Here is a 72,089-nt window from a genome sequence, read left to right as displayed (position 1 = left end):
AAACCAAATCCTACCCAAACCTAACATTACTCTTAGAAGTTAATGTCTGAATTATTTTCCCCAAAATTTGTTAACACTGCTTCCATTTAACATTATGGCAAGTGCAATGAATGAAGCAAGAATAATAAAGTCATGAAGACTGGAAGTAAAGTAATAAAACTTTCTCTATTTATAGATAAAATGATTGTTACATAGAAAAATCCCAAGAATTTACAGGAAAGCTCCTCAAACTTATAGGTGAATTTAGAATATTCAGTATATTTCCAATATATTAGAAAGTCAACATTCGACAGCCAATTTTTCTATCACATCATTTATGATGTCTCCAAAATATTGAAATAATAAGGTATAAATATAACAAAACACATATAAGATCTGCATAGTAATAACACAAATTCAGGCAAAAAGAATAAATATACTATGAAAAAATGTCAATCTCATAAATTGGAAGTCCTAGCACCATTCAAATGACAGTTCCTTCAAATTTAGGTATCGGCTAAATGCAATTAAAATAATCTGAAAATACAGCAAAACTTTAGGGCAAGAATTCAAGGCAAATGATTGAATCATAAATTTTTAAGGGCTAGCTCATTGTTATGGTACATAATCATTTCCAAAAATAAAAATATGAAAACAACTTATTTATTTTCTTGAACTGCATTATGTTACAGGATCCTTGAGGTGTTGCTTTACCAGCCAGAAATCTCTGTGGCCAGTGGTGCCTTTGCCAGTGGTGTGAACCTGTCAAGGATGAGCCAAACAAGGAGTGGTGAGGGGTGAGGGAGAGAGTAAGCGTGGGGTCCAGCCACTGCACACAGCCAGGCACACCAGCTGTAGTGGGGCAGGCAGCTCCAGATGCCAGTACAGGTGCTGCCTCCCTGCAGCTGGACCAGGTGTACTGCAAGCAGCTTCCATGGCTAGCACCAGAGAACATGGTGGTGCCCGGAAGCTTGGAGATGCGAGGAACTGCACATCCCTAGATAGGCTTTCACAGCCCTGGCTCAGGGAGCTCCTAGGTCTGGGTTCCTTGAAGAGCCACAGCTCTTCTCTCCGTCTTCTCTCCTTCTTTTTGCCTGCAATATGGCGAGCAAAGGGCGTGTTTTAGCCCTGTTTGTGTTATAGCTCTTTTAGCCCCCTCATTCAGCAGGTCCCAAGTTCTTGTCCTGTGTCCAGGAAGAATGAGGTACAAGGGCAAGTGGAGGGTGAGTAAGGCAAAGAGGAGCTTTACTGAGTGACAGAACAGCTCAGAGGAGACCTGCAGTGGATAGCTCCTTTCACAGGCAGGGCCTCCTGACAAGTGTTCAGCTCTCAGCAGAGAGGAGGCCCACAGTGGATAGCTCCTCTCTGCAGGCAGGCTGTCCCAACAAGTGTTCAGCTCTCAGCAGAGTGGAGACCCTGGAGTGGGAAGTTCCTCTCCACAGCTGGTCATCCTGGCATCTGCTCAGCTCTCAGCAGAGAGGTGACCCTGGGGTTAGTAGCTCCTCTCTTCAGCTGATTGTCCTGTTGTCTCCTAGAGTCTGGCTGAGTCCAGGGTTTTCATAGGCCTCAGAAGGGAGGAAGTGTGCTCCAACTGGACCATGGGCATCCATGGGCAGGCCCAGAAAAAGCACCACAAGTTCCCACTGCACTCTGTAGGACTGGCAGCCCGCAGGACTGGCAACTGGCAGCCCTGCCCCCAGGCTTCAGGCCCTCCCTGGCTCGAAGGTGGGGTTTCACTGGGGACCAACCCCCTTCCATCCAGGACCCTGTCTGCCATTCATGGCGCCCAGGCTGCCATTCATGGTGCCCAGGCCGTTCATGCCAAGTGGCATATGCAGGCCAGCGCTGAGCTGCCCTCAGCACCCCCTCAGGCTCCCTCCCATGCTCATCGGTGCCCAAAGTCCAGAGGGGGCTAAGGCGGCAGGGGGTTGGCATGTCAGTGCTGCCTCAAGCGCCCCACACCCGGCCAGACTAAGACAGTACCTGGGCTCGGCCCCAACCTTGCTCTGAGATCAGAGCAGGCTCCAGGAGTGGAGAGAGGCAAGGCAGCAGGAGCAGGCATTTCCAAGCTTGCAAGGGCAGAGGGGCCTTCCTAGGCCCCCGAGAGTGCCTGGATCGGCGGACGCTGCTTGGGCAGCTGCAGCTATGCGTGGGAGGGCAGGGCTCCTGCCTGCTCCTGGTCCCCAAGAGCACAGGGAGGCCTGGGTCTGCAGTGGCGGCTGCAGCTGTGCCCAGAGAGCACAAAGCTCCCACCCTGATGATTCAGAAGGGGGCAGGGCTTCCACCTGTTCCTGGCTCCCGCTGGCTTTGTGGAGCATGCAGCCCCAGCTGCGCCTCCCCCACTGCAGCTGGCATCATGGTAGTGGCTGTTCTAGATGGGCAGCCACTGCCATCATTACTACACTATCAAGTAAATAAATGGATAATTTTGTTAGATATGAAGAAGATGCTCCAAAATTTATACTAAACATCAAATAATAGTCAAAAGTATTTTGAAAATGAAAAACAAAGGGGAGGGCTCATGCTATATGATTTTAAGATTACTAGGTAGATACAATAATGAAGATCTTGTAGTATTAGAGTAAGGATAGACCACAGATAAGTCAGGTAGATTTAAAAGTCTAGAAACAGACCCACACAAATATTATCAATTGAATTTTGACAGGGTTGCAAAGGAAATTCAATGGAGAAAGAATAGTCTCTTGAGCAAATTATGTTGAAGCATGAATCATGAAAATGAACTATGACCTTCTTTAACATCTTTACAAAAATTAACTCCAATTGAATTATATGTCTTAAGGTGTAATATAAAATTATCATGCAGCTTTTAAAATAGGAGCAAACCTCAATGAAGTTAGATTATGCAAAAATTATACCTGACAACAAAAGCAAAACCTACAAAAGTTGGACTTCCACAAAATGATAAGCAAGCAAAAACACAATTTAAAAAAATGGAGAAAAATTTGAAGTAACTTCACCAGAAAGATGTACGAATGACAAATATCCTCATGAGAGATGCTCAGCATAAATTTCCAATACGTAAATTTAAATCAGAGACAAAATAAATAATAGTATTATGCCATACCTATTAAAACGAATATGATTAACTAAATCAACAATATCAAGTGCTGACAACAATATGAAGCAACTGAAACTCTGAGAGCTGCTAATTGGAATGCAAACGTGGTACAGCCTCTTTGGAACAGAGTTGGACCATTTCTTGGAAAGTTAAACTTGCTTTTAACACCCAACAATCTCACTTCTAGGTATAGTTCCTAGAGAAAAACCAACTTATATTCACGTGAAAACCTGTACAAAAAATTTTTATAGCGGCTTTATTATTAATTGTCCTAAACTGAACCAGCTTAAATGTGATGAGAGAGTGGAAAAACAAATTATAGTATACCCATACAAAGGAATGCTACTGAGAAATAAAGAGGAATAAATGATTTGTAACTGAATGACATGGATAAACCTCAAAAACACTATGTTGAATAAAATAAATCAGTCTCCAAACATTACATACTGTATAATTTTATTTATATAAAATTAGGTAAAAGAAGCTACTCCAGGGACTGAGAACACATCAGTGATTTCCAGAGATTAGGGTAAACAGTTTGGCTATGAAGGGGGAGCATGAGATCATTTTTTAGATAATGGGATTATTGTGCATCTTTACTGTGTTGGTGTTTATGTGAGTTAAAACCCATAGGCTATAAACAAAAATACTGTTATCTTACTGTACATAAAAAAAAAATCCTGAGCTACCATACCATAGCTATCAAACTGGAAAAAATATATAGACATGTATTTTTTAAATGTGGGAAAGGTGAAATTTTATACGCTGCTAATGAAAGCATCATTTTATATGAAGGGCAATTTGTTATATCTAAGTCCTGACAATTACATTGCTAGGTAATTCCCAGAAAAAGCCTCTAGGTACACATGGTAACAGGCACAAAAGTGTTCATACTAGTGTAATGGGTATAGCAACGATTGGAAATCACATATATGTTCAGTAAATAGTTGTGATATATTCACTTAAGGAGATGTTACACAGAATTGGTAATACATTCACTAGTACTAATTATTCATTGACTATGATGCTTACAGACATAATGTTAAAGAAATAAAAGAATTATAAGATCAATGTATATCACTTATTAGAAAAATTTTAAACATGAAAAATATTGCTTATGTATTATATAGGAATGCATTATAATTTAATAAAAGTAAAAAGATATTCATAAAACTGGACATTAGAACATTGAGCACAGACGTCATCTGCAGAGTGGGGTGGAAAAAAGGTATCATTATATGATTAGGTATGAATGTATTTAAAGATTTATCTGTATTATTATAATAATATAATTCTTAATGTATGCAGTGGATACCTAATGTTTTGTCCTATATTTATATATCTAAGATATTCTATAGGATATTTCTTAAAGAAAATATAAGGAAATACTAACACACATGAAGTGGTTAGAGACTGAATGATCTGTCTTTTCAAAGAATGACTAAATTTTAAATGGCTATACAAATAATGGAACATTTATCTTAATGGACATTATCATTAATGGCAGAATTTCCAAATATGGCAAAAACCTCAGATGGAGGGAGTTACATGGAGAAAAGATGTCTTCACAGAGACCCATTATATATCATGTATGAATCTGTAAACTGTCTTTGCAAAAAAAAGTTGGACTTGAGTAGCAGAGTTGCAGGTTACGGTGCAGCAGCACGTTTTCGTATTACTCAGGTAGAACCCTAGAAGGAATGTGATTTTAAATTTGTCATTTTTAACTCATTGTCATCATATATTATACTTTTGTACAGGAGAAATTAAAAGAGAAGTGGTAATGATATTTTCTTTTTTTATCTGGCAATAAGCATGTCTTTATACATTTCTCCAAAGAAATTTGTCCTGAATTATAGACCTCATAGGAACGGCAGATATAACACAATTTAAGTTAAATGCCTTCTCTTCATATACATACTCATCATTTACACAAAGTCTGATGCAATCATGATGTAGTAATTTTGCTTTCCCAAGTTGATGTGTTTTTCAAGACTAAATGGAAATGCCCTCTCTTCCAGAAAGTTTTATTACATTTCCCATAATAAATATGATACATTTTTCTCTATGGGATTTCTTTTTGCATCACTAGTTTAGCTTTGGGGCATCTTTTGATCTAAAACTTACATACTGGCACCTTGCATGTATGTCATGCTTAGCCAGAGTTAACTAAACTTAATATTTCATATAAAAATCTGGATTCCTAATTTGTCATATTCCCTGCACATGAGATTAGTTACATAAATGGTCTTTGAATTGAATGCACAAGTTTGCTTTGTTTTTTTTCTTTTCTTGTTCCATTCTTTTAAAAATACATGAAGGAGGATAGGAAATGGGAAGCACTTAAAAAGGCAGAGAAAACAAAACTATTCACAATTTTTGAAGGTGTATATAAAAACCAATAAATAAAATATTCTTGCCCTGTGGAAGCTTATAAAATGCTAATAGAAAATATGTACCATGTGCTTTTAAAACTGTGTATTATTCAACTGACTGAAGACAATGAATAATAATTCCATGGATATCCAAGTTGGTATTTTTTTTTTTTACTGTCCTCTTGCAAAAATAAAGGCAGCCAACCAAATTTCTGGCATAGGGACTATGCTTACAATCTGCCAGAGGGATTTGCTTGGAAATTAGAAATTAGCATTTTTACAGCCTGGTGTTGGGAAATTGACAACAAATTCAAATTTAGATATACAAAAGTTTACAATAGATACTGTAATATAGGAATAATATATTCTTGGGTTTTAATACATGAAAGATTCAATAGCATCATTACAATTTGACTAAATCACTGTGCCATAACAGGATGAGACCATATTTTTAGAAATTATTTTACTATCTAATATTTTTGCATCTCTCATTGCCCTCACATTAAGTTGGAGTTATTGAATAGAGTCCTCATTGCCCTCACATTAAGTTGGAATTATTGTCGTACATGCCTTTTGATGTTAGGAACTTCCAAGTCGGTCTCCTGGTATTTATTTCTATTCTTCTCCTATCCATTATATCCTTGTGGTCAGATGATCTTCATAAAACACAAATCCAATTGTTTCATAATTTTCATTAAGCCATTCAGTAGTGTTCAACAAATCCTTAATGTGATTTATGCAGTCTTTTTAAATATAGTTCATTTACTTAGCTTTATATTCTGCATTTTTCCAGTTCTATTTTTCATTTCTATTTTTCAACAGTGTAGAAGCACCATTGTCTTCATCTTCTAGCTCTACGTCAACTCCAGGCTTTCCTTTGTGTTCTTCTGATAAATGTAGCACATTGTTCATTCCTTATATTTCAGTTTAATTTTCCTGCTGAGTTCAGCTTTCCTCCTAAGAGAAAAATTAAAGGAGGAGACTGGACTATCTTGTCTGAAGTCTGTCTTCTCACTTTGAGGCCATATCACTTATTTATTTTCTTATGAAGAACTTTAATAATCTGTATTTTCTTAATTATTTTATTTTTCTTAAATACTACCTTTCTACCTCACTAGTTTTGGAAGAGCAAGAAGCATTTTTTTTTTCTCACCATTGAATGTTCAGTGCCTGGAATTGTGTCTGGCACACTCTCAGTGCTCAAGAAGTACTACAAAGTGAATAGATTAATAAAGGAACAAAATGTCTCTCCCATATCCACTGTCTTTCCTACATTTAAAGAAAATTTAGGGGTCTTACAGCCCCCAAATTCTCTGAAAAACAGTTTCAAGAAAATTTAAAATTTGACACACAGACAATTGTGTTTCATGCTTATCTTAGTTGAATTGTTTTAATGTGAATTTCACAAGTTATTTTGCTCAAAGAGTTTCCTTTATGTAACACAGGAAAAATGTATCTGAATCCATCCCTATAATTTCCCTGGAGCTGTTGTTGTTTTTCGGGATATTATTCAATGAGCATAGCCATGGCGATTGGTCTTGTTGAATACGTGGGAAGCCTCATTATACACTCTTGAGTTTCCATTGTGGTGGGGAATCCACTAACTCAACTAGTCTGTAGTTAACTAGGTAATTTTCTATTCATGCCTAAAGCCTAGTAATTTGTTTATTTCTGTCCGATATCTTAACAACGTAACTAAAACAATGCAATGTTTAAAAGCATTTATATATAACACAAGATTACTTAAGTGGTTTTAATAGGTATCCACACAATTTAATTTGTTCAGTTGCTATAATTGCTGTAATTTATTATATATTGTTATGTTACTAAAACCTTAATCTTGATAGCAATGAAGTCTGAAAAATAAAAATTTAAAAGTAAATGGTAGGTTAAAATTTGAAAAGGCAAAATGATTCTCCTTGTTTCCTTTCAATTTCAACAATTTCTTCTGTGAGCCATGAAAAAGAAGAATCTTTTAATCATGTAATGAAATAATTTAAGTCAGACTGGCAGATAAGCTAAATACCAAAAACATTTTTTTGGTAGTTAGCAATTATCTTTATGATTCTTTATAATTTTGTAGCTCCTCCTACATTTAAGAACTGCACAGGGACTTACGAACAATATTTCTTGTCTTTAGTTAACTATGCTGATTGATTAATAACGTTTATCAAGTATTAGTAATCAGGTGTTCCATGGATAGCTGGGGTAACTATACAGAGAAAACTAAAAATATCTGTATAAATCCAGTTTTTGAAGTTTATGAAAGTCATTTAATAAACTTATTTGAGAACCTAAACCACAAATCAAAAATAAAAGAGGAACAACAACACAAGAACTATGCAATGACTGACCTTTGACAAACACATTGTTTCCTTCCGAAATAACATGTAAAGGTGATTAGCAACTGAATGCAACAAGATACATTTTTTTCAGACATAAGTTATACTGAGATTAGCATGCCCACGGAGTACTTTTCATGTTCTGATGTCAAAGAGAACTGGGGTAATTTACACCTGGAAAATAAATCCAGTTCAAAGGGATAGATAAACCCCAAAGTGTAACAAATTAAGGTTAATGAATCATTACAGTCTCTGTAACAGCTGAACTCAATTGCAGGCTGGACTATGCTGTATGAACACAGAATATTTTGGCAATCTTTCTGGACAGATGAACATTTAAGCCTCCATCTTACTGTGAAATTTGAAGTTAACTTTCCTAGATGATATGGCTGGCAACAAAATACAAATTTAAAAAACCGTATGTTTATTTGCATAGAGGTGTTTATAGTATTCTCTGATGGTAGTTTGTATTTCTGTGGGATCAGTGATGATATCCCCTTTATCATTTTTTATTGTGTCTATTTGATTCTTCTCTCTCTTCTTCTTTATTAGTCGGGCTAGCAGTCTATCTATTTTGTTCATGTTTAAAAAAAAAAACGAGTTCCTGGATTCACTGAGTTTTTTTTTTGAAGAGTTTTTTGTGTCTCAATCTCCTTCAGTTCTGCTCTGATCTTAGTTATTTCTTGTCTTCTGCTAGCTTTTGAATTTGTTTGCTCTTGCTTCTCTTGATTTGGGGTGGAGAGTTCTGTAGATGTCTATTAGGTCCACGTGGTCCAGAGTGGAGTTCAAGTTCACATTAAAAAGCTTATCCACCATAATCAAGTTGGCTTCATCCCTGGGATGCAAGGCTGGTTCAACATACAAAAATCAATAAACATAATCCATAACATAAACAGAACCAATGACAAAAACCACATGATTATCTCAATAGAAGCAGAAAAGGCCTTTGATAAAATTCAACACCTCTTCATGCTGAAAATTCTCTCATGGATGGAGATGTCCAAGGTGAACTTGAAAGTCATGGATTGTAGGTATCAAACTCTCAGTCAGCTTGAGTCCTTCCATGATGGCATAGAGGATAAGACATCCCCCAACCCGTAAAATAAACAGAAAATATGTTTGTTTTGACACATAGCACAATGGCCTATTTATTGGAGTAGCCTAGGATACCATAATGAATGCAGTATATATAATGACTTGAAAAAAATACAAGCTAGAAATTACATATTTAAAAGTCATCTTATCAGGGAGACTCATGAGGAAAAAACACCCATTAACTGGCTGTAGGAATGGTATAAAAGAGTATTACGGTGATGGTTTTGAGTTTTAACTCTACTATTCATGTAACCTCAACTAGGATTGTTGACTTTTCTGAGCTTTTAAATGGTTTTAACTGATTCTCTTAATCAGCATCAGGTCATGACAAGCATCTAAATTTTAGGCATAGAAATCTCAGCTAGAAACAAATACATGTGTGTGTTCTTTATAAATTGCTCCCATTTCAACAATCATAAACTTTGAACTATAAAATGGAACAAATAATAAAAGTAACACATGAAATTCAATTTACCTGTTCAGATATAATTTGTGTTTTACTTCTTCGCTCTGGGAGTCAAAAATATAACAACACTGGCTAACTTACTAAGACCAAATAAATTTTGAGGATAACTACTTTACAATAACTATTTCTTTTCATTTTCTTTGTGATCTAATAAATATTTTTGCTTGTTAGTCTTTTATTTAACAAACATATTTTTATCCTAAGAAGTAATCTTGGCAACAAATTCAACAATAATGCTAGAAATACTATGTAGAGAAATCATTATTTTAAAAGTAACTATAATATATGTATTTTTTAGACTCCCTAGCTTATAGATTCTAGATGAGGGTCTCTTCTTAAATCATGGCAATTAATATATCTCCACAACTCAACAGTAAGTCCTCATTTCTTCTGCTATCATTTCTCTGAGAGCTGTCAAAGGGAAGGGGTTCAGCAGGGACCTGTGTATATAAGTAACTGATGTATACAAATTGGCAGTGAGCTGTTACAGTACCTTGTAGAGTATTTACAGTCCCTTTCAGTATCAATTCACCATTCCCTGCTCACTTTTATTGATGTTTTACTGTTTCACCACATTGCTGATGCTGCTAAAGCCACTAGTAGTTTTTGCAAACTTTAAAGTGCCTATATCCCCTGGGATGGGTACTTTTTGTTCTGCAGTCACCATGACACTGCATTTTATTATTATTATTTTTCAATTCTTGATGTAATAGATTATTTTCAAATCCCAAAAAGTTTCAGAAATTAATAAACATATTGTGGCTAACCCTGAAAAGATAATGGTGATGATGATGATGATTCAGAAATAATAATAATAAAAAAAACAAAAAATGGAGTTACTATGTTATAAAGAAAGGTCATATCTGGATTTGTCTAGCTTAAGGGAAAAAAATAAAAGACTATGAAGTGACTTCATTATTGGGTATAAGCAAAATAAAAGACTTTATCAGTATAGAGCCACATCCATGAAATTTAACTCTAGAGCCAGAGTCATTTTAGTGAAATATTAAGAAAAAACATCTTAGATGATAAGAATAGTAAAATCTTGGAAGTTCTACTGAGAGAGCTTGAAGGAATTTATCAATGGAGTTCATTAAGCAGAGAATGACAACATTTTAACTTAGATTATACGTACAGATTATATATTTTAAAGACCAGATCTCTCTAAGTTACTCAGGCTGGCCTCAAATTCCTGTGCTCAAGGGATCCTTCTGCTTCAGCCTCCTGAGTAGCTAAGACTATAGGAACATGTCATCACTCCAGTTGATTTAGATAATTTAATCATTCATCTACTTCAAGGAAAAGGGTGGGGTTTGATGAGTTTTCATTCTGTCACCACCAAGGCTAAAACAGAGAATCCCAGTAAATTTCTCACATTCTAAGAAAACTTCTAAGTAAGCTCACAAATCTAAGCAAATTTGTCTCTCTAGGTGAACGTCATTTTTCTTCTATTAGGATTGGTGCTGGATTGATTTTTTTAAAAGTATGGACATGAAGATATTATGATTCCAAATGACAGGAAAAAAACTTGAAGATAGTATTCCGCATTGCAATTTCTTAACATTTCTGCAGCATTTCCATAAAATGGTATCTTTCATATGGAAGCACATATTTAAATTAGAATTTATTTAATACAATAAACAAGAACAATATCACTTCAATTCAATTCACAAATGGCCTTTATTGCAACAGCCATGGATCAAGTACATATTTTCACTCTTTAAGCAGAAGGTTGAATATGTGCATTATGATAATCTGACTACGTCACTATTGGAAGCGGATTATCATAGTTGTTCAAACACTATTTTTCCTGTTCTTTCAAATGAATAAAACTACATTTTTTTTCTTGTAGTACAGTATAACTATCATGTATACATGAAAAAGTCAATGCAATTTAATTTTTAATTATATTTTTGCTGTTTTAATGTTTAGGCAACCACGGATATGCCAATTCAAATTTTTTAGTTAGGTATAGATATAATTGGAAAATAACTTAGAGTTTTTTTATATCATTTTATCTGTAATCAGATAATAGAATTGAAAGGAAATAGCTCTCACAAATAACAAGTACATTTTCATATGTATATGCATAGACATACACAGTATAAAAGCAAGTAAATAAACAGAGTGTAGAGGTTTCAGAGGTATACATGGTAAAAAAAAAAAAATTTGCTGCATAATGTACTACCCTTCCTGCCATTAAACAACAATTAGTGATGTTATTTAAGGGGAATTTAAATTATCTAAAAAAAAATTTACTTTTCTAGGTTTTGGCACATAGAAACAAAAAATTTTCTCTTGACCCCAAAGTTACTTGTTTCATTTTTATAAAGGGTCATTCTAGAAATAAAATTCACCAACATATTATGCATAGAGGAAAACATCCTTTTCCTAAATAGAAATGTTTCTTTGAGGTCAAAAAACTCAGAAAAACATAAGCATATTCTGTTAAGAACATTTGATCATCGGAAAGTATGTCTAAGACAGTGAAAATGCAAACCTCCAAGTAAGACATTTGCTGTCCATATATCTAGTGAAATTCTTGTATCTAGAGTACATAAAATGTTGCTTCAAATTGAAAAGAAGAAAGAAAATAGATAACCGAATGGGAGAATGCAATAATGCAGGCACTTCAAGAAAGAAGATATCCAAATGACCAAGAAACATGTAGATATGGGCTCAACCTTGTTAGTTCTCAGCAGAATAAAAATTACAACAGTGAGAAATTATTAAACAACCAAAATTGCAAAAATTAAAGATAGTGACAATTACATATACTGGTGAAGATGTGGAGCAACCAGACTTTTCACAGACTGCTGCTATGAGTATAAATTTGACAAGCACTCTGGAAGTATTTACTGATGATGAACATGTGGTTAGCTTACAATCAGGCAATCCCACTGTTTTTGTATACCTAATGGAAATATTAAACATATTCACTAACATTCATAACCAGGAACATTTATAGCAGAGCTTTTATATAGCCTCATACTGGAAACACCCAAAATGTCAATTATCAGTGAAATGAATTAGTAAATTCTGAAATATTTATGCAATGGAATTCAGTACAACAACAAATAGAAACAAATTACTACTATATACAACGCCAGGAATTAATCTTACTGGTATATTATTAAGCAAGATAAATCAATTAGAAAAAACTAGTTCTATATGATTCAGAAGCATCCAAAACTCATTTGTTGGGATAGTCTAAAAATTAAATAGTGGTTATATTGGGCAGGAATAATGAATAGGTAGGGGCACATAGGGGACTTTTTGAGGTCCTAATAATACTCTGTTTTCAATTTGGGTGCTAATTCCAAAGGGTCACCTACTTTATGAAAATGAAGAGTTTACATACATTTATATATATATATACACACACGTATATATGTGTCTGTATATATATATACATGCCTCTATACTGTATGTAGCTATCTTTACTGTATGTATCTATATTTACTTGCAACATTATAAACTTATTTTCATCTCATTATTTTCAAAATGTGTTATTGGTAGTAATGTTAGATGATAAATGCCTTCATTTGTTTTACCTACAAGATTCCAAAGGTAAGATTATTCCCGGTTTTTATAAATTGATTCTAAGTATTAAATCCAATAAAGAGGACTTACAAACACAGGCAATTCACAACATAAGAAAGATTATTTCATTTTAAATCTTCTTAGGTTCCTTTGTATAATTCCCTGGCATCAAGACCCTGAACTTTGTTTGGGTCAACTGGTCTTGTTCATCTTCTTATGGGTCTCTCATTGTTAATATATCATGTGGCCTATACTGCACAATATCTCCATGTTTACATAGCTCAGAACCCTTCTTGCTAAAGTTAGACCCTATGTATGTGGTTTATCCATAGTAAGGTAGAGATTTAATTATTAATTGATTGTGCTTCCTTCTCATATGTTCTTTATAATTCTGACATGAACTATACTTGAAATTTCTGTGCTTTAAATTCTCTAACATTTGCCTACCACTTATCTGTGGAATCAGGGAATGGGCATTCTTTTAATAAGCAGCGGACTTTTCACCTAGTTGGGATTGGGATGTGTGGTTGAGGGTAGCAATTAAATTCCCATTGATGAGAGAAAACTTTTGCTGTTTGGAGGTGAAGATAAAAAACAGATTTCTCTTTTACCCATCATCTATAGCCAATAGAAATAATGACTTCTTATAATTTAATCACTTAGTTTCCAAAATTAAGTCAGTTACTTTGACACTTTGATTCCAGATATTCCTTTCTTAGCACTACTATAGACTTATTGCCTAGGCATGGTGAATCCAGGATTTGTGGGTCTGAAACTTATACAGTTGGAAGGATTCTTTAAGCTGGAAGCCTTTATCCTCAGCAAACTAACACAGGAACAGAAAATCAAATACCACGTCCTCACCTATAAGTGGGAGCTGAACAATGAGAACACATGGACACAGGGAGGGGAACAACACAAAATAGGGCCTGTCAGAAGGGAGGTGGGGGGAGGGAGAGTATCAGTTTAAATATATAATGCATGTAGGGCTTAATACGTAGGTGATGGGTTGAAAGGTGCAGCAAACCACCATGGCACACGTTTACATATGTAACAAACCTGCACATCCTGCACTTGTATCTTGGAACTTAAAATAAAAATAAAAAAATATATTACAAAAATTTTTAAACACCATATTAGATATGCAGGTGGATATTTATTCTAAATGTTAATATTTTACCAGGTTGATTCCTGGTAAGGGTTCATTACATAAAGGGTGTAAGAGCTTATGTGTCAATTTCCTCATGTTAAAGGTACCCCTGCCACAAGGTTTTTATGCTGGTTTTAATTTGAATTTTTTTTTAACCTGAATTTTCTGATACTTATTCCTGTGATCTGGTGATAAATCCTGTTTTAGTCATTCTAAAATTCTAACTGCAGATTTTCTTATTTAGAAAACAGTCATAATTCTATTTTCTATCCACTGAGATCTACTAATTTGGTGTTCCTACTAAAATGTCCTTCTGTTACATGGGTGCCCATTTTTCTTATGTCTATAGGACTTTGCATCTTTATCTAAAATACCTCTCCTCCTTGTTGAACAAAGGCAATCTTTTACGTTCTTCAAAGTTTATTTTTTTATTTTATTATTATTATTATTATTATTATTTTGAGACAGAGTCTTGCTCTGTCGCCCAGGCTGGAGTGTAGTGGCGTGATCTCTGCTCGCTGCAAGCTCCACCTCCCAGGTTCACACCATTCTCCTGCCTCAGCCTCCCGAGTAGCTGGGACTACAGGTGCCCGCCACCACGTCCAGCTAATTTTTTGAATTTTTAGTAGAGACAGGGTTTCACCATGTTAGCCAGTATGGTCTCAATCTCCTGACCTCGTGATCTGCCCGCCTTGGCCTCCCAAAGTGCTGGGATTACAGGCGTGAGCCACCACGCCCGGCCTCAAAGTTTATTTTAAATACAACTCACTGAGTGAAGATAGATCCCTTTGTAGTGCCAGTTACACTCTCCTGTATGCCTCCCCTCATTGTGTTATTACTGTGTTCACTTATATTCTTTACACAGTGGGTAGTATTTTCTTCAGGAGAAAGGATTGTGCCTTTTTATTTTATATCCTTACCCAATCACCTCACACAGAGGAACCATAATAGGTCCACACTATATAATCATGCATGTGTGTTGACTGCCTTAATCTCAAATAATAAATCGGATTTTTGGTGAAAAACCATCAAGGTATTATAAAACACAGTGTTTGAACATGAAGATTTTGTTCCATTGCCCCAGAAACAATGCAAATGTGTATATGTGTTTAGAAATATAGATTGTATTATATTATTGTAAACTTGTGGGAGATAGTATTTGAAAAATGGAGTGTCTATTTTCTAAAAACATGTTTAAATAATAAGTGATATTCTTGAATAAAGGACTATTTGGAAATAACCTGCCCCAATCTGTCTTCTCACTCCAAAATGATGTCCTTCAACATTTAATCAAAGAAAAGAAAAAGGAATTGGTTGCCTAAGCAGCTGCAGATCACCTTGAACAGAAACACAGAAACATATTCCAACTGTTTTGGAAAAAAAATACAGCACCAATTATGCTTAAGAAACAAAAGGGAAGCCATCCTGAATTAATACATAATGAAGGAAGTGGTAATTATTTGATCCAAAGGTTTCCTGAATCTCACAGTTCTAATGTCTTTTGGAACTGCTTCATGCTGAGTACAGTATATACAGACAGGAATGTGAAATGAAGTCATGTTGAGGGCTCTGGGGTGTGACAAAAAGTTGCCGTGCCTTTTAAGAATGATTGAATGAAATGCTTTGTTCTCCAGTTTCAGCAGCCAGCTCAGGCTCAATTGCTTCGGAGCATGCCATATTTATTAGAGACAATACAGAGAGAAGCAAATGTATCAGCCACAACTCTATGCACCTCCTAAAGAGGGGCTGGGAATCAACAACTGAGTAATTCTTAGCCAAGTGTTGCCAAAGTAAACAAAGTTTCAATCCTATTAGCAAATATGATCCTTCTTTAAAGACTTATATTAGCTTCTTTCACAGAAGCTAAACAGCCAGTTTAGTCATTTCTCTCGGTTTTGATTTTTAAATGTGCTGCAATATAAGTCAATCAGGCAGATTTCCCTACTCAACAGAGAGAGATGACACAGTAGATGTCCTTGGGCATGTTCTATGGGCTCTTGAAATCCTTTTCTACCTTAGTGACATAAAATCATTTTGATTTCAATGTAAGCACCAAAAAATGATACCTGACTGAGTAGTTCATTAGATAAAACTGGTCAAGAAGCTAATTTTTATTATTGTTGCTCGGAGGACATAAAGAATGCTATGGGTCAAAATCCTTTAAAGTATGTTTAGTTGTAGAAGAAAATATACTTTAACTATTTATTGTTTAAATAAGTTTTCAAATGAAAGTGCTAAGTAATTTTCAAGTTTTTTTTTTAAAAGATAGATATAAATTGGATGCCTTCACTCTTACCTTTTCTCGAAATATTTCCTGATGCATCAGTCCCCGTTAAACAATTATTTTTGTATACTACCATATTAATTATTGCTTTTACACTTTCTTTTTTTTGTGGCAGAGTCTCACTTTATCTCTCAGGTTGGAGTGCAGTGGTGCAATCTTGGCTCACTGCAACCTCCACCTCCCGGGTTCAAACCATTCTCCTGCCTCAGGCTCCTGAGCAGCTGGGATTGCAAGCGTGTGCCACCACACCTGGCTAATTTTTGTATTTTTAGTAGAGATGGGGTTTCATCATGTTGGCCAGGCTGGTCACGAACTCCTGATCTTAAATGATCCACCCACCAAGGCATCGCAAAGTGCTGAGATTGCAGGTGTGAGCCACCGTACCAAACCTGGCTTTTACACTTTTAATTCAATGCAGTCTAAATGATAGTTCAACCAGTTTTTTCATTATGACTGAAGAGCTTTTTTAAAAAAACAGAATTTTACATTGCATTTTCTGTAGCAGACCTGCTGCTCCTGAACATTTGACAAAAAGTAGGGAATAGATCTGCGTTTAACAACTCTAGCTGAATCTCTGCTCTCTTTCTAATTAAAAAAAAAAAAGTTTAATTCAAGCTATCAGCCAAATTTTCCACTGCATAGATATTACTAGGTTAATGGAGAAATTTCAGTTCTTCAGCTTCTAAAGTGCTTTTTAGAAAAGCTGATGTTTCATTCTCACTATCACTTCAGAATTTTCAGCAATATGAGTTACCACATCACCTTGAACAAAATTTTTCAGCTTATACTTTGAAATATTCAATATCATTTTATTATCTATTACAAATAAATGCGAAGGATTTCTGTGTCAGAAACATAATCATAATTCTCTTGTCTTTTAAAAAATATTCACTATCCTCAGTTAAGAAATCACAGTTCAGATTATTTGGAGATTAATGTCTTAGTGATATAAATTATTATCAACATATGATACTACTCTTGTTTAGAGATAAGGTTCTTGGGTAGGGTTGAGCTTAAGATTTAATAGCCATGCTTCAGTAAAATGCTGAGTTCAGTAAAAATGAACTTAGCAGTTATAGCCATGACTTCTGAAATTGGGGAAGGCTGACATTGATGCAAAGTATGGCTTCTTATTCAACACTTACTAGGGACAAATCACTATCCAAGGTAATGAGGGGAATCCTACATGGGCAATATGCCTGGCAATTCTTAACCAGCATGTTGAGACTTATATGTGATAAAATTTACAAAGTAAAGCACAATAACCTAATAATTTTCAGCCTGTTTCTAATTACAGGGATCAAGCAGTTTGCACTGTAATAGCTGTAAGTGTTCTCTGTGAAGTGTCCACCAAGTATCCATAAATACAGTCCTAATTCAGATCTGGTTTATAGTCCCAGTTTTAGTCATAAGTGGCTATATGCTCTTGGACAAGTTTCTTAAACTGTCTGGACTTCAGTTTAATAAATAATAATATTAGGCAATTTTCTAGTATTCACTTAACCCTAATATTATTCAGTTCTAATCTTGAGAGAGAACTCAGTATTAAATTGTACTCCAGAGTACATGTGGCTACAATAAGAATCAATTTTGACATTAACAAACTATCTCCTATGAAACATTAATGTTCCAATATGCTGAACCAAGCTTCTGGATATTCATTAGGTTTTGTTAATGTTAGATGGTATTATTGCTTTTCATTTAGGAAAATTGAATGAATAAAGCAACTGAAGTCAGGCAAGTATTCTAATAACACAGAAGTTGTACCTCTAAAGTGATTAGTAAGGGAGTGAAGTATATTTGCATATTTAGGAAATACACATAATATAATGTGCTTTTTCTTATTTCTATGAATATATCCTTTAAAAATTACCTAAAGATAATTGACAGTATTTCCAGCCTGTATTAGTCCATTTTCATACTGCTATAAAGAACTTCCCAAGACTGGGTAATTTAGAAAGGAAAGAGGTTTAATTGACTCACACTTCCACAAGGTTGGGCAGGCCTCAGGAAACTTACAATCATGGCGGAAGGCAAAGAGGAAGCAGGGCATTTTTTCACAGGGTGGCAAGAGGGAGACATGCCAAGTGATGGGGGAAGAGCCCTTCATAAAATTATCAGATCTCGTGAGAACTCACTCACTGTCATGAGAACAGCATAGGGGCAACAGCTCCCATGATTCAATTATGTCCACCTGGTCTTTCCCTTGACACATGGGGATTATGGGGATAATGGGGATTATAATTTAAGATGAGATGTGTGTGGGGACACAAAGCCTAACTATATCACAGCTCAACCTTCGAACAAGTTGTTAATGTAACTTTTGCCAAAATAAAAGATTCATTTTGTTTACAAATGAATTTACCTACATTTACAAATGAATTTACCTAATTAATTTACCTAAAATAAATGAATAGTTAACTGGAAACATTCCTTTCTCATGTAAGCTGCAGCAGAGATTTCAAGTAGGCTCAAGGCAAATTTGACAATTCTTTCTTTGCTTAAGAAACATATTTGAAGATATATGTTATATTTTTATAAAAATGTTTTAACTATTACATATATTCTTTCAGGGAAGGCACCGTAAAGAGAAAAATCATTACTGTTAAAAATACTGTAATTAATTTAAAAAGTATTATACATCTTGGCTATTGTTTCACTTTCTCTCCCTAGATCTCACAAGTGTATTTTCTTGAGTAGAAAAATATATTTCAATAAATTTTTCAATTTATGGTTATTTATTTTTTAAAAGAACATCTACAAAACTTTATAAAAAAGTTTATCATTACCTTATTTTTATAAAATATCAATAGTAAGGAAAATGACAAATTAAATATTTTATGCACATGCTAAGGAATATGTTAATTTTTAAGACAGTATAAACCTTAGGAGGTCTTTATTTTCGATTAATATTTTACATATCATGCTTTTTTCTCTATTGATTGTTATTATCTTTCATCTTTCTTTTTAAATAGTCATACATAATATTGTTTTGCTTAAATAAAAGTCTATTTAATATATTCACACCAATTTGAAAGGAAATTTTGATTTTCATCTTTAGCAGGATACAGAAAGAAGAGTATTTTTGTATCAATGGTGAATTCACATTTTGATTGCTAACAGTAAAAAATATAGACTATTTATTCTTACTATTTACAAATAATTTGTGAAGCTATAACCAACAATAAAAGGTTTACATTAGAAAGACATTTTAATCTTTCAAAAAGAATCACTATAAATAAAAACATACTAACACTATGTATCTTTTCTAATAATAGAATGTTACAACTTTTTACATATATTAGTTTTAAAGAGTATATGACATGCAAATTTCAAATATGTCTTTCAAATCCAGTTGAAGCAGAAACATTTAATAAGTTAGCATGACCTTGCACTCAGTGGGAATTCTCATATATTTTTTTTTATTCTTTCACCATAATTAAAAAAATACTGGAGGGCAAAAAGAATAGAAATATATAACACTACTAATTTATCAATTAGATTCAGTCATAAAATAGTTCATTGAAATGTTTTGCTTACACTATGTGTACTGGTTAGCTAAGATTGCTGAAGCAAAGAATGATTAACAGAGTGGGTGTTGTAAACAATGGAAATTTATTGTTTCACAGCTCTAGAGGCCAAAAGTGCAAAATGAAAGTGTGAGAAGGGTTAAGTCTTTCTGAAGTTTGAAAGGAAACTCAATAGATGGCTGTCTTCTCCCTGCTTCCTCACCTCATCATCTATGTGTATCTGTGTGTCCAAATTTCTCCCTTCAGTAAGGACACTAGTCACATTGGATTAGGACTTACACTAATGACCTCAATTAAGGTGACTACCTCTGTAAAAAAAAAACCATCTCCAAATAAGGTCACATCCTGAAGTACTGGGGTTAGGACTTCAGCATATTTTGGGGTGCACAATTCAGCCCATAACACTATGTAAATATTTGAGTAGGTTAATAATTTGACTTATTTTCTATTACAATTTTCAAGAGCTTATGAATAGGAACAACCTGAATTTCCATGAGAAATACATGTATTTCCTGTGGGAGATATCAATATTACTGACAATATTGCCATTAAATAAGATGGTGGACATTATTTTTTATTACTTATTGTAATGCTTAATTTTATGTGTCAACTTGGCTAGGATAAAGTGCCCAGTTGTGTGGTAAAACACATCTAGATGCTTCTTTGATGGTATTTGTGAATGTGAATACCATTTACAATCATTTGACTTTAAGTAAAGCAAATTATCCATCATAACAAAAGTGGGCCTCTTTCAATTAGTTGAAGACCTTGAGAAAAGAGAAGTTTGCTGGGGAAGAAGCAATTCTACTTCAAGACCACAATGTAGAACTCTGCCTGAGTTTTATCTGGCCTGTCCTACAGATTTTAAACTCAAGACTATGACATCAACTCTTACTTGAATTTCCAGCCTGCTTGAATGCCCTACAAATTTCAAATTTTCCAGCTTCCACAATCACATAAGCCAGTTCTTTTATATAAATCTTACATATATATATATATGTGTGTGTGTGTGTATGTGTATTTCTGTTTATATACAGAAAGAGAAAACTCATTAAAATATTTATAAGCCTATTATCAATACTGTTTTGTATGCATTCGATATTCATTATATTAGGAAATATGGGATAGACTATGCCATAGTGACAAATAATTTCAAATCTCAGGAGCTCAAGAAAACAAAAGCCTAGATCTTAACGTATGCAACTTAACCATTTTGTATTGGTAGGGACATCTGCTCCTCACAGACATATAAATATCTTCTGTATTGTTACTCTTATCTGCTTTTCAATGCTTCCACCCACAAAAGACATGCACCGTTTTTAGTTATAGCTCATTAGCTGCCATTAGTCACATGGCCCTACCTTTGTGTAATGCAGCTGGGGAGGGTTATCATCTATGAGTTGAGGAGAAAAATCTTAAATAATTGTGAATGCTAGTAATGCCTACCACAAAATGTGATTAAAAACACTTAAAGAAAGTACTATCACGGCTGGGTGCGGTGGCTCACGCCTGTAATCCCAGCACTTTGGGAGGCGAAGCGGGTGGATCACGAGGTCAGGAGATTGAGACCATCCTGGCTAACACAGTGAAACCCCGTCTCTACTAAAAATAGAAAAAAATTAGCCGGGCTTGGTGGCGGGCGCCTGTAGTCCCCGCTACTCGGGAGGCTGAGGCAGGAGAATGGCAAGAACCTGGGAGGCGGAGCTTGCAGTGAGCTGCGATAGCGCCACTGCACTCCAGCCTGGGCAACAGAGTGAGAATCCGTCTCAAAAAAAAAAAGAAAGTAATATCACTACTTCAGAAAAGTCTCTATTAACACTGTCTTGTTTTTGTCTTTTCTGTATTAACTTATCCAACTTAATTATTTCTCTCTTTAAGCATTACTCTTCTGTTGTTCTTATTAGTTCTTTCTATATTAATACTTAATTTCTTCTTAGCAGAAGTAACAGTGTGGCATAATGATTAAGAGAAGCTGACTTGAAGCAAAATAGTCCTGGAGTAGAATTCTAGCTGTGCCCCTTACTAGCTGTCCCTTGGATTCCTACAATTTATCAACATTGATTAGCCTTAGACTCAATATCAAGCTTAACCTCAGAATATGTAAGAAATAAAAGGCATACTGTATATAAAGGACATAGTATAATTATGCCTTAGAAATAATTAATGATCAATAAGTTGTAATTTCAATTTTTAATCATTGAATTATTTTGATTCTTTAAACAAATTTTAACATAGTGGTCTCTCTCAGTAGTTTACTCAGGCCTTGCTCAATGAAGTGAAATAGTGCCTTGTAACATAATATGCTATATCTCACTCTCCATTACTTCCTATGTTTTCTAAATCTCAGCATCAACATTTCTGCTATAAGACTATATACTAAGGTCATTGTTATGAAGAATTCATTCATTTTATAGTATATTTCTTTAATAATTATACTCATCTGACAATTTTATATTTTTAAATACATTACATATTTATAAATGCACCAAAGGGATATATTTGGGTGAACTTTTCAAAGGAGAAGAGCTAACCTTCTGATAACATGGAATATTTGTAGCAAATTAGTTATTGATTCAATAACGTTTAATCCTCTATTCTATTACTTTTATCCTAACAATTCTGTCATTTTTTTAAAGGCAGTCACTTTCAAAACATATTTACCATTTATACAAATGTGTAGTTGTACAACCATGAAGTTTAATTCAAGAGTTGGAATACTGTTTACAAACCTTAGGATTTCAAACAATATTCTCAATCTTTCTGATATACTCTTTCATAAAATAACGATAATTATTTACACCTTTAAGGGTTTGAAACTTTAAGAAATATCAGTATATGCAAAGCAACTAAGACTCAAAGGCAGAATGTAAGTCTGAGGTATTCATACTGTGAATGTGAACGTGAATGTGTGTGTGGTGGGAGGGGATGGGGATCTGAAAATCGAAAAGGAAAAAGAGTATGCCTCAAAATATTCTCATACCAGTGGGTAAAATAGGAGTAGCCGTATCATTGCTGACAGTGGCCAGGAAAAGAATGCCCGTGATTAAAAGGGCAGGATTTATTTTGTAAGGTAATTTTAATTAGTGTTCTGACAAAGATACAACTTTTGTAAACCAGGTACGATTTTTAATTTTTTTAATCAAAGAAATCCACTTTCTTTAGTTTTCTTGAAATCTATAGCCTTTTAATTTAACTTACTTTTTACTTTTCTACTTATAATACACAAGAATGTAAGAAATATTTTAACTTTTTTCTTAACCTGATATTCAGAAAAGAAAAACAGTATACATGTCATGATAAGTGAAACAGGGCAATTTGGCTTCTAAATACAAAAGATCATAGTGAGCTGTAGATTTTGTACCCTTTAAGATGGAATTCAGTTGAATTCATACTATTATTTGACAGTCACATTTTTCAAGAGAAGAGGGAAATTTGGAATTACATGTAAAAACCTTTTCATTTTTAAATGTGAGTAACATCTTCTACCTATAAACATTGACCATATTAACACTTTTTTGAGACTAAAGTAAAATATATTTTAGAGGTGAACAGGGCCTGTGTGTTGCCAATCTGTGGACATAATTAGGGAGAGAATATACAATTGTCTACAGGAATTATTTTGAAACATTTAGCAAGATCTGCCTGCTCCAAATATGTTCTCTAACATCACACTGTAGTCTTGGTACTGCCTTTTCTAGATCACTGGCCTGAGCTTTTGAGTAGAATCCCTCTAGAAAGAGTAGAGTTAACTTCATGCACGTTACTCTGGGTTAGAGGGAATCTTGCTTATTTCTCTTTCATTAATACATTAGAAAAAAATGTAGTTATTATGTTTTTTGAGGGGAAGGGATTTTATGAAGGAATGAGGAGACAGAGAAAAAGAAGAAACTAGCAACAAACAAGAAAGGACTGTATCTATGACAGTCCTGGGAGAACAGATATCCTAGAATGAGTAAGAATACTGACAGACTGCCTTGCTTCAATCACATTTGCCCTTGGAAAAACATCACAGGAAAAAAAGAGAGCTTAAGTACAAGCACAACTGAACAAAACTTCTGTTTGATTTTACTTAATTCTGGCCAATCAGAAAGAAGACTACTTAAAATGGTATTTTTATAAGCCGACTCTTACTCATTTCCAAAGCCCAGGGCCTCTGATCATTGTTGATTGTTGCATTTCTTTGTGAAGCTATACCTTAATAAAATATTAACATTGAATTTAAACTCACCAAGAAAATCTCTTTAAATATTTTAATGCTCAATCAACAGAGAAAACAGAATTCACAGAAATGTAAAGGGAGAGATGATAAAGAATGCTTCTACCACACTGAATCAATTTATGGCAAACCAATGTAATAGAAATTAAAATTTAAAAATACAGAGGCACATTCTTTCATACTTGTTATTTTAGAGAAGTACACACTGATTATGGTAGAAATTGGGTTGTTTAATTATCACACTGCCTAAAAACTATAGTGAGATGTAATTTAATTGGCCTCTGCTCAAGCAGGAGAAAGCTTCACAGGTTCACTCCATGCCACAGCCTTCACCACCTTCTGATAAAATTCCCTCTGTTTGCGCTTCTGGGGTCCCAGGGGTAGGACAAGCTTTCTATTGTTCCTCATTTCCAACAGCTTTCTCATATCTTGTCGGTTTCTCTGACCCTGACCACACCTTCATAAGTTGTCTCTTTAATAATTCTTTTCAATTTATTTCTTGAGATTGTCAAGTCTTTTTTCCTCTCAGGAGCCTTATAAATACCCTGTTTACCTCTTAAGAAACGAACTAGGCCAAAATATAATTCTGATTTGTAGAGAAGAAATATACATCACATTATAGAAGAAAGATAATTAATCAGAAGTCATTCAGTTTTAAGTGTCATAAAACAAACTTAAACTTACTTTTAAAACTACAATACACATAAAGCAAACTAAAAATAAAATGTATTTGCTCTCTTCACTATAAGACGGTGTCATAGTGTTTCTTACTCACTTTTTCACCTCTGCTTTCAGTTATGTTGGCTTCATTCCTTGAAAAAACTCTGCCCATGGCTGGAAAGAATTCTTCAGGCTTGGGCTTACATGATCCTTATAGCTCTTCCTCTCGTAAGAGAAGAGAAATTCCAGTCTCGTACTTCTCATGTCAATCTCCTCAAAATATACCAAATTCTGTTTTCTTGAGCCATGTGCATACTCCTGCACCCAAACTTTGGTCCTATATAAATTACCTTTATATTATAATGAATTACATAGTATGGTACAGAGTACATAGTATATGTCATATACAGTACTGTAGCATACTCTTCTCTCTATACATATTATATATATATTATCATTGTAGGGTTTTGAATTGAATAACAAATCATAGTATGAATTTACTTGAACATTTGATTATTGAGAATATATACATAGAAAACTTGTTGAATTGAAGCCATATTTTTCTATATGAATAAAGGGAGAGGGGTTGTTTTTTAAATATGTTTACAAGTATTAGTAACTATTTTGGATATTTTCTAGATCCCTGGCCTGAGCTTTTGACTAGAATTTTTCTAGAAAGGATAGAGTTAACTTCATGCATGTTACTCTGGGTTAGAGGGAATCTTGCTTATTTCTCTTTCATTAATATGTTACAAAAATATTTTATTGTTATGTTTTTGGAGGGGAAGGGATTTTATGAAAGGACAGGAGAGACAGAGAAAAAGAAGAAACTAGCAACAAACAAGAAAGGACCATATCTATGACATTCCTGGGAGAACAGATATCCTAGAATGAGTAAGAGTAAGTATGAGTAAGTACTCTGCAAAGTGGGCCTCCTTGTGGTCACCACATATCATACATCAGGGTAATTCCAAAACACATGGTATGCACCAAAGAATGCATTTTATTGAGGGAAATGTACAAGGTAAGTGTTCAATAAGGAGAGAAAATACAGTTCCTTCTGGCCCTCTTGTTAATCCTATGGAGAAGCATGCATGACGATGACACTTTCTAGATATGCAGTGGAGTATTTCATTTTGAACAGTAGAAGGAGGACTCTATAATCCTCACATTTTTAGAAAACAACTTTTTCAGTAGAGGGATGACAATATGACTGGGTCACCAATCATTCTGAATTGCAATTCTAGCTGTTTAGAATTGTTGCCTAAGAAATACAGTTCCCATTACCTGGAATACATAGGGATCTGTAGGAAGTTGACTTCAGGGACAGTACCTCCTGCCAGGAGAAGGAAAGCACTCAACCCGAGAAAAGCAGAGTTTGAGGGCACTTTCCTATTGACTAGTGAGCCTCAGGTCACTGTTGACTCATTGTTCAGGTAATAGAGTATGCTCCTGGGTTCATTCTGAAAGAGTCCTGCTTGTCAAACTACACTTCAAATGTAAAGTTTTGTTCTACCATGTTCTCACAGTAAATATCAGAGACAAATCGTCTGCTTCAAGCAGGAATAGGGGGCAAGTAACATTTTGAAATATGCCAGAACATTCTGTTCTTCTTAATAAGCCCTTCTCTCAACATAAACCATTTACCAGAACCTAACCTATTAGGGTTTTATGAGCACCTAACCTACCTGAGATAAGGGAAATATTCAATTTCAGCCCATGCTAGCCATCATATCTCACCTAAGGAAAGGGAATAACCTGAGAGGTGCTTGTGAGATTCATAGTCTAGGGGCACAGGCTCACCAAAAGATTGAGACCTGATTATAAAACTATAGAACACTTTTTCTCCTCCCACATCTTACCAATATGTTAATAAAAGCCTATTTACTGAAATTCCTTTCACCTAGTATGTCATCTTCAGCTTTCGGCAAAAAAAATTATGAGGCGTACTGAAAAGTAAAAAACACAGTTTTAAGCATTGGAACCAGACTCAAATATGGCCAGAATATCAGAATTATCAGACTGGGAATTTAAAGCAACTATGTTTAATATGTGAAGGGCTCTAATGGAACAAAGTAGACAACATGCAAGAACTAATGGGTAATGTGGGCAGAGAGAATATGACCAACTCAATTAAAAAATGGGCCAAAGACCTTAACAGATACTTCACCAAGAAAGATATGGAGATGGCAAGTAAACATATCAAAAGATACTCCATAGCATGTAATAAAGAAAATGTAAATTAAAACAACAAGATACACACCTATTAGAATGGCCAAATCTCAGAATACTGACAATACCAAATGCAGGTGAAGATGTAGAAAAACAGGAGGTCTCATTCATTACTTGTGGGAATAAACAATGGTACAGCCACTTTGGAAGGCCATTTGATAGTTTATTACTAAACTAAACCTACTCTTACCATATGATCCAGCAGCTGAGCTCCCTAGTATTTGCCATAATGGATTTTTTCTATCACGTTATGAGAAGGCATGAAACATTCTTAAACACATATTACTAAATGAAAGAAGTTAATCTGAAAAGGCTGAAAGGCAAAACTATGAGGACAGTAAAAAGATCAGTAGTTCCCAGAAGTTAGGGGAAGGAAGGGATGAACAGGCAGAGCACAGAGGATTTTTTCAGTAGAGAAACTATTTTGTATGATACCATAATGGTGAATATATGTCCTTATACGTTAGTCAAAACCAATAGAAGGCACAAGAGGGAAACCTAAGGTCAACTGTGGACTTTGGGTGATAATGTTGTGTCAATGTAATTGCTAAATTATCCATAGATAATTTCAAAAACTTTTCATGAGATATAAATAATCTGGGTATTGTTTGTAACCATGAATTGAGTAAACACTGTAATTCTCTCAGGAGTTCAATGATCCCAGAAAAATGTTTGTGGATAATTTTTATGACAGTTTTGCAATGTGCCTCTACTGTGAGATAAAGAAGTTTGCAAGAAGGCATTGAAAGAACTCTTTTTTACTTTTGAAGAAAAGTGCATTTAACTTTTAAGAATTACAAAAGTTAGACAACACCTAAAATTGTTAAAATGACTACAACTTCCACATAAAATGCAAGTGAGAACATCAAAAGATACTCCATAGCATGTCACAAAGGAAATGAAAATTAAAACAACAGGACACCACTACACACCTATTAGATTGGCCAAAATTCAGAATACTGACAATATCAAATGCAGGTGAAGAAAATGCAAAGCATTTATTTGCAATCAAGCACAATAATAAGTAAGATTTTTGTTAGAGAATTAGTATATGTAAGTGTAAGACAGACTAATTGTCATAAATAATAAAGGTAAGTAGGAAGGATTAGAGTTATACCTCTGGATGAGGGTTGGCTCTGTGTCCCTACCCAAATCTCATGTTGAATTGTAATCCCCAGTGTTGGAAGTTGGGCCTGGTCAGAGGTGATTGAATCACGGGGTTAGTTTCTAATAGTTTAGCCCATCCCCCTATCTGTCTTGTGATAGAGTTCTCATGAGATCTGCTTGTTTGAAAGTGTATAGCACCTCCCTGTTCACTCTCTCTTCCTTGCTGGCCATTTGAAAATGTGCTTGCTTCCCCGTTGCCTTCAACCATGATTGTAAGTTTCCTGAGGCCTCCCCAGAAGCAGAAGCCTGTACAGCCTGCAGAACTGTGAGCCAAGTAAACCTCTTTTTTCAAAAATTATCCAGTTTCAAGTATGTCTTTATAGCAGTGTGACAATGAACTAATACCTCTCTTTACCTTAAATATCATTATAAGTTTTCATTTTTCCTGGAAAGCTTGGGCCCAAAAACATAGAATTGGATGCCTCCATGTGGTATGGTGGGAAATTCCAAGACTCCAAAAGGAACATCACAAACCTGAGTAGACCATGGCATCATTCAAAGATAGAAAATATAGGGCAAGGTAAAAATTGAGGGTGAAGGAAGAGAAAGGCAGATAATATGAATATGGCTCAAATGGAGGGGAGGCTTTATTAATGAGATGCCTTGAATATCCAAGTAGAGATATTCAAAAGACAATTAGCTACATGGGCTTAGATACAATGGAAAGGAAAGGAACATACTTTTTGTTAGAGAATCTATAGGGAAGGGACAAAGGAAAATAAACATTGTTTTTATAACTGATAAATTTTTGAGTGCCCCAGAGCATACACAAGGAAGAATCATGTTAGCCTGGTGGATCAAGGTAGACTTCCCTGAGGGAGAAACATTTAAGCTATAAATTTAATCAGTTACTGAGTATTAGCCAGGCGGAATGAAGAGTGTTCTGATCAAATGGAATAAATTGTACAAAAGCCTGAAATAGGGAGAAGTACAGCACAGCAGAGGAACAAAAATCAAGCCTTACGTCTGCTCAATGGTCATCATTACTGGTAGCTGAGTCCTTTGGTAAGAATGGGTTCTTCCAGAGACACAACCGAGCAAGAAGTGAAGAGGTTCAAACAAGAGACCCTGGGGGAACAGTAACAGTTTCCATTCAAAGGAAAGACCCTCTGTTGAAAATTTTATAGAATTACCATGAATCAATATCCATATCTTTTAAAAAAATTGCTTATGTGTTTTCAGTATTGTGTGAATTAACATTGATAATTATTTATTTTTTAAAAAGCAATTTCTGTTAAGACTCCTATGATATAATGAGAGTCTTAGTTAATATTCTAATCTTTGGACTAATTAAATTGTTTGAGGTAAAAATCTCTAACAGCATTGCTGCTGTAGATGTGCTCCCTGAATGTATGTCTCTATATTATACTCTTCACGGGCCTCACTTATTCCCTTAGTACTCAGCTTACTTAAGCCAGAACCTTTCTGTGCAATACTGTGGGAGAGTCAGCTCCTTTTTCTTTTGGAAAGTGCACAAAATATATGAAAAGATTTCTTCCAGTGGAAAGAGAAGAATGCCCTCACTGACAGCCTTGTTGTGGTCTGTCCTCTCTTACTCTGGACTGTAGCACATGCTTCTCTGAGGCACCACTGGCCTTCTCATGGCTACCTCCCGTATAGTTGGTAAAAGGCATATACACAAATATATAGATCCCCACCTTATTCCCCAAACACAAGTAATACAATGTTGTCATATTTAACAGAACCTAGTATGGTTTTTAGATGGTATATGGACATTATGAAACAAAATACTGCTGAATAATAACTGCGGGGCACATTTTACATTAATAAGTGTGATTCCTATAAGAGTTATCTCTAATATTTTATGTGACTACAGATAACTATATTCTTTAAAGTCTTACTTCTTTAGGATAAAAAAATTAACATTTAATAGAAGACTAAGAGAGCCTACAGAGGCTACCGTTCCAGTGACTCAGTAGGCTCCAGTGCTACTTAGCTAGTAGAGATCTTAAAATACACTTCATTAACTGGTGTATAGATGTCAGTGTGCACACATGCAAAATTCAACGTGATTTAAAAATTTAAAAAATTGTAAAAAAACGAAAGCAATGACAACAAAAAACAATGTCAGTGAGTTAATTAACTCAATGTATTAATATAATTTTTTTGTGAGTATAAGAAGAGTAGTTTTATGGTTTAATGGCTACTAACTGCATTTACTTTAAATACTGCATCTCTAATTCTTAAAAAAAAATCCCTGGAAGTATTATCATACAAACAAGAAAGCTAAGTCTGAGACAGAGCATCTTACTTGTTCAAAATCAGCTAACACCAAGAACATGATCTAAACTTAGTCCTTCATTACTCTAAACACATCCTTCTATTATGCCACTCCAAATTGCAATGGTCTACAGAAAAAGTTAAACGCCTTGTTTTTATGATAACATTTTAATCCATATCTACAAGCTTTGAGAAGCCAATGAAATCAACTCTAAGACTAATTACATATTTTTTATATATTCTTTATATCATGTATTTCTCTGCCATTCTTAAAGAAAGGTGCACTTATCTCTTTTATGGTTATATTTCAGATAAACTTGGGTCTCTGACCATTGACAGTCATGTAGCTGGGATGGTGTCCTAGTAAATTTCAGATAATCTCACTTTGGGACCAACAATCTCACTGGCATCTCAGTGTATTCACGAAGGCGGTCTGGCACCCCAAGCTAAGTATAAGCTTAGTAGTCGCAAGGATGAGTGTGAACTTTAAATGCAAAGGTAACTGATTTCTGCGTGTGACACATTTGTGTGTGAGGTTCTGGTTTTAAATTGTCAGGTTTAGGGTAAAGAGAGTACCATTAAACTTGCTGTCTTTGATTTTGTTAAAGTATCTAGGGCTTAAAGAAGACATCGGAGCTGCCAAATCTTTTATCTTGTATGGTATTCAGCAGGTTTTAAAGGTCATTTCCCATTATAGGGTTTTAAGAAAGCTGTTGTTCATAAATGAAATATGATCTGACCATACCCAAAGAAAAAAACTAGGACATTACCTTCAGAAGGTGCAGATTTTATTTATTGAAACCTAAGAAAGAGAGACTTGCTTGCATTGTTGTAATGAAAGAGAAATATTTTAGTTATCATATCTAAAAGTTAACTCTGCATGATATTTCTTCTTTGTCCCTCCAGAATCCTTTGCTATTTTTCTTCACCCTGCTCTTGCCCCAGGAGGCTAATCTGTATAGATAACATCAAAGAAGTACCTAGTTTTCTGGCTTTCAGTGTATTTTTATTAATAAAAACAGTGATGAATGTCAGAGAGAAGAAACTTGAGGGCAGGATATTTTCCCCAACTTCCTCTTTGCAGAGTTGCCTCAGGACCGCTGAGCCCTTCTAGCAATAGTCATCCTAGCAGTTCTCTCTAAAAATCTCTCCTCTCTAGTTCTTGGAACCTCTACTTCCCCCTGCAAATTTATAATTAGAAATGGCAACACCGATAAATAAATACATAACAAATAAGCAACTCCACTGAAAATGAAAATAAGATAAAAAACGTGCAGGTGAAAGAGCAGTTATTTCTTACAGTAGAGTGTAAATAAATAAGCATGACAAAAGACTGATGAAATTAGAAAATCACCATTAGACAAATGCTACATAATATAAATGTTGTAGGCAATAATCATCAATGGATGTTAAAATTAACAACTAAAACTATAATGTGAGGTTATTTGGAAGTTCTGGCCAGGACAGTGAGGCAAGAGAAAGAAATAAAGAGTATTCAAATAGGAAGAGAGGAAGTCAATTTGTCTCTGTTTGCAGATGACATGACTGTATATTTAGAAAACCCCATTGTCTCAGCCCAATAACTCCTTAAGCTAAGCAACTTCAGCAAAGTCTCAAGATACAAAATCAATGTGCAAAAATCACAAGCATTCCTATACGCCAACAACAGACAAGCAGAGAGCCAAATCATGAGTGAACTTCCATTCAAAACTGCTATAAAGAGAATAAAATACCTAGGAATCCAACTTACAAGGGACGTGAAGGACCTCTTCAAGGAGAACTGTGTACCACTGCTTAAGAAAATCAGACTGGACACAAACATATGGAAAAAAGTTCCATGTTCATGGATAGGAAGAATCAATATTGTGAAAATGGCCATACTTCCCAAAGTAATTGATAGATTCAATGCTATTCCGTAAAGCTACCATTGACTTTCTATGCCAAATTAGAAAAACCTACTTTAAATTTCATATGGAACCGAAAAAGAGCCCGTATAGCCAAGACAATCCTAAGCAAAAAGAACAGAGCTGGAGGCATCACACTACCTGATTTCAAACTACACTATAAGCCTACAGTAACCAAAAAAAGCATAGTAATGGTACCGAAATAGATATATAGACCAATGGAACAGAACGAAGACCTCAGAAATAAGACCACACAACTACAACCATCTGATCTTTGACAAACCTGACAAAAACAAGCAATGGAGAAAGGACCCCCTATTTAATAAGTGGTGCTGGGAAAACTGGCTAGCCATATGCAGAAAACAGAAACCAGATCCCTTCTTTACACCTTATACAAAAATTAACTCAAGATGGATTAAAGACTTAAATGTAAAACCCCAAACCAAATAAACTCTAGAAGAAAACCTAGGCAATATCATTAAGGACATAGGCATGGGCAAAGACTTCATGACAAAAAATGCCAAAAGCAATTGCAACAAAATCCAAACTTGACAAATGGAATCTAATTAAACTAAAGAGCTTCTGCACAACAAAAAAAAATACCATCAGAGTGAACAGGCAACCTACAGAATGGGAGAAAATTTTTGCAATCTACCTATCTGACAAAGGGCTAATATCCAGAATCTACAAGGAACTTAAATTTACAAGAAAACAAACAACTCCATCAAAAAATGGGCAAAGGTTATGAACAGAGAGTTCTCAAAAGAAGACATTTACATGGCCAACAAATATATGAAAAAAAGCTCATCATCACTGGTAATTAGAGAAATGCAAATCAAAACCACAATGAGATACCATCTCATGCCAGTCCAAATGGTGATTATTAAAAAGTCAGGAAACAACAGATGCTGGCAAGGCTGTGGAGAAATAAGAATGCTTTCACACTGTTGGTGGGAGTGTCAATTAATTCAACCATTGTGGAAGATAGTGTGGAGATTCCTCAAGGATCTAGGACCAGAAATACCATTTGACCCAGCGATCTCATTACTAGGTATATTCCCAAAGGATTATAAATCATTCTACAATAAAGACACATGCATATATGTTTATTGCCACACTATTTACACTAGCAAAGACTTTGAACCAATGCAAATGCTCATCAATGAGAGACTGGATAAAGAAAATGTGGTGCATATACATCATGGAATACTATGCAGCCATAAAAAAGAATGAGTTCATGTCCTTTTCAGGGACATGGATGAAGCTGGAAACCATCATCCTCAGCAAACTAACACAGGAACAGAAAACCAAACACTGCATGTTCTCATTCATAAGTGGGAGTTGAACAATGAGAACACATGGACACAGGGAGGCGAATATCACACACCAGGGCCTGTCAGTGTGTTGGGGGCAAGAGGAGGGAGAGCATTAGGACAAATACATAATGCATGCAGGACTTAAAACCTAGATGATGGGTTGATAGGTGCAGCAAACCACCATGGCACATGTATACCTATGTAACAAACCTGCACGTTCTGCACATGTATCCCAGAACTTAAAGTAAAATTTAAAAATTAAAAATAAGTAAATAAAATAATCATCAATGGATGGATGTTAAAATTAACAAGTAAAACTATAATGAGAAATAAGATATTTGCATAGTTTTAAAGCATTTCCCAGATGATAACAATTAATTATAAAAATAAAATTGTTAATTTTACAGATAAACAGCAAATTTAAAACAAGTAAATTAGACTTAAAAACAAGTAAATTAGACTTATGGGCATCGTATATTCCCTGATACTATGCACTGAGAAGAATGAAACATCACTTTTTTTTGAATTCTTACCAAGAATGCATAATCTCAATCTAATTATGAGAAAAGACCAGAAAAAAACAATGTTTAGAAACATTGTACAAAATCACTTAATATCTTAAAGTCAACATCATTAAGAAAAAGTAGAGAAAAAAGAAAAGAAAAGAAAGAAATGACAACAACAGTACTCTCCTTCCAGTTTTCAGTTTTCACTTTCCCTTCTCATCCACTTGGACCTAGGATTATTAAATTTGCACTTTCACTAGCCTGGGTTTCTGTACCTTTTCTGTTTTCCCTCTGTCCTATACATATCTTTGTAAATAGTTTCCATGTTAATCCATGTTTTGAATTATTCTTATTTGAGTATATAATTTAGATACCTTTTGGACACCTGACAGACTTCAAGAAATGGCATCAATGAAATGTACACTTAACATAGGATTTTGAGACTATATTGCTCATATATTTGAGGAGTGCAAGAATGACCTGATTTAGAAGGGGACTGGAATCATTATCATGATGATTCCAATTATTACTGGTGGTGGCATGGGATGAAGCACAGGTGGGAAGATACGGCATTGGGAATGGCTGTGACATCTCATCATTAGAAGGATTGGGTATCTGTTTGGTTCCTTTAGCATCCCTAGAAAACATATATAGAGAAAATAAGAGAAATAAAAATCTAGAAACATATATGTAAGAACACATATAAAGAATCAGAATGCCTCATTTGCAGTTTGAATGAGTCTTTCATCTTCTTCAATCACAATACCACACCACAGGCATGGCTAAGAACCAAACCCCCAATTTCTCATGAAAATTGTATGGTGTCAGCTCCAAAAAGTGTTCAATCCCTCATATCTTTTTCTGCAATCCAGAAGTAAAGGCATTGTTGGGGAAGGATTAGGTTCCTGAAGCATAGAGATGTGCAGATAGATATGAATGAGACTGATAACGTTGAAATTTTAAATTTCTCTAATGCTTATTTGCTGATGCAAGAAACCCCCTATCTACCAAAAAATAAATAAACAAAATAAAAAGCATTTAATAATTACACTGCTGATGATTGCCTCCCAACCTCACAAGAGCTTGATGATGTGGGTATAGACAAATCTCTGCCACTTTTTGTTGCCTCCATGCCAATAGTTCTGAAACTGGGATGACTTTTGTCCTCCAGGAGACATTTGTAAATCTCTGGAGATATTTTTTGGTTGTCACAACTAGGAGAGCGGGTGCTGCTGGCATTTAATGCATAGAGGTTGGAGATGCTCCTAAATGTTTTATAATGCACAGGACAATTCCTAACAATTAAGAATTATCTGGTCCAAAATCTCAAAGTACTGTGGTCAGGTAATCTTGCTCTAGGATTATAGTAAAAAATATTTCTTATATTAGTTTTCTATGCTGTGAAACCAACTACCATTAAAATGGTGGCTTAAAATAATATCCTTCCATCATCTCATAGTTTCTACTGGTTAGAAGTTGGGGAATAAATTAGTTGGGTTCTAGGTTCTCTGGCACCTTATAAGGCTGAAATCAAGCTTTTGGCTGAGCTGTATTCTTATATGGGTGTCCTACTAGAGAAGTATCTGCTTGCAAGCTCCCTCACATTGTTGGCAGATGTCATTTTATCATGACCATGGAATCCATGACAGCTTACTCCTTAAAAGCTAACATTAGAAAGCCTCTGCTCCTTGAAGTCTCTTACTTTAAGAAAAGCCTAGGCCTTCTTGTAAATGACTCAACCAGGATTATCTCTCTTTTGTTGTCCCAAGATTAGAGACCTTAATTACATCTGCATATTTTTTTCTCCTTTGCTACATAATGTGAGATAATCAGCGAGATGTTTCTCATTATCTTTGCCATACTTAATTGGTTACAAGCAAGTTGCAGATTTTACACATTTCCAACAAAGGGTTTACACAATTCCAAGAAAGGGAAGTATAGCTGGGCTCATTGGAGGGCACCTTTGACTGGCTTAACACAGTTTCTTTCATAACTTGCACTGTAAAAAAGAGTCTGGCTTCAGGAGGATGTAGTATTATTTTGTAGCCATCCTGTGATTTATTTCCTAATTTAAGGCAGAAGATAAGAAAAAGATATTAACTGAAAGACATGTCATATTGCTTTCCTGACTTGTGAATTTAGAATCATGATGGCAGGAAGGGAAAAGTAAAAGCACTGGAAGTTCTGTCAACCATCAAAAATGGTAAATTAAAAGCAATACAACTTCACTAGGGCAAATGTAGAATACAAAGCCACTATCAAAGATCTGAAAGATGCATGGATAGTGACTCCCATCACATCTCCATTTTATCACCTGCTTGGCCTGTGCAAAAGTCCAATGTACCTGGGAAGTTGATAGTAGATTTTCATAAACTTATGAGGTGGTAATGCCAATTACAGTGCTCTCCTGGATGCAATATTTTATTGGGGAAAATCCTCATAACGCTGACACCTGGTGTGTGGCAACAGGCCTGCCTAATACTGTTGGTCATATTCTTGTAAGTAAGGAAAATCAGAAGCATTTTGCATTCATGTAGCAAGGAAAATAGCATATGTTTACTGCTTTGCTCTTTCTGTCTGTTATATCACTATCTGAAGGACTTTTGATCATCTTAATATCTTTTATAACACCTTACCTATCCATTATATTGATGATGTTATGCTAGGTGATATAGTAAGAAGTAAGTAGCAAGAATCCCTGCTGCTTTGCTGTTAGATATGTTTCCAAAAGTGTGGTAAATAAGCCCTAAAAATTTAAATCCTACCTTATTGGTAAAATTTCTAAGAATCAAGTGGTATGGAGCATGTAAGTATATTCCCATTAAAGTGCCTGAAAACTTGCTTCACTTTATACTGCCCATCAAAAGAAGGAGGCACAGTGTGTGGTGAGAGCCCTAAGGTTTTGGTGGCAACATATTCTACATGTGATCATTGTTCTCTGCCCATTTTTTAGATAACTCTTATGGATGCCAGTATGATTGAGACCTAGGGCAGAAATTTCTACAACAGGTCCAGACTGAGTACAAGCTAGCTTACTACTTGGATCATATGCCAAAGATCCAAAAATACTGAAGATATTAAGGCAGAGAGATATATTCTAGGAGCATCCGAAAAATCCCAAAGAAGAATCATAGCACAAGACATCTAGAGTTATTTCCTCCCTGAGCATAGGAGAAAAATGCAGTGACATGGTTAATGGGTAAGCCTGCATGGTCTGCTAGACCAGGCTGACGTTGATGACTTTCACATTACCACTCCACTAAGCACTGACCTTATACTACGAAGTTGAATGAAAAGTTTCCCAGGTGGCACAATTTTGAAGGTACATTTGGTTGGTTATCTAGTGTGAAAGAAGAGATGGCTTGAGTTATAGATTCACAGTGGCTCATGGTCCCAAAAATTGGTTGCTCAGGTAGAAACATGTAAAAAAATAGAAAATTGGTGACACAGAGCTGGGAAAGACCATGAAAATGACAATATTCAAAATGGGCACAAAGTATGAAGATATTCACGTCCCAAATAATTACACACAAGAGGATATCCATCATAGAAGAGGCTACCGGTAATCAGCTGGATGAAATGACCATTCTTCCAGCATTTGCCCAGGAAGCTCATATATAAATTGGCTAGAGCAGCAGCAAAGGAGTTAGGCATAGACTCAACAACATGAACTTCCTTTACTAATGATGATCTGATTATTATGTTTGTCATGCATTCAATATGACAATAGCAAAAGCTAATGCTGAGTCCATAATGCTTCACCATTCTCTGAGGAGATCACCTGGCTCCCCAGCGCTAGGTTCATTATGTTTGATCCTTTGATCCCACAGACACATAGCACTTCATTGGTACCAGAACACACGTATGTTCCAGGCGTGGATTTGCATCCTTTTCATAATGGTTCTGTCAGTGTTCCTGTTTGCTCACTTACTGAATGACTTATGTACAGCTACAGCATCTCTTATAACATCACCTCCAACCATAGGACTTTTTTTTAAATAAAGAAAGTAAGAATTCCTGCTGTGACTAATACTTTAGACTTCAAGTTTTGAGTACAATGCATTTGCTATTACCCTGCAATTTGCTATTTTTCTTGGTGGTAATTTGTGGATCTTCTGTGACTGAAACATAAACGTTTCACTACACAAGTGGCAGAGTGGGCACTGGAGAATAAAAGACATAGATCACTTCAGGTACTTTCCATTTCTCCCTCAGAACCACTCTCCACTTTTCTCCAACCTGTTCTGTCTCATAAAACTCATATGTGCTGTATGAAAGAACTTCTAGGTCCTCCAGTTTTGTTTCTGTTTTGATTCAGTCAATAAGGAACTCCAGGAAGAGATCAGAAGGAAGGAGATAGCCATTAGTGAAAATGAAGTGTCTAGTACATTGGCTTTTTCTCCTTGCGCTCTTTAGGTGGCCCACATACTTCTGCTGAAGCTCATAGCTCCTCTAGGGTTGGTCCCATCTATACAACTCTGCTGGGTTTACTTAACTGGCTCCTGCCTTCATTCCTTTGGGCCTTGGGGAATCAGCAGCACCACTCAATCCTTTCAATTTCTGGTAATCACTCCCTCTCTTCTTCCATTTAAGTTCAAGTGCATTAACAGTCTCTTATTTCTAGTCCTGGGTATTACACTGCCCCTTGTGATGCGGTTTGTGCCCACAAACTGGGGCACAAAAAAATAGTCCCTTTGTTAATTATTATTGAATTATCCTAACTCAAGTCTGACATCTATTTACTATGGAGGTCCTGACTTATATACAGTGGCAGAAGTCAGCACACAATTGAAAGAGCAAGTATTTCAGAGCTCATCCTGATGTAACTCCTCAGGAGATGGGATCTAGGAAACTGCTGAAACAAACCTCTTAATTGTACAGGTAGGGAATCAATAGAAAGAAGAAGTAATTAATACTTCTTACAGGTTTAGACAGAAAAATAGAAAGAAAACTCAGGCAATTTTAAAAGAAAATAGGTAGAAATCAACAAGAAATATGAAAAGGACTGCTGGAGGAACTTCAAAGTAAAATAATATTAAGTAGGAGGAAACAGTTATTCCCTGAACTTTAAAGTCATATGAGCAAGAATACCAGAAATTGCACTTCAAAAATGATGTGTATTAAGTGTTTGTGTTGGGGGAAGGTAACAAAAAATAATTGGTTCAGTCCACGCCTCAGTTAAATAATAATTTTATAGTAAAATACCTTTCATCTGGAATTACCCATATTAAAGAGGCTAATATAGACAAGATTTTTTTTTAAAAGCAGAGTATTTTTTGGTAGACCAGAATTCTTTATATCTGTCACTATGAAGTATATACCATAAGATACAGATGTTTTAATATAATGTACTTCTCCTAAATACAAAATGTAGTAGTAGCTTGGCCAGAACTTATGTAAAGGGAAAACCAGTAGAATTTTAGGCTTAGCAACCAATGCTTGCTTCTATGGTAAGAAAATTAAACTGACTAACTTAAGATACAGGTAAAATTCTTGAGGGCTCAGCTGAGTTTTCCTGAAATATGCAGATGAACAGCAGAAAAAAGCCCCTGAAATACCAGGGCTCTGTGTCAATGTTATAAAAGCAAAGAAAATGATGAAAAAGTAAGGAAAACAAAATGAAGAAAAGGAAGAGGAAAGAAAAGTGAATGGGTAGAAAAGAAAGGAAAAAAACAGAAAAGAAAACAAGGGAAAAGAAAAGAAAGCAAAGAACTTACTAGAAATATATGCTACTTATAGCTTTATATTAACTCTCCAAAAAAGATATCATCTTAAGTGGTATATATCCTAATAATAAGTCCTCCCATAGACCCTAGGGACACAGACTCTGGCCATATTTTAAGAAGTTTCATTTTACTAAAACACTAATGAAGCTACTTCCTTTTTGATAAATTGAGTAACAAAAAGAATCCTTCCCTTGAGCTGAGGCTTTAATGGTTTTAGCAATTCCACTGAAAGAGGTAGGGATTGTGGCCACAGTGGGGCACGATTTAAGATGTTTATTCACAAAACTGCTGGAGGACCCAAAATAAAGTGAAAATTAGAATAATTTGAAAATTATTATTTTCAAATAAGATCTTGAAACTTGATCTGCCACAACTATCAATAATTTCTGCAAGGGACTAAAAAATCTTAAATGACACACTCTGAAACTGTGGACAGTAGCTATAGGTAGATTTCAACCCAATTCCCAGCCTTACCCCAGATATGCTGAATCACTTTTGAAATATTAACCTCTTGCATTTTTCCCAGTTGAGTTTATATGCATTCATCACCAACTATAGATTAGGTATATTCTCTGGTTTACCTGGGACAGTTCTGGTTTATCTGTGTCTTTCTAAAATTTTTTGCCTCCACTACTAGAGATATTCCTGATTTCATGACAAAATTCATCAGTATTTTCTGCCCTTTTTAAGGCTTCAAATAGTATTCTCCCATTTACTCTCCTCTATCTATCTATCTATTTATCTATCTATCTATCTATCTATCTATCTATCTATCTATCTATCTGTCTGTCTACCTGTTTATCATCATCCATCATCTATTTTCTTTCTAAATTCATCAGCAGCCTTTATTTCAGGGATCATAGTTGAAGATCTTTTTTTCTCTGCAGATCTGGGTCCACTTATGGAGAGCACATGTGAAGTGTTCATGGCTACTCCAGTCACAGTAGAGTAGAACATACCTTCAGTAACGCTGGCTTAGCCCTTGGGAAAACAGCAGGATAGCAATGATTGTAAATTTAAAATGGGAAAAAAATCATTTTTGAGATGTGGATACATTTTAGTTGAACATAACTGTGACTTTACAAAGACAACCTTTCTGTTTTAAATTCACAGTAATTGAACTTCTTGTGTCAACTTTCCTCTCCACAGGCTAAGCCAGCGTGGCCACTTTGAAAGAATTGTTCCTCTGTGACCTGAAGAGCAATAGACATTTCAAACAATGGGCTCAGAGGCAAAGCACAACAGTGCGTGAGAAAATGACTAAAAAATCCTGAAAGGATTTCCAGTGTAAGGCCTTTAGAGAATTAATCTAGCCCTGTACATGGTTTCCTGAAAAATAGTCACATTTGAGCATAGAGAAACAAAGAAAGCTAAAACAAATCCTGTTGTAAAAAGATTAATTTAAGCTATCATTTGGGATTTTCCTGTTTGCTTTTTTTTTTATTTTGTTTTGTTTTGTTTCACTGTTCCCTCCTTAACTTGTATTAAAATTGAAAAATTTTAATTAAGGTTATCAGACATTATTTCTGGCATAAGCCTTGGGCAAAATGGTGAAGCAATACTTTTAGGGACATTTTAATCTCTTCTTTTATTTTACATCTTTCCTTTTCTTCTTCTTAATTCTTTCTAACATTTACCAAATGGCTTCCTAATTGTCAAATTCAATGGGTCATCTGCGTTTATTGTATTTCCTCTCTGTGGCATTATACAGAAAATGCCCTGCCTCCCTTGATTTTCATTACAGAACTCTGACAATGTCTTCATTTTTTTTATTAAAAATATATTCTGGAAATCACTCTATAGCAATTCAGGGACATTGTTTTTATTTGTTTTTATAGCTTAATATATTTTATTTTGTTGCATTAATCCTTAGCTCTATCTGACCTGAAGCAAAAGGAGATAGAAACTCCTTCAATTAAAATAAAGACTATTTCCCACCTAAAATATTAGTCGAGAATTCAAGACTTTCATTTTTCTTTTCCCCTTGTAAGTTTTCCAAGGTTGTAGGAGTTGCTACAACATGCCACCATCTTTGTAATTACCATTTTTACTAAAGCAACTAATTGTCAAATCTCTTTGATCACCCAATACTTTGTGCTTTGTCTATACTTCCCCTTATACTACCATTGATAATAATTAGGTTAATTATGATGCCACCATATATCATAATTTCTAGCATATCCTTCAGGTAAGAAAGATGATTTCTGTTATTTGGGTTTTCTTTACTAGAAACACTGTTACTTCAATAATAAATGTGTTAATTCACAGATTCAGCAAAAAGTTTTGTCACCCTAAATTACACTAAGAAAAAAAAATTTTCCTTGTATGTCTTCTTAAGATGGTTCTTTTTGTTGAAAGTGTCCAGGATTTAAGTTTGACTGTGTGTGTGTGTGTGTGTGTGTCTGTGTGTGTATGCACATGTGCTCAGGCTTGTTATGTCACAAGTCTTTACTTCTTGTACTGAAAACTCAAGACTCTGAGGTATTCAATTTGAGGTAAGGAAAAAAATCTCAAAACATCTTTGTGGAAGAGACGGATTAGAGTGAAATACATTGGAAGTTGAGGGTCATCAAATGCATGACTGATTTCCCCATGTTACATTCACTGAGTTCTGAGATTCTGTAGGACACTGAGTTACACAAAAAAATTCTCCAAAGGCAAAGGGAAATCTTTCAGAGTTTGATGTTACTAAAGAAATCAGAACCTTTTGGGAGAAGGGGTTGAACTGAAAGCATATGGCCAGCTCTCCCGTTAAAGTCTTAGCCAGATTTTCAGGCTACATTGAGTAGGAAGCTGGATATCTGTGTAGAAAAAAAATTGCAGAGAATAGCTGGATCACCCAATGTGCTGGTTGACCCAACGTTTTTAGTTCTGCAAAGCCATATATGTGCCAGACATATAAGACAAAATCTTAGGAAAGATACACTCAGAGAAAAGAGATAAATAAGAGATAAACTGGGTCTTACTAAACTGCAACCCACACCTGACACCACTTAATTTGTTTGCCAGAGGAAAGGGGTTACTCCAATATCATATGGAGTCTGTCGTTCTTTATTTACACACGATCTAGTGTCAAAAATAAATACTAAGTTTACAAAGAGCCAAGAAAATAAAATTCATGGTCCAAAGAAAATGAAACAAAAAAAGAGACACAAAATAATTCTATACAGCAGTATACATACAAGAATTTAAAAATCACAATCCTAAATAAAATATAAGAAAACATTGCCCAAATAAATAAAAAGATGAAAATAACTGATAGATAATTGGAATCTATAAAAAAGTATTATACAGATTTTTTATTAGCCAGGTGTGGTGGCAGGTGCCTGTAGTCCCAGCTACTCGGGAGACTGAGGCAGAAGAATGGCGTGAACCCGGGAGGCAGAGCTTGCAGTGAGCCGAGATGGCACCACTGCACTCCAGCCTGGGGGAGAGACCAAGACTCTGTCTCAAAAATAAATAAATAAATAAATAAATAAATATATATATATTATATAGATTTTTAAAAGTTATTTTTAAAAGAAAATTCTTAGCCAAATTAAATTTAACAGATTTTATTTGAGCAAAAAAATAAATTGTGAATTGGGCAGCCTCCTGAGCCAGAGTAGGATCCAGGAGACTGCAGCACAGCCACATGGTGGAAGAAGATTTATGAACAGAAAAAATGAAACTAACATACAGAAAACTGAAGTGAGATACAGAAACAGTCATATTGGGTACTTTATCTAGGCATTTGCTTTATTTAAACAGAGTTTGAACAGTTAGCCCCCTTTGATTGACCCAAACTCAGTGATGGGAACAAGAGTAGCCTATAATCTGTTTACACCTCCATTTAGGTTATAGTTCACTATGTATAGGTCATTTGGGCTGAACTTAAAATATGTGAGAAAGAAGAATTAAGCTAACTTGATTTAACACTATAGTATATTAAACTAATAAAATGAAGAATAGATTTAACAGAAAATTGGACACAGTAGATTAGATAAATTAGTTGAATAATGAATCAAGCAATAAATATAACTTTAACTATGCTTGCCTTTCTTCAAATAATTTTCCACATGTAGTCATAGATATTATTCTAAACTGCCAATTTGGTCACTTTCTTAAAAAATAATGAAATATTACTGCCCTCAGATCCCAATCCTTCATATATTCCTGAGGTATAACCTCAGTAACTCATAACCATGTGTAAGCATACAGTTCAAACCATCCCCACTGTCAGTCCCCATAACTACCTGGGCATCTGAAGCTGGCCCCTTCTTTTGTGCATACGCATGCTGCTATCTTTTGCTATCTTTGGCTTTTGCATGTGGAGCTGACCCTATGAGGGTCCCTCTCATAACAGATGGGAATTCTGGGAGATACAATTCAAGTTGAGATTTGGGTGGGAACACAGCCAAACCATATCATTCTGCCCCTGGCCCCTCCAAATCTCATGTCCTCACATTTCAAAATCAATGATGCTTTCCCAACAGTCCCCCAAATTCTTAACTAATTTCAGCATTAACCCCAAAGTCCACAGTCCAAAGTCTCATCTGAGACAAGGCAAGTCCCTTCCGCCTATGAGCCTGCAAAATCAAAAGCAAGCTAGTTACTTCCTAGATCCAATGGGGGTCCAGGTATTGGGTAAATACAGCCATTCCAAATGGGAGAAATTGGCCAAAACAAAGGCTTTACAGGGCCCATGCAAGTCTGAAATCCAGTAGGGTAGTCAAATTTTAAAGCTCCAAAGTGATCTCCTTTGAGTCCAGGTCTCACATCCAGGTCATGTTGATGCAAGAGGTGGGTTCCCATGGTTTTGGGCAGCTCCACCCCTGTGGCTTTGCAGGGTACAGCCTCCCTCCTGGCTGCTTTCATGGGCTGGCATTGAGTGTCTGTGGCTTTTCCAGGAGCATGGTGCAAGCTGTCAGTTTATCTACAATTCTGGGGCTTGGAGGATGGCGACCCTCTTCTCACAACTCCATTAGGCAATGCCCCAGTAGGAACTCTGTGTGGGAGCTCTGACCTCACATTTCCCTTCTGCACTGCCCTAGAAGAGGTTCTCCATGAGGGCCTCACCCCTGCAGCAAACATTTGCCTGGGCATCCAGTCATTTCCACACATCTTCTGAAATCTAGGCAGAGGTTCCCAAACCTCAATTCTTGACTTCTGTGCACCCACAGGCTGAACAGTGCATGGAAGCTGCCAAGGCTTGGGGATTCCACTCTCTGAAGCCACAGCCCGAGCTCTATGTTGGCCCCTTTCAGCCATGGCTGGAGTGGCTGGGACACAGGGCACCAAGTCCCTAGGCTGCACACAGCACTGGGACCCTGGGCCTGGCTCACAAAACCACTTTTTCCTCCTGGGCCTCTCAGCTTGTGATGGGAAGGGCTGCTATGAAGGCCTCTGACATTGCCTGGAGACATTTTCCCCATGGTCTTGGGGGTTAATATTAGGTTCCTTGCTACTTATGCAAATTTCTGCAGCCACCTTAATTTCTTCTCAAAAAATTGGGTTTTCTGTTCTACTGCATCATCAGGATGCACATTTTCTGATCTTTTATGCTGTTTCTCTTTTAATTATTCTATTACCTCCCACTGGGTCCCTCCTACAACACGTGGGAATTTTGGGAGATAGAATTCAAGTTGAGATTTGTGTGGGGACACAGCCAAACCATATCATTGCTAAAGTTATGTGATTGTTGACATTATGGACCCCACCTCCTTGAATCAACAATCTGCCAACTCCCATTCCATCCTGGAATCACTGCATACCCCCACATTTGGCATCCAAATCCACAGCACACTCCAGCCTACCTACCCTCTCTGTCATTCTCCACACCTCTTGAGTTGAAGGTCTTCCCTTACCAAAGCCACTTTATAAAACCTGGAAGAAGCGACTACTTCTTCAAATGCACAGATAGTTATCCAAGGCTACAAGAGTCACAAAGAATCAGGGAAATATAACAGCAACAAGAAACACAATAAAATTTCTATAATTAAATCCATATTATGAAGATTTACAAATTGCCTGACAAATACTTCAAAATCATTAATAAGGAAGCTCAATGAGCAAGAAGAATACAGATAAACAATTTAACAAAATTAGAAAAAATGAAATGACAGAATGAAAAGTTCAACTAAGAGATAACATAAGAAAAAACAACAAAGAAACATTTTGTAGTTGAAGAATATAATGACTGAACTGAAAAATGCAATAGAGAGCTTTCACAGCAGACTCTATTAAGAAGGGGAAATAATCTCTAAACTCAAAAGTTTGTCATTCGAAATTATCCAGTCAAGCATAAAAAGGAAAAAGCAATGAAAGGAATAAAGAAACAATGGAATTTATGGGAGACTATCACAGAACTAACCTTTACATTGTGGTTTGCAAGAAATAGAAAAGAGAGAGCAAGGAGCAGGAAGATTTTTTTAAAAAGAAATAATGGCTGAAACTTCGCAAACCTAGGGAGAGATATGAATATTCAGAAACATAAAGCTCAAACATTCCCAAACTGGTTTGATCAAAAGAAAAGTTCAATGTAACATGTCATAATCAAACTGTCATAAATTGAAGAAAAAATTGATAATTTTGAAAGCAGCAAGAGAAAGAGAATCACCATATAGAATGGAACCATGATAAAACTATCAGTAGCCTTCTTACCAGAAACCTTGCATTCCAGGAGAGAGTGGGATAATATATTTACAGTGTTGAAAGAATAAAGAAACTATGAATAATACATTATTTGGCAAAGTTGCCCTTCAGAAATGAGAGAGATAAAACTTTCCCAGAAATACCAGGGCTGAGGAAGCTCATTGTTACTGGACCTGCCTTGTAAGAAATGCTGCAGAGAGTTTTTCAAGCTGAAATAAAAAGAGGTTAATTAGTAACATGATAAGACATAAAGGTGTAAAACTCACCTTTATATAAAAGGTGTAAAATTGAATATATATATTAAAATTCAGAATACTTTAATACTGTAATGGTGGTGCATCTATCATTTAAACATAAAGTTTAAAAGACAAAAACTATTTAAAAATACATAGCTACAGTAATTTTTAGGGATACATAATATAAAGAGTTGCATATCATAACATAAAAAAACCCACAATGCATGCATATGAGGGAGAAAATACAGAGTTTTCTATTTAAATTTAGTTAAGTTGCTACTTAAGAATTTACAGTTGTTACTAGTCTGTTATAAGTATATGATATTTTATGTAAGACTCATGCTAACTACAAAGCAAAACCCAAGGGAGATACTCAAAAGATAGATGCAAAGGCATTAAATCATACCATTTCAGATGATTATCAAATCACAAAGGAAGATAGCAAGAGAGAAATAAAGGAACAAAGAATCTATAAAACAACCAGAAAAAAATAACAAAATGATCATTGTACATCCTTACTTATCAATATTTATGTTAAATGTAAATTGATGAAATCATCCAGTCGAAAGACATACAGTGACCAAGTGGATTAAAATATAAGACCCAATTATATGTTGCCTACAGTAGACTCACTCTGGTTTAAGGACACAAAAAGAAGGGTGGGTTGAAAGATATTGATTAAAAAATAAAAAGTTTCAGTTAGGAGAAATACATTCAAGAAATATATTGTATGTCATAACAAATATAGTTAATAACAATATATAGTATTCTTGAAAATGCTAATACAGTGGATAACTGTTCTTACTACATGAAGTAATGAATATGTTAAATAATTAAATTTATTTATTATGCAATGCATGTATACTCGAAAACATCATGTTGGACATGGTAAGTACACACAATTTTTTTTATTATACTTTAAGTTCTAGAGTACATGTGCACAACGTGCAAGCTTGTTACATAGGTATACATGTGCCATGCTGGCCCACTGTACCCATCAACCCGTCATTTACATTAGGTATTTCTCCCAGTGCTATCTCTCCCACTGCCCCCCACCCCACGACAGGCCCCAGTGTGTGATGTTCCCCACCCTGTGTCCAAGTGTTTTCATTGTTCACTTCCCACCTATGAGTGAGAACAAGTGGCTACACACAATTTTTAAAAGGGTGATGATTATTACTTCGAATATAGCAGGTAGCAGTCAAAAACATGTAACATTGTTCTGAATTCTGTTGAAATTCACCAATTATAATCTATAATCATCAGCTTATGTAACATTTTATTTATATATGTTGAAGACATTTACTCTTTTGAATAGGGACTCCATCTGCTGAGAGGAGACACAGCTCAGTTTAAAAATGCTATTTCTAAAAACCATCCAATAATTTCAAAATTACTAATATTACTACATTGATTTCATGATTTTATAATGGAAGATTTTATATTTTAAAAATGTGGTCCCATTTTTGCTGGTATCATTTGTCTACATAAAGTTAAAGCGTTTTTATGTTAAGAATAACTATAGCATGGAATTTCCTTAAAATAAAGTGAATAGGAAAGAAAGAAAGAAAGAAAGAAGAAGGAAGGAAGGAAAGAGGGAAGGAAGGGAGGAAGGAAGGGAGGGAGGGAGGAAGGAAAGGAGGGAGGGAGGAAGGAAGGAAGACAAACTGAAAATAAAAAATGGAAAATGATATTCTATGCAAATAATAAACAAAAGTAAGGAAGGGTAGCTATAGTTTAACAAAATAGACTTTTAGTCAAGAAGAAGAGGCAAAGAAGGTTATTGTGTAATGATAAAAAGGTCAATTATTCAAAAGGTTATAAAAATAATATACATATGTAGGCCGGGCGCAGTGGCTCACGCCTGTAATCCCAGCACTTTGGGAGGCCGAGGCGGGCGGATCATGAGGTCAGGATATCAAGACCATCCTGGCTAACCGGTGAAACCCCGTCTCTATTAAAAGTACAAAAAATTAGCAGGGCGTAGTGGCATGCGCTTATAGTCCCAGCTACTCGGGAGGCTGAGGCAGGAGAATGGCGTGAACCCGGGAGGCGGAGCTTGCAGTGAGCCGAGATTGCGCCACTGCACTCCAACCTGGGCTACAGAGCCAGACTCCGTCTCAAAAAAATAAAAATAAAATAATAATAATAATAATAATATACATATGTATATCCAATATGAAGTACCTACATATATAAATCAAATATTAACAAATATGAAGGGAGAAATAGACAAAAATACAATAAGAGTTGGGGATTTCTGTACCCCACTTTCATCAAAGTACAGGTCATATTGATAGAAAATCAATAAGAAAATATTGAACTTAAACTACATTTTAGACCAAATGTAACCTAACAGACATATACAAAGCATTCCACTCAACAGCAGTAGAACACTCATTCTTTGTATGCTCACATAGAATATTCTCCAGGATAGGTCATATGTTAGTCCACAAAACAAGTCTCAGCATATTTTAAGACTAAAATAAAATCAAGCGTCTTTTTCCACCACAATAATATGAAAGTAGAAATCAATAATAGGAAAGAAGTTAGAAAGCTAAAAAAAAAAAAGAAATTAAACAACAAGTTTCTGATCAAGTGATGGGTCAAAGTGTAAATCAAAAAGAAATCAAGTATAAATTAGTATCTTGAGATAGTGAAAAAGGACACACAACATACCAAAACTTATAAGATGCAGCAAAAGCAATCTTGAGCAGAAAGTTTCTAGTAATAAATGCTTACGTAAAGAAAAGAAAGTTTGAAAGTAGACAATCTAACATTACACCTCAAGGAACTAGAGAAAGAATGACCATATAAATCCAAAGTTGGTAGAAGGAAGGAAATAACAGAGATCAGAGGACAAATAATTGAAACAGACACAAGAAAAACAATAGAAAATGTCAACAAAACTAAGAGTCGCTTTTTGAAAAAATAAACTCAACAAAGCTTTAGCTAGACTAATCAAGAGAGAAGAGAGAAAACTAAATAAATACAATCAGAAATGAAAGGCATTACAACAGTTGCCATAAAAATACAAAGATTCTAGGAGACTACTGTGAAAATGTATATTCCAATAAATCAGATATCTAAAAGAAATGAACAAATTCCTGGAAACATAAAACCAACCAAAACTGAATCATGAAGAGATAGAAAATCTGAACAGAACAATAACGCATAAGAAGATTGAATCAGTAATCACAAACCTTCAAAAATAAAAGTGCCAGACCAGATGCCTTAATTGCTGAATCTACCAAACGTTTAAAGAAGAATTAATATCAAACCTTTTCAAACTCTTCTAAAAAAATTGAAGAAGAGAAACATCCTAACTCATTTTATGAGGTCAGAATTACCCAATTACCAAAGCCAGGCAAAGATACTACATGAAAAAAAAATTACAGACTAATATCTCTGATTAACACAGATGCAAAAAATCTTTCACAAAATACCAGCAAACCAAATTCCACAGTACACTAGAAAGATCATAAACCATTATCAAATAGGGTTTTTCCCTAGGGTATAAATATTATTCAATGTACACGAATTGTTAAATAAAATATACCACATGAATAGTATAAATAAAAGTCATATGATCATCTCAACAGATGCATAAAAAGCATTTGATTTTGTAATCTGCAACTCTACTGAATTCCTTTATATTTTATAAAAGTTATTGTTTGGCAGGGTCTTTAAGGTTTCAATAGATAAAATCATGTTATCTGCAAACAGACACGATTTCACTTTTTTCTTTTCTATTTAGGTGACTTTTTTTTTCTCTTTCTCTAGCCTAATTGCTTTGTCTTAGATTTCCATTCCTGTGTTCAACAGAAATGGCAAGAGTGAACTTCCTTGTCTTGTTTGATCTTAGAGGAAAACCTTGTAGTTTTACACCATCTAGTATAACGTTAGCTGTGGGCTTTTATATGTGGTATTATTGTGTTGAGGCCACATTCCTTCTATACCTAATTTGTGAGAATTTTTATCATGAAAGTATGTTAAATTTTGTCAAATGCTTTTTCTGCATCTATTAAGATGGGTATTTTTAAAGAGACAGAAAATAACAAGTGTTGACAAAGATGTTTAGAAAAGAGAATCTTTACTGTTGATGGGAATGTAAATTGTTAGAGCCATTATAAAAATACTACAAAGAAGGCCAGGCCTGGTGGCTCATGCCTGTAATCCCAGCACTTTGGGAGGCTGAGGTGGGCAGATCACGAGGTCAGGAGTTTGAGACCAGCCTGGCCAGCATGGTTAAATCCTGTCTCTACTAAAGATACAAAAAATTCGCCTGGCATGGTGGTGTGCGCCTGTAATCCCAGCTACTCGAGAGGCTGAGGCTGGAAAATTGCTTGAACTTGGGAGGTGGAAGTTGCAAGTTGCAGTGAGCTAAGCTGAGATTGTGTCACTGTACTCCAGCCTGGGTGACAAGAGTGAGACTCTGTCTCAAAAAAAAAAAAAAAAAAAAAAAGAAAAGGAAAAACATACTATGAAGATTTCATTAAACATTAAAAACAGAACTACCATATGATCTTGTAATCCCCCTTTTTGGTACATATCTGAAAGAAATAAAATAACTATCATAAAAATACATTTAGACTCTCATGTTCATTGTGGCATAATTCATAATCGTCAAAATATGCAAACAATCTAAGTGTCCATTGACAGATTAATAGATAAACAAAATGTGGTATACATAGATAATGAAAATGTTATTTGGTCTTAAAATACAAGGAAACCTTGCTATTCATGACTACATGTATTAACCTAGAAGGTATTGTGCTAACTGAAACAAACCAGATGTGGAAAGCTAACTACTGCATGATCTTACTTATATGCAGAATTTAAGAAAGTTAAACTCATAGAAGCAGAGAGTACAATGATGGTTACCAGGGCCTGGGGTATGCTGGAAAAGGAGGAATATTGTTCAAACAGTACAAATTTTCAATTTAACATGAATAAATGATGCAGACCTATGGTACAACATGGTGACTAGCGTTAATAGTAATATATGGTATGATTGAAATTTCCTTGGGGAGTAGATTTCAAGTATTTTTACCACGAAAAAAGGTAAATATGTGTGATGATGGATATTTTAATTAGCATGATTGTGGTAATTATTTCTTAATGTATAAGTATATGAAAACATCACCTGTGTACTGTATATATATATATATATATAATTTTTATTTATCAATCATACCTCAATAAATATGGATTAAAAAAGACAAGCTGATGTCAAAAAAATTAACAGACTGCAATTACACATAAGGTATTGTACATATTCTCTATATGATTAACATTATCTTACATGTCCTGTCTCTTTCTACCTTCCTAGAACATGCTATTCATGCCATACGTTAATTAAATAAAACTTAAGTTTATTAGTGGGACACTGAAGAATCCTTCCTGATAGAAAGAGAGGACATGTTCTGGGGTGGATTCAGAAGTAAGCATGAAAAAGTAGATACTGTGAAACCACAGTTCAGAGAACTATCAATGGAATATCATTTTTGAGTAGTTAAAATGGTTGGTTGGGCCAGGCACAGTGGCTCACGTCTGTAATCCCAGAGTTTGGGAGGCTGAGGCAGGTGATCACCTGAGGACAGGAGTTCAAGACCAGCCCGGCCAATATGGTGAAACCATGTCTCTACTAAAAATACAAAAATTAGCTGGGCATGGTGGTGCATGCCTGTAGTCCCAACTACTCAGGAGGCTGAGGCACGAGAATCACTTGAACCCAGGAGGCAGAGGTTGGAGTGAGCCAAGATCATGCCATTGCATTAGCCTGGGTGACAGTGTGAGACTCTGTCTCAAAAACAAAACAAAACAAAACAAAACAAAACAAATCAAAACAATATTGGTTGGGAAACACTACAGGATCTTTGTGCCACTGAAAATATTGTTCGAGAAAATGTAGCCTGACAGACTGTATAGTACTGAATATAGTTTCAGAGCATTTAGTTTTAGAAATTAAGTACTGTCTTCTAAAAAAATAAAATTATAGGCATGTGGGGGTAGTATTAATATTTCTTTACAGTGAACTCAGGCCAAGACATAATTATTTTCCTCCATAAGACTTTCTCAATACACAACGTGCTTTTCAATGCCATCTTCACACACCCTCTGTGAATGTGGGACCATGCCAGATTTTTACATCAGAATGTTGGTAAATCCTCCACACTATTGCAGTGCATATTTCTCTTTCTTGGCAATAAAACTTGGTGTCAAAAACAGAATAAAATAATTAGAGATTTTCTAAGATTTAAACAAAGATCCACATCAATTTAAATTTTGAATAGGAATCATTAGCTTTATTAGTTGAGTTTTTCCCATGTATATACTAAATCCAGATTACAGCATATCAATTTTGGAAAAGATGTATTAACAGATGACATTTAAACATGCAGTTTGTTAACGAATATTTCAAAAGTGTGTGTTCTTCCGAAATAGTTAAGTTAAACTCTATTTATCTTTCAAACTAAAAAGTTACCATTTTATTTTATTAACAAATTGTATTGTATAATTATCTGAGAATCCTTACACTATATTGAAAATGATTTTAAATAACTACCTCCATTAAGAACATATTTGAAATAACACTAGCAATTGTATAGCACTTATATGATATAAATAGGAATATAATTACTTCTTATATCAGAAAAATGATACTGAATTTCTTTGGAAATATTTGAGAAATAGATTTCTGTTATTAATTTTACACTGAATAGATTTAAGCAGAAATGATTGCTAAACTTTGGACAGTAAGAGTATTATAAGTACAGATTCTTATGATGTAACACATGGGAAATTACACAATTCCCATAAAACAAAATGCAGAAATTCAGTAGTAACTTATTGTCTCAAGGGGAGTTATACTTGAATTATGTTTGTCCTTCTGCAGAATCAGGTCAGTTGAACAAAATATGGCATTAATCAAGGTATGGTAGTGGTACATGCAATCTCTACTGATGCCATTTTAATTCCTATTTCATGTCATAAATTTTAACTTCCAATTTAGGGAGCTTACAAATATGTTCCATTAGCCATGCGGAAGAAGCAGTTGGGTCAACACAAAACTGATTCTTAAAAATATGCCAAAATACATGTATTCTGGGATATTAGTGATACCTTCAAAATTTAAATATAGAAGTAGCTTAGTGTAACTACCTAATATAGAACTGTTACTTCATTCCAATTCACTTCCTAATCTAAGTCAAAAGCTAGCCGTGAGTTGTAGAAAATGTTTTAAATCCTTGATGTGGAAACAACACATTTACATGAGTGCCTACTCAGGCAAGGCAGCAATAGAAACTATTGCTTCTTAAAATGGTTTTATATTGAAGTGTGATTGTTATGTCTGTTGGTTGTCTTTGTTAGTTTTACCATACATCTTATAATGCCTTGGTTAAAACACATTAAAGTCCAAGATGCAATTTTAAAAGCAGAATAAATATGCATTGTAATATAGAAACTCCGTAATTAAACAAAACTCTAGCAATCTTACAATAATTTGTCAATATTATTGCTTTATATGGAATGCATACAATATAGAGAATATAGAAACTACATGTGCAGTGCCTGTCAAGCACTCATTACTCTTATTTTTACAATATCCCTGCAGGTTAAGTGCTATCAGTTCCATTTTCCAATTAGAGAAATTTAAGCGTCTTGTTTGGTTCAAATGGTACTAAAACCTTATAAATATCTTGCTCTAATATATATTGAATGAAGATATGTACAAAGAAATGTATATTTAAAACCTGCTAAGAGAATGTTGTGTTTATTTGTAACACTGGAATTACTTATACTTATTTATGCATTTATGCCATTAATTTTAAATTATAAATGTGTAGGAAAACCTGTCTTTCAGGTATGAGTCTTCACTTGGTTCCTTTGCTATCACAATAGTGTTTAAATTTTGACCACTATTTGCTTACTGTGAAAACATATGGGACTTTCTGAATTATCAACACAGAATTTCAGCTATCAATACAGAATTTCAGCTCTGTGAATATTTACTATATCAGAGAAAATGGAATTTATTGATGCTAAAGCTTTATCAAAAGTTCAAAGGTCAAGCCCCCAAACAGAAAGCTTTATCCTTGGATATGGCCAATTAATTGCAAAATTATGTACATGGATACACTGCCCTGATCCCTCATAAAATTTCCTCTGCTAAAGTGTGTTACAAGGAGAGTGCTATTAAAACATTGCAATGAGAGTTGTTTTATTTATGATTGGGATATTGTTGATGATAGTGTTTAATGCATCAGAATGTATTGTCTTATGAAGATGCAGGAGACAAAATTCACTCAGTCTTAGAAACTAGAATGGTTAGAAATCCCTAACTTTTTCTTGACTTTGAACACTACAAATCAAATAGCTGAGAATCTTTTACCGTTGACAGTGAATTCTAGAATGCTCAGGACAAATTTGTGGCCCAATTCTAAGAAGTATGCGGGATCTTATGGCACACACTTCATCCCTGGCTTCATTTTATTTATCTTACCACTAATGCTCTTCGCTGCTGTTTCTACAGTTATTTACATTATTGTGCTGCTTGTGTTTTTGAGCTGCCTTTATATCTCATAAATATGACTTTACTCAGATTCATTCTACAGAAAATTTGAGGCAGTTTTCTTATAATTTAATATATTAAATTTATTAAAAATTATAACACAGGAATATATTACCATGGGAAATAATAGTGTGAGTTAAGCCAATATACAGAGGTGAGTAAAATACAGTTTTTAGAAGTGGGCTACACATTTGGTTCAGTAGTTTTTTGTGGCCAAAGCAAAGAAGGCATATGATTAGTTACAAAATTTACATTGTCAACCAAGGGAGATACCTTTTTTTTAAGACCATATTGTTTCCAAAAATGTCATTTTCCCCTTAAAACTTAAGTTTTAAACTTGTTTCTTTTCAGAAATACATTATAATAATATTCAACTCTATTTTTATATAATGATAGTGTTTACTACTGAATCAAGTGAGCCAATAGTATTGTATGTAACAGAATGTCATTCCTTTTTCTGTGGAAGAAAGAGCTGAAGAGAGTAATTACTAGCAATGATTTTATGCAAAATAATCAAAATAACTTCCACATGCTAATAAAATTTAATACAAAAAATACTCAGAGAAGATATTGGGAATGTCTTATTTTGTAATTACAAAGTAAATTGTAGATAATTATTTTTCTGTAATGGTCAAATTGCCTCTTATTCAAGGAATATAAAGCATCTGTTTTTTTTCAGTGTTTATAAGCCTCGTAAGTACACGTTAAGACCTTACTTTGCGAAGAGTTTTGATAATGCTGCAAGGTCTAAAATAATGACATTGTCCAGAAAATTCAGTGCTACTCTTCATCTTCAATGCCTTCCTACTCCTCATTCCAAGTTTGAAAATGAATATACCTCAGATTCATGAGCATATGGGAATTTGGCATTTAAAATATGTGGGGAAGTGTGGACTACTTAAAAAATAATTCGGAGAAAATTAGTATTAGCAAAAAAACAATTAAGTTACATTCCCACTTCTTATCATTCACTCCTTTAACTAATACAGTATATCTCTACCCCTAACCTATCTCTGTCTCATCTCTTATTTTTCTGTATTTTGCTTATAGTGTTCATCTTTACATAGTATAATATTTATATGTTTGTTTTTAAGTTTATTGTCTATAGTTTCCCAATAGAATACAAGTCTGTGGAAAAAGGGAGGGTTTTCATTCTTCCAGAAAATGGTCTAGATAATGTAGTTGAGCATGCTAGATATGATACATAAGATTTACTCCTATTGTTTGTGCTCTTGTTTGTGTTTATTATTCCCCCAAACTCCTTGCTTCCAGAATTCCAATCAGCAAGAGAAAAGAGTCTAATACTGAAATAGGATCATTCCCTTTACCCTTTCATGGGACTCGCAAAGGGGTTGGCTCATTTACTCAGCCCGTAGTGCAGTGCTCAGCCCCTCATGGCATGGAGAGTATGCAGGGGAGTGGGTGCAGGGTCCAGGATGAGCGCTTCTGGGCAACCAGCATGAACAGAACTCCTTGTGGGCCCGCAGCGGTGTCTAGGGGTTGCCTGTGACCCCTGAAGTCCCAGAGGGCTTGTATTGCAGTATGATCTCTTAGCTTTGCCATCCATGGAAGGCTTAAGTGTTACACAGCTCAGCGGAGGGTCAGTGTGACCACTTCTTGCACCTGTCCTTGTCCGGCATCCAGGAAGAATCAGGTCGTGTGAACGAATTGAAAGGGTGGTGAATGTGGAGTATTTTATTGAGTGGTGGGAAGTTGCTGTCAGTGGGATGGGGAGCTGGAAAGGAGATGGAGTGAGAAAGTGGTCTTCCCCTGGCCAGGAACAGCCAAACTATTCTCCAAGGTCCCACTATCAAGCTGTTCCTCTGAAGTCAAGCTGCTTCTCTCTGATGTCTGGTTGCTTCTTTTCTCTCTTTCTCTGCTGCTCTGATGCTCTGCTAGTGGAGCCTGGGGTTTTTATGGGTACAGGACGGGGGGCGACACAGGCCAGGGTGGTTTGGGAGAGGCAACATTTGTGTAAGAAAACAGGAATGCATGTTCTCACTTTGGGCTGCGGGTCCAGGCTTGAGGGTGGCGCCCTCATCAGGGACTCTGCCCTTTTCTACCTAGTATTTCCTGCCTCCTGTCCATGTCAATACCTAGAAAGGAAATCCCATCAAACTAATAGTTGTTTTGTCACCAGAAACATTATGAGCCAGTAAAGAATGGGGTCCTACTTTCAAACTTCTTAAAGAAGAAAAAACTGCCAACCATGAATTTTGTCTACTGCTAAACTAAGCTTCATAAATAAAGGAAAAATAAAGCATTTTCCAGACAAAGCAAACACTAAGGGAATCGGTCACTACTGGACTTGCCTATAAGAAATGCTCGAGGGAGTTCTAAATATGGAAATAAAACGTCTATAGCTGCCATCATAAAAACAGATGAAAGTATGAAACTCACAGGTCTTATAAAACAATTACACAATTGTGAGTACAAAGCAACTAGTTAACAACATTATGAGAGGAAAAAAACTTTATGTATTAATATTGACTTTGAACACAAATAAATTAAATGTTCCACTCCAAAAATATAGATTGGCAGAGTGCATTTTAAAATTGTCACAAAAACAAAACCACGCATATCAATGTTAACTTTGAATGTAAATGAATTAAGTGTTCAACTTAAAATATACATATTGGAAGAATGAATAAACAAAAAAAAACCGGATCCACAGGATCCAACCATAGGCTTCTTAAAAGAAACCCATCACACTAATAAAGACACTTATAGACTTAAGGCAGAAGAGTGGGAAAAGGTATTTCATATGAACAGAAACAAAAAGGGAGAGGAGTGTCTGTACTTACATCAGATAAACAGACTTTAAATCAACAATGTAAAATAAGAAAAGGGAGGTCATTATATAATGATAAAGGGATCAATTGAACCAGAAGATGTAACAATTCTAAATATGTATACACACACCCAACACCAGAGCAGCCAGATTCATAAAACAAATACTACTAGATATAAAAAAGGAGATAGCAATATATTATAGTGGAGACTTTCAACATTTCACAGACAGCAGTAGACATCATCAAGACAGAAACATAAAGAACGAAACACTAGGCTTAAGTAGACCGTAGATCAAGTGGACCTAACAGACATTTACAAAACATTCTACCCAACAAGTGCTAAACATACACTCTTTTTTAAGATTGACTGTATGTTAGGTCACAAAAAACTCAATAAATTTTAAAAAGTGGAAATCATATCAAATGTCTTTTCATGCCACAGTGGAATAAAACTTGAAATCAATTCAAAGAAGTCTTGAAGCTATACAAACACATAGAAATTAAAAAACCTGCTTCTGAAAAATCTTTAGGTCAATAATGAAATTAAGATGGATTTTAAAAAATAATTTGAAACATGAAAACAGAGCTACAATGGTCCCCAAACCTCTAGGATACAGCAAAAGCAGCATTAAAAGGAATTTTGTAGTGTTAAATGCCTACATAAAAAGGATAAAAAGACCACAAATTCACAAACTAATGTTGCACCTCAAGGAACTAGAAAAACAAGAACAAACCTAATTCGAGCTTGCAGAAGAAAAGAAATAAAAAGATCAGAGCAGAACTAAATGAAATTGAGCAAAGGAATAAAAAGGATCAACATAATTAAAACTTTATTCTCTGAAAAGGTAAACAAAATCAACAGTCTGCCAGCTAGAATAACCAAGGAAAGAATGAAGATTCATGTAAGTACAATCAGAAATGAAAAAGGAGACATTACAACTGATATCACAGAAATACAAAAAATCATCAGAGACTGCTATGAACATCTGTATGCCCACAAGGTAGAAAACCTAGAGGAAATGGATACATTTCTGGAAACATATAACCCCCTAAGACTGAACTGGAAGAAATAGATTTCCTTAACAGATGCATAATAAGTAGAGAGATTTGATCAGTAATAAGAAATCCACCCTCCACTCCCAGAACAAACCCAGGACCAGATAGATTCACAGTCAAATTCTACCAAATGCATAAAGAAGGACTGGGACCAATCCTAAAAATTAAGGAGGAAGGACTACTCTTTAACTCAATCTGCTCAGCCAGTATCATCCTAATATCAAAGTCAGGCAAGGACACAGCAACAACAAAAAAGAAACTATAGATGAATATCTTTGATAAAAATAGACGCAAAAATTCTCAACAGAATACTAGCACATGAATCTAACAGCTCATCAAAAAGACAATATGCCAAAATCAAGTGGGTTTTATTCTAGGCCTACTAGGGTGGTTCAAAAATACACAAATCAATAAATGTAATCCATTCACCACGTGAACAGAATTAAAAAACAAAAACCATAAAATCATCTCAATAAACTTAGAGAAAAGCATTTATTAAAATTTCCTATTGATAAAAAATCCTCAATAAACTAGGTATATAGAAAATACCTCAAAATAATAAAAGCCAATTATGAAAAACACAACCAACATTATATTTAATGGGGAAAAGATGAAAGCATTCCCCCTAAGAACTGGAACAAGACAAAAATGCACATTTTCATCATGCCCATTCAACATAGTACTAAAAGTCCTAGCCAGAGCAATCAGGCAAGAAAAAGAAACGAAAGGCATCCAAATTGGAAAAAAGGAAGTCAAATTATTTCTGTTTGCTGATGATATGGTACCATAATTAGAAAACCCTAAAGACTCCCCCAAAAGACTTTTCTAGATTTGATAAATAAATTCAATAGCATTTCAGGATATAAAATCAACAACTAAACATCTGTAGCACTTCTATACACTAATAATGAACAAACTGAGAACTCAGTTTGTTCAAAAGCTCAATCTCATTTATAATAGCTACAAAAAATTACCATACCAAGAAACACATTTAACCAAGTAAGTGAAAGATCTCTGTGATAAAAACTACAATAAAACTGATGAAAGAAATCATAGACAACACAAATGGAAAAAATATCCCATGCTCATGTATTAGAAGAGTTAACATTAAAATGATGATGCTGCCCAAAGCAATTGGCAGATTCAATGCAATTACTATCAAATTGCTAATGTCATTTTTCACAGAATTAGAAAGAAAATCTTAAAATTCACACAGAACCAAAAAACAACCTAAATAGCCAAAGCAATGCTAAGCAAAAATAAATATTCTGGAGGCATCATATTACCTGACTTCAAATTATACTACAAGGTTATGGTAACCAAAACATTATGGTTCTGGTATAAAAATAGACATACAGATCAAGGGAACATAATGGGGACCCAGAAATAAGCCAGTCAACTTATCTTTGACAAAGTCAGCAAACTCATACACTGGGAAAGGAACATTCTATTCAACAAATGGTGCTGGGAAAACTGGATAGTCATACGCAGAAGAATGAAACTGATCCATATCTCTCATCATGTACAAACATTAACTCAAGATGGGTTAAAGACTTAAATGTAAGACCTGAAACTATAAAAATCTTAGAAGAAAATCTAGGAAAAACTCTTCTGGGCATTGGCCTAGACACAGAATTTAGGATTAAGACATCAAAAGCAAATGCAACAGGACCTAAAATAGACAAATGGGACTTAAGTAAACTAAAAAGCTTCTGCACATCAAAATAAATAATCAACAGGGTAAAAAGACAGAATGGTAGAAAATATTGCAAAGTGTGCATCCAACAAAGAACTAATATCCAGAATCTGCAAGAAACTCAAACAACTCAATAAGAAAAAAATCAATTTCATTAAAAGGTGAGCAAAGACAGGAACAGATATTTTGCAAAAGAAGACATATATTGAATAACAAGCATATGAAAAAATGTTTATCATCACCAATCACCAGGGAAATGTAATTAAAACCACAATGAGATATCACTTTACACCAGTCAGAATGGGTATTAGTAAAAATTTAAAAAGCAGCAGATGTTGGCAAGGATGTAGAGAAAAGGAAACATTAATATTGCTGTTGATGAGAATGTAAATTAGTACTACTTATATGGAAAACAGTATGGAAATGTGTTAGAGCACTAAAAATAGAGCTACCATGCAATCCAGGATTCCCACTACTGGGCATCTACCCAAAGGAAAGGAAATCAATATATCCAAAAGATAACTGCACTCACATATTTATCACAGCACTGTTCATAATTGCAAAGATACGGAAACAACTTTAGTATCCACCAATGAATGGATGATTGGATAAAGAAAATGTGGTATGTGTATACCTATATACACACCAAGGAATACTACTCAGCCATAAAAAAGAATAAAATATGTCTTTTGCAGAAACATGGATGGAACTGGAGGCCATTATCTTAAGTGAAATAACTCAGAAACAGTCCAATACTGAATGGTCTCACTGACAAGTGGGAGCTAAATAATGTGTACACATAGATATACAGAATAAAACAACAGATATTGGATACTCAGAAAAGTGGGAGGATGGGAGAAGGTGAGAGATGAGAAATTATCTAGTAGGTACAATGTATTCTATTTGGGTAATGGTTACGATAAAAGACCAGATCTCACTACTATGCATTATATCCATGTAATGCAACTAATTTTGCACCCTCAATCTATAAAGATAAGAAATATAAAAATAAATAAAACTGAAAATAATTCTTTGGGCCAGGCATGGTGGTTTATGCCTGTAATCCCGGCACTTTGGGAGGCTGACGCAGGCAGATCACCTGAGGTTAGGAGTTTGAGACCAGCCTGGCCAACATGGTGAAACCACGTGTCTACTAAAAATACAAAAACTCACTGGGCATGGTGGTGTGCACCTTTAATCCCAGCTACTCAACTTGGGAGTCTGACACAGTGGAATTGCTTGAATCTGGGAGGTGGAGGTTGCAGTGAGCCAAGACTACACCATTGCACTCCAGCCTGGGTGACAGAGCAAGACTCTGTCTAAAATAAATAAATAAATAAATAAATAAATAAATAAATAATTATTTGGATGCTCCAGGAGAAAAGGTTGCCCCTTACTCTTTCAATGTCAGGAACCAATCAATCTCGTAGGTATACAGACTTTAGTGAAAAAGAATAGAAATCAACCTGTCAAACTTCTTTCTTATCTGCTTGCACACAACAGAGAGAGTTCATTTCAACTTCATCGCCCTTTTGCAGCATTTTGGGATATAAATCATATTTGTTCTTGTTTTCTTGTCTCCTTTCATTAAAAATACTTACCTAAACCTGCCTCTGTGAAACCCGAAACACCAGTTCATGTTCTGTTCCTAATACTGCATGGATTGTGTGGTCCACTTCTCACTTTGCTTTTGGCTTTATGAACATGGTTCTTCATATACTCAAACTAACTTAAATCACGTTTTATGAAAACCTAGTCCTATTCTCCTTCAAACTGCCAGTACATACCATTTACTGTGAAACTTCCACTTCCCATGATAGCGTAACAAGATAATAAAGATGTGCAAAATGCCTTTCTCTTGCAGTATTAGTCTCATGCAGGTTCAGACTTAATGTATGGTTATCTAATCTGATTTTGGACTATCACGCTTTCATTTGGACATTCTGATTCTAACATAGGTTGCTAGTGGTTTCCTAAAGTTACTGAACTAGACACTTGTGAAAGATTTTGCTTGGGTTTCGTCCATCACTACAATCTCATCCTGATTTTGTAAATAGCACAATCACCACTTTCTGGGCTAAATATTCTCTACAGGCTTTCTTTGTTCAAAGCAGGAAGATTTTCATTGGCCCCAGTGTCTTCTGATCTTGCTCCTGGAGAGCCTGCTCCACAGACCACTCAAGCACTTTTCTCCCATTGGCAGATAGGGGAAGGACATGTCTTCATGCAGTTACTGCTAGTCAAACAAATGCCAGAAATATGTCTATCCCTACATTCATTAAACGTACTTACAACCTACTTGTCTCCGAAAACCACACAGGGCTCTGTAACCATTTAAAATCAAGGCTCAATGATGCCACAGAGCTCAGATTTGAGTACTATACTCACAAGCCTACATACTCTTAAATGACAAGCTAGTGACAGCCATTCGTTGTAGGTTTGGTTTTAGATGACACCCCATTTAGTACAATTTTAGTATTTACTGAAAATATATATTTGGAAGCTGCAATTGTATAACAAATATGCATTTAACATTTAAAAAGACCAAACAAATGGTTGTTTCCCACCACTTTAAACCTGCTTTACCCCAATGTTCCCCATGTTGGTAACACGGAGCATCCAGTTGCTCAAGCCTAAAATATTATGTATTTTAAGGCTTCTTTTCCTTTACTCTCGCATTTAATTAGTTAATTTGCTTCCTTTCTCTACTCTTCTCACTTTAGTGCTTGGATCACTGTCATTTCTCTCTGAGATTTTGCTGAGCCTTTGGCCTGGACTTCACACCTTTGACCCTGCCAGTCTCTCACAATGATGATCCGTATAAGTCTATGTGTGTGTGTGTGTGTCTGTGTATGTGGTAATGGGGGCTGGGTTGAGAAAGAAATTGGTTAGGAAACTTTAACTTTTAGGTTGAGCTTCAAAAAGTTTGGATCGGAGACTACTTCTTAAAAATTGTAAAATTTGACTACACTGGATCCATCTTCCCACATTGCCATAGGGTATGTGCTTTTTAGGTTGCCAATGTGTCAAGTCTTCCCTGTGGTATCCTAACCCTGAAGACAGGTTTCATCCTTTATATTTATGCTGCTGCTTTTCTCCTGGTAAAAGAGGGAAAAAATGTGCTTCCTGTATACACAATTACTATCAAAAAATAAAAAATATAAATATATCTTATGCATAGGATTATCAACTGAAGTCATGTATACATTTGGAAGTGTAGAATATTTCCACATATTTAATACTGAAGGTTAAAGCATCCATAGTTGAAATAATAAAATTTAATGTGCCATTGTAATACCTGGGTTGTAGAAAATTGAGGACAGAACTACTTCTTCAATAATAATCCTTTATTTACAATAAAGATGCACATAATGCCTTAAAGTTTAAAAAAGACCATTAAATATAATATCTCATTAGATACTCATGACTCTACTAAGCAGAAAAAAAGGGAAGCTGATTTATGAAAGTGGACACAGTTAATGATGAAGCAGTGAATGTATCTTGGTCTTATGACTCTAAGACATCAACATTTTCTAACCGAGGACATAAACATCCTATAACCTCTCAGTTATAAATTGACTTAACATGCCTATCTCATTTGCTTCTCATATGCACAATATTGATAACTCAATGCTTCCTTATCAAGGGATATGACTGTATGTCCCATAGATCATAGCCCTTTAACTTGAAGGGGATAGTCTGGTTTAATGAAGAGAATGCAATCCAGGGTTGACATTCAATTCTGACATCTACCATTTTCTGTAAGAACTAAAGCATGATATAGTTTCACAAATTAAATTTATTTTGCAGATTATGGAGAGGAATAAACTTACCTATGGCATTACTGCTTTCTATGCTATAATCCAGGGGTTCCCAACCTCTGAGCCATGGACCAGTAGTTTTCTGTGGCCTGTTAAGAAGCCTGCCATACAGCAGAAGGTGACTGACAGGCAAGCAAACAAAGCTTCATCTGTATTTACAGTCCCTCCCCATGGCCCGCATTACTGCCTGAGCTCTGCCCCGTCAGATCAGCAGTGGCGTTAGATTCTCAGAGCAGTGTGAACCCTATTGTGAACTACAGGTGCAGGGATCTACGTTACATGCTCCTTATGAGAATCTAATGCCTGATGATCTGCCACGGTCTCCCATCACCCCACAGTGGGACTGTCTAGTTGGAGGAAAACTGCTGTTTTTCTAAGAGGAAAAAAAAAGTGCTTCTTGTATACACACATCACTATCATATCACATCAGTGTAGTCAAATTTTACAATCATGGCTCCTGCTGATTCTACATTATAGTAACTTGTATAATTATTTCATTATATATTAAAATGTAATAATATAAATAAAGTGCACAATAAATGTAATGCACTTGAATCATCCCCAAACCATCCTCTCCTCCACACTGGTCTGCGGAAAAATTGTCTTCCACAAAACCAGTCCCTGATGCCAAAAAGGTTGGGGACCACTGCTCCAATCAACTGTTCATTAAAGTCAAACTTTAGGTACATACTGTAGTTGTACATTCTTTATTTCATTATTTGTTGAAAACATAATTTGAATTTTAAATTTTTATTCTCACTATATTTATGTGGAGAAATCAAAGGACATCTCAAGTTGAGGTTTAGGTCCAGAAACTCATTGGCCAATTTATGGAACTTATTTTGGAGAACTAGTGCTACAGATAATTTAAAAGTATTATAGTAATTACCAAAGAGGATGGTGGAATTGAGGGAAGGGTAGACAAAGTTGTAGCACAGAATTAAAAACATCTAGATTTATAACAGCTATATTTTAAAAAACAAAAAGCTACACATATGATCCATAATTTTAAAAGTGATTTAAAAAGTTAATCATTGACTAGAACAAATGTATTTTTTATCCTCACACATCAAACTGAATTTGAGAATAGAGTATTAAATTCACTCTGGAACTCTCCTAAAGTGACTAATTTGAAAGGCTATGGTGAGCAATTAAAATTGCATTTTTGTTTTTCAAATCTGTAACTTGAGATGTCATTATGTGTTTACAGTTTATTTCCAAACTTAGATATGTCAATTTACTGTTATTTTTCTTCTGTTATCTAAAAATGCAAATAGGCTAGATACATTAAGAAAAACCTCTTTGAAGTAAGGGAAAAAAAACAACATTTTTTAAAGCAGATTTTGATTGAATATAGCCTTTGCTCATTTGGCAAAGTACATTCTTAGGAATATTTGTTTTTCTCAAACCCATTTGAAAATGCTACCTTGAAGACTGATATTATAGGAGAAGCACTTTCTGAGTTGACAAGCCTCCACTATCCCTTCTCACTAAACACTCTACTTTTTATTTCTTGCTATGACAATAGTGTTAAGATCTCCAAGGTAGTGTTTAGGCTGCTCTCAAACTGTTCTATTAATTTGGGAGCCTTAAATTTCTTTCTAAAGAAACTAAGTTGATAAGTCTTTTGAGCTTGAAAAGAACACTGTTTCTGAGTTTCCACTGAATAATGCATAGATATGTTTTGGAAAGCATGCTGGGTTTATCTAATATTTCTGCAGTAATGGAAAATTTAGAAATTTTACATAAAGGAAAACCTAGCACTTGAATCTCTGGATTTCACTTTATATAATAATTGAAACACATAGAGACATGATCAAAGGCCAGAATACGGCAACCAGTGGCTAAGGGGCTTTTTGTTTTACCTAGATTCAAGGTTTCTTAATGACCTGTTCATAGTGTACATTAACAAACATGCTGGGGTCATTGTCATCCTACGGCCACTGCATCAAACATGCACAATTGATCTGCTACCACACCCTAGTCCCACCGAGCATACAAAGGGAGTCTTGCCACCTTCCCAGGTTACAGGCCCAGAGCTATCTTCCCCTCTTTGCCACTCATAGGATTGTGCATTTCATGCCGGTGAGTTGCATAGCTTTAAATCCTCAAGAGACCTAGGGAGACAACCTCTCCAATCGGGCTAGGAACTTAAGGCACCATTTTTCCAGACAAAAGTCTGCATACGTTCGACAAGCTGTACTAATCAATTATTAATATTTTTGTTCACTTGGTTTTTGAGTATTTAATTTCTTTTATTTATAAATAAAAATTTGAGGCAAATGAATTAAAAATGAACAATTACGTTAATTGCACAATTATTGATAATCATTACGTTTTAGGTTATTTTTCATATCCTTGTAACTATGTTGTATATTTTATTTTATTTTATTTTATTTTGGGGGGACATTTTCAGATACAGAGCAAAAGTAGATGTGATTTTTAAGGCACAGTTGCCCTTAAAGTATCTTCCTTTTAGTGACTAGATATTGGAAGGAACGTAATTCTTTAGTAGGAATTAAGTACGTTATCAGTACCCTTCACCACTAACCCTGGAGTATTAACTATGGCTAAAATCTCGTAGTTTAAAGACTAATGATTCTATTCCATGATGAAAAAGGTACCACCTCTCCCATCTTCTACATCCTCCATTATCAGGCTGCAAAGGGAGAAGAGCTGAAATTTCTGGAGCAAGTTGTATGCATGTTGGACATAGTCTATAGGAACAAAATATGGGAGATGCTGGTTTGAAGCTGATACGGCCATCGGTGTGACATTAACAAGTAAAACTAGGCAAAAGTACGTCTTAGCAGAACTGATTATTTTGAATTAGCATTTGAAACAGAAAAATAAGTATAATTAACAAAGAGATAAAAAACGTGTTAGACTGGGCACAGTGGCTTACCCCTGAAATTCCAGCCTTTTGAGAGGCTAAGGCAGGAGGACTGCTTGAGACCAGGAGTTCAAGACCAGCCAAGGCAACATAGAGAAAGAGAACATCATCTCTACGCATTTTTTATATTAGTCAAGTGTGGTGGTGCACTCCTGTAGACTCAGCTATTCAGGAGGCTAAGGCAAGTGGATTACTTGAGCCCAGGAGGCTGAGGCTGCTGTGAGATATGATCATGCCACTGCCTGAGTGTCAGAGTGAGATTATACCTCTTAAACTCTCTCTCTCTCTCTGTCTCTCTCTCTCTCACATACACACACACACGTATCATATATTATATGCTAAATTTCAATAGGACAGACAGACAAGGCTGTGTTTATATGTTGTTATTATGTCAGGTGTTAGAATAAATCTAGGGGATATTTGAAACCATGCCCTCCCTTTTAATCTCTATACTTTTTGAACATATTGGAATAAAGTATAGTAACTGAAATAGATAAATTATTATTATTGAATAAACATCTTTTGCAAACACTGAACACCTCATGGCTACGATAAGATGCTCTAGTTATTATTCATGATATGAAACACCCAGATACTGTAGTGGAGATCCATGGTATCATTTTATGCTATGCAGAGAACAATATAATGAATAGAGTATTTAGTAGCAATTTTTAAAAACCTAAATATGAGTCGCACACTGTTTTAATTCCATATAAGTTTAAATGTGTAATCTGACAATAGCCTATGTTTTTCATAATAATAACTTTCTACATTAGAATGAAAGATACCAGGAAGGTGAATTACTCTTCCTGTACCAGACATTCTGGTAGACAAATTATCACTATTTTTTGATAACTGAGTTTTACAACACTGTTTATAATCTTTTTTTTGAGATAAAATTTTCAGTCATTGTCCCTTTAAAAGTGTTTTTCTAGCAGAACAAATTTATAGGTCTTATAAGTGAATAATGAAAAATAGCCCACAACTTTATTCAATAGTTGTGGTGTCCCAGAACTTGCACGTCTATATATGAGACATAAAGTAATTGAAAAGAGAAACTTGTGCTGTAAATTCTCACATGATATGAGTTCAAACAGAAATTCTCAAATATGATTGCTATTACCTGCTCAAGTACTTTACTAGAGGAAAAAGAAACAATACATAGTAGACAGACATCCAGTGTTGGATATTTTCATCTTCTGGCATTTCTTTGGAACAGAGCAGGTTTTTCTTAAATACACGTATACACACATTACAATATATACACATATTGCACATACATACACATTTTAATACCTATACAGAAAATACATAGATACAAAAAATAATTATTATAAAAATCATTGCCAAATAGAGATTATAGCAGAGAATTTGTTGTTTTGGGTTCTCCTGTTTCTGATCAGAGAACATTGTCCTCCCCTTCTTTTTTCCTTGACTTTCTTATTTCTGTTATACTCTCCCTCCCTCAGATGGATAAAGAATGACTGGGTGGAGAAGGTGCAGGCACAGAAAATAGTTGGAGCCAGGAAATCTATGAGGTTAGATAGACTTTTCGTACTAATAAAGAAAATAAATTGTTCATTGAATTTTGTTTAGTTTTGAGCAGAGTGTATATTTAATTTTGTAAGTTAAGCATTTTTTGGCATGTCTGTCAATCTTAACTTGGCATTTTAGCCTTTACTTCACCAGAGCCATAATGCAGTATAATGGAGAGACAGATGTGATATTATCTACATTTCAATTTATATAAATTTTTACTATTTTTTTCTTTGTCAGTAGCAACCCTCTGGAGGGTTGAAATAGAAAGGAAATAGTGAAAGTAGTGTTTGCCGATAGCCCTGTTACTAACTGAACCTTAGCTGAGTTTTTGGTTTGCTATCCATGTTAATATCCCAGGAGAGTAAAGGAAATTGCGATTTTAAAAATTCCACAGGGACACAGTTCTAACAACACAAACTTTATAGTTTGTTCTTTATCAGTGAAAGATAATTTTTCAATTGTCTATGTAGTCTTATTAAATAAAAAAATTATATTATATTAGCCTATAAAGCTCATTTTGTGGCCTAAATATGGAGATTATTCTTAAAATTTTTTTTCCTCTTGAAGTTTTATTTTTCTTCTTGCTCCAAAAAATGTCAGTTACATTCCTTGTGTTTCTTTATTTTGTTGTAGATATGGCTTATTTTAATGAAAAAAAGAGAGTGACATTTGGATACAGCTTCTGTGATTCCAAAGTTGCAGTAGAAATAAACTGATGGCTAATAATAAGAAATGATGGTTGGGAAGTCCCCTAGCATAATGAGTGGATATCCAAATACCTGAGAGCTCTAGGTTGTTCTAACAATAAAGGGTATCATATTTTCACATCTTCTAGTGAGTAAGGAGGAGAGAAAGTTAATTTTCCACTGTCAACCTTCATACATTTTTTTGCAATTCATTATTTATTATTAACCTTTCAGGTAAATGTACATATAAGGAAATGTACAGATTTTAGTTTACAACTTGATAAATTTTGTCAAATATATATACCCATAAATACACATAATATCAACACTCTGACTGAGACATGAAATATATTCATCTTCTTACAAAATTCTCTTTTGTCCCTCTCTGACTCGCTCAACTTCTGCTGACAAATTAGTGTTTTGATTTTTATCACTATAGATTTGTTATTCATAAACTAATCTTGAAACTATTATAAATACAATAATAGAATATAACAGAATAATAAACATTGTAGGCTTTTGTGTCTGGCTTCTTTCACTCAATATGATACTTTTGAAAATCTGTCTATATTGTTGTGTATATCAGTAATTCATTCTTTGTTTGGAGAATCCCAAGTGATCTCAATAAGTATTTCTAGTTCCATAAAGTGACATTGATATACATGGATGTCAAATATACAGGGAAATGCCTTTTGATAGGTGTATATTTCCATATAACCATCACTCAAATCAAAGATAAAAAAACTTTTCATCATTGCTAATAATTTTCTTGTGTTGCTTTTCAGTCATCCCCACCTCACTCTTCAGAAAACCATTGTTCTAATTTTTATCAAGATAAATACGTTTTGCCTATTTTACACTTAACGTAAAGTCACATAGTATAAATATTTTAGTACTTCACTTCTTTTGCCCAGCATAATATTTTTTGATATAAATCAGTATTGTTGTGTGTGCCTGTATATGATTGATTTTTACAGCTAAGTCATATTATATCATACAGATATGCCATTCCTTTTTCTTAAATACTTCTCTTGGTGGACACTCAAGTTGTTTTTTGCTGTGACTACTACAAGTAAAGCTTTCACAGTTCTTTACGTACTTCTTTTTTGAAGATTTTTTTAAATTTTCATTTATTTATCTCCAAGTTATGGATGAGCCTAGTTCAATGAAACTGTTCTAGGCAATAGCAGTCCCCAATCCTTTAAACCTTTCAGTCCTCATTCCTTCGTGGGGTGGTGCACATTAGCTTTTGAGATACTTTACAAAAATGAGGTTAAGTTACTTCCCTTAATGAAAAAGCCATTCATTTAAAATTATGGATCCAGCCCAAATAACGGCTTTGAGTTTTCCTTCAAAAGAAACTTGCATAGGCATGGAAAGACGAAAATCAATTCGAGAAAAGGTTAGTTCATTTATTTCCTCTATTCTGTTATTTATTTGTTCAACAAATGTTTATAAAAACACTCTGTTTAAATAAAATACTATACTGGAAGATATATTGGAGTTGCAGTAACATTGTTTTATAATAATCAAAGATTATGTTTATACTATATTTATGAAATTTAAAACTAACTTTAAATAAGAAAATTGAGTGAAAATAGAAGTCACAATGGCTGGCAGGTATCATTTTGCTACATAACCTGATTGATGTTTTTTGTTTGTTTTTGAGCGCATGTTTTAGATATATTTGTAGTCAGTATATGTTCTTTATTTAAATGGCTTTTCCAAGTCTCATTCCTCAAGTCAATTATTGAATCTTTTAATCCAAAGCAATTTTTATTCTGTAAAATGTAAAGAATAACATTTTAAGTTATTCACTCTTTCCACTGTAGAAAGAAGCCAAATTTTTCCTTCATTTTATAATGAAGAATTTCTTGGTATGTAAATGCTATTTTCCTGGATCAAGGATATATATCAAAATTAAGGATGGTGACACTCTAACAATAATTCCTCTAATTTACATGTCTAACAAAGAAAACCATAGAAACACAGTAACACTTTCTGATTTTGTTTTGTTTTGTGTTTTTGTCTTGAATTTACTACTAACTCTAGGGTTAGACTTCCAGCTAAGTGGTTGAACCATGCAGCTTGAGTCAGCAGGCTTCTCTTCCCCTTCTGTGGCCTGACATGATGATTTCTTAGTTGATATAATATCATAATACAGATATCAAAATAATGAATAGGGATAACCTATTTCTACAATACTGAACTCCCTCTTTGCAAAGTCATTTTGTTAGAATTAGATGTGGCAAGCTTGGCAGCATTCACTTTACTGGCTAACATTGACTCAGCCATATATATATATATATATATATATATATATATTTTGCTTTCTTTAATGTGAATATTTA

This window comes from Pan paniscus, chromosome 6 (genome assembly GCF_029289425.2).
Source record: "Pan paniscus chromosome 6, NHGRI_mPanPan1-v2.0_pri, whole genome shotgun sequence".
Classification (NCBI taxonomy): Eukaryota; Metazoa; Chordata; class Mammalia; order Primates; family Hominidae; genus Pan; species Pan paniscus.
The sequence above is the reverse complement of the archived record's forward strand: the minus strand, read 5'-3'. Positions refer to the sequence as shown.